Here is a 72,089-nt window from a genome sequence, read left to right as displayed (position 1 = left end):
GATAAGGAATACAAAACATAAAGAAAACCCAAAACTCCTGAAGGGAAATTAAGGAGAGATCTTCAGTCTTGATGATGAATCCGGCTTCTGAGATGGATCAATCGGCTTCCTTGGAGTAATTCCTTACTCCCCTCCTCTCTGTCTCTTTTTTTTCCTTCTCTAGGGTGTATTTATAGGCTTTGGAATGCCTAAAAGCCCTCAAAATTAGCCTTATCCGAATTAGACTCAACTTGGGCTCGGTAGGGACACATCCGTGTAACACGCCCATGTGCGATTACTTCAGGCTGTGCTCGAGCCTGCCAAATTGACACGGCCGTGTGGTCTGCCCGTGTGAGGAGGTTTAGGCCGTGTTGATTTCGTTCTTTGGCCCATTTTCTCCGTTTTTGGCCCGTTTCTCGTTCATTTCGCTCTTTTATGCTCTCCTAAGTGTAAAACCTGAAATTAAAGCATTAGGAGCATCGAATTCACCAATTCTAATGGAAAATCATCCATAAAATGCGTTAAACATGGGGTAAAAATATGTATAAATTATGTTTTATCAGAATGCTTGACAGGATATTTGTAGCACTCTAGACATAGATGTTGCGAAGAAGAAGATTCATTGTAGTTATTAATCCAGAGTTTTGTAGACATATAGTAACTTAGATTTTTCAGCTTAAGATCTAGCTATCGAAAGAGGCAGGTTACAGTATTGACTCTCTGAGCAATTGAGTAGACAATATTTTCCCATGACATCATTTTGATATGAGCATTTCACCTGAATAACTCCAACCCTATTCATTTGACAACAGGATTACTCTTACTTTTCTCTGTAATTTGCCACTACATTTTATTTGCCATATCAATTCCTTAATTTTAGCATTTGATTTCATTAATTCATTATACAAACATCCTATTCAACTTGAGAGGATTTCCTGCTATTTAGTATAGTTAATAGGATTATAATAACTAACTCAATTTCTTTCCAATTTTTGATCCCTATGGAGACAATACTTACTTATCACTTTAATACTTGAATGGCATGTACACTTGCACAATTGCATTAGTTATTTACACGCAACAAGTTTTTGGCATCGTTGCCAAAAATCGACAACATTGGTGAAAAGTTGATTTGTTATTATTCTTGTTATTTTTGTTAGAACAGTTAATTAGTATTTTGTTTGATTTTTCAGGTTTGTATTAGTGCATGAGAAGAAATATTCAATAGGATATAGAATATTGTTTTGATCCTGAAATTGAAAGGACATTAAGGCGAAGAAGGAAAGAGTTAAGAGAAATGGAGAGGATTATAAATGGTCCAATCAGAGAAGATCAGGTGCTCTAGAATGAAAGGAATGATGATATTCCTCGAATCATAGATGACAAAGACAGACTCATCAGAGAACATTTACTGCCTATTTTAGGTGATCTAAGTCCAAGAATTATTAGGCCACATATTCAAGCTTAACACTTTGAATTAAAACCAGTAATTTTTCAAATGCTGCAGACGATAAGGCAGTTTAGTGGTTTACAAACTGAAGATCCCAGATTGCACTTGAGACTTTTTCTTGAAGTCTGTGACTCATTCAAGCAGTAGGGCGTTCCTGAAGATGCCCTTAGATTAAAATCATTCCCTTATTCATTGCTTGATTGTGCCAGATCATGGTTGAATGCATTACCATCAAGTATGGTGATGTAACAACTATTTTTTTGTGGTGCTAGAAATAGTGGTTTCGGGGCCACAAATCTGACAAGTGAGTCCGTAAATATTATTATTAAATATTTACGAGTCAATTATAGCATTAAAATAAATTTTGAATTGGCAAATTATGTTATTTGAATTAATAATTTTTCTTGAAGTCTGTGACTCATTCAAGCAGTAGGGCGTTCCTGAATATGCCCTTAGATTAAAATCATTCCCTTATTCATTGATTGATCGTGCTAGATCATGGTTGAATGCATTACCATCAAGTATGGTGGTGTAACAACTGTTTTTTAGTGGTGCTAGAAACAGTGGTTTCGGGGCCACAAATCCAACAAGTGAGTTCGTAAATATTATTATTAAATATTTACGAGTCAATTATAGCATTAAAATAAATTTTGAATTGGGAAATTATGTTATTTAAATTAATAATTAGGTTCAAGTGGTATGACCCTAAAGTCAAGTGGTTTTAGAAAATGAGGTACCGGGACCTCATTTCTATAAACCAAGCCGTAAATATTTTATTAAATATTTAAGAAATATTATTAAGGTTGTATTAAAATTTGGTTAAGAAATTTTAATGTTTAGATAGTTAATTAATAAAAAAAGGACTAAATTGTAAAGGATACAAAAGTCAATCGCTATTTACTTAATTGTATTAATTGGCTAAAGAATCATAAGTTAACGGTTTTAAAAGTTAAATATACCTTGTTTATATTAGTGGACAAATATGGATAGATTTTATTGAAATTTAAATGGTTTAAAAAGGTTAACAAGATAAATTGGTAAATAAGTAAAATTAAAATAAAAGACGAAACCTACCATCATCTTTTTCATTTTTTTTCTTTCGTTCTTTATCTATCTGAATACTCCATGGAAGCCAAGTTAAGTTTCGGCCAAAGTTATTTCTTCATGCATGGTAGGTAATTTCTATCCGTTTTTCATGAATTTGATGTTTTTTATATCGTATTAGCTTAATCTAGCTAACCCGGGGGTCAATTTGTTAAATTTTTAAGTATATAGAATTTTACCATGGATAAATTTGTGATGTTCTTGGAATTCTATGATAGATTATTAAGCTTGGTTGTTGAATATAAGTATTGTGTTAAGTAATTTTTTATGATTTTCAAGTTTAGGGACCGATTTATGAAAATGGTAAAATTCAAGGAAAATATTATAAATTATGGATAAATATGGGCTTTTAAGATTGGGTAAAAATTTTCTAGTATGATTTATGATTAAAAATGATGAAATTGCAACTTTCAGGCTTAGGGACTAAATTGCAAAAAGGGCAAACTTTAGGGAAATTTTGTAAAATTTCAAAAAATACTTAATTGCATAAAAATGAATTAATTTTTCTATTAGAATTAATGAATTGAATGGAATTATTATTTTAGATCAGGAACGAGTGGAAAATCGAGGAGAAGAGAAAATTACCAAATAGCCCCTGTACTTAGTCATTACTGCAACTTAGTCAGGTGAGTTCGTATGAACTGTAATCATTATAATGTTAATTAAATTAAATGTTTACTATGTTTTTTCAATATAAATGAATCAATATATATGTAAACAGACGGATACTGAGTCCTGGTTGAACCTTAAGAATTCTTAGGATATAAATGACATGTCATTAGGGATTTCATGTTTCCGGTGCTGGTCTTGAATGTCCTACCAATGGCTGAGAACCTACATTTGTTGCGGATTCCCCACAGTACGTGTGAGCAGCATCGTGTAGCTTACATTTTGACCCATAGCTCATGTGAGCAAGCCTATTTCACAGCTCGTGTGAGCATTGATGTAAAGGAAAGGTTACAGTAAGAAATGGCACACTTCGTGTAAGCTTTCCCAAGTATCTGATGTAATTCTAAATGGTTCAATAGGTAAGAAAAGGAATGGAATGGTAGGTGACTTAATGGAAAGGCTCATAACGGTATGAAAAGGTTGATGCTTATATAATGTATCTTTTGAAATCTATTTATGTTATAAATGAGTTTAAATGATGGTCAATGAATCTACTAACATGTGAACTTGATAATGCTTGAATAGGCTTGGAAACGGTAAGTAAGCAAATGGAATGAAACATGATCGTATGGTAAGGATGATGAATTAAATGCTATGTTTATACGTAATTGATTTAACGTGAATTATGAACAGATATACTAACTTGTGAGATTGATGGTGTTATATAGGCTTTTACTAAGCTTATGGCATTGGTAACGGTTGCACTTATTCTATAAATTTCATTATTGAAATGGTAGGTTATGTTCTAATTTTATACGAGCTTACTAAGCATTCATTGCTTACGTAGTTATTTTCCTTTGTTCTACAAATTATCAGAAGCTCGATCGGTTGGAAGTTCATCGGAGATCTATCACACTATCCAATGGACAATTCTGTAGTTATTAGTATTTTGGCTATGGTTTATAATCGCATGTATAAGGTGCTTCATAATGGTATTATGGTGTATGTGTTAATGGTGTTTTAAAAAGTATAAGCTTTGGAAAGCTATGTTGGTTTGGTACACTTTGATACCTCACCAAGTTATGTGATTTTTGGTTGCTTTAAAGTGCTTGTTTATAGGGTTATCGTGGCATGATTATAAGGGCTTGAAAATGGTTACTTGTGACATGTTTTAGTTCATATTTGTATTAGGTTATCATGTATCGAAATGAGAATGTTAACATGTAGAGGTCTTTAGTATTGATGGCTCATGAATGTATTAAATGGTTGAATTACTATGCTATTGTCTTGAAGTTTATGTTTATATGATGGACTAGTATGGCTTGATAAGTAAGGTCTTTTAAACCATTTTTAGTGATGGGAAATCATGATCTTATGGTATGTTTTGAATGGTTGATTGGTAGTTAAATGAGGTATGTTTTAGTACCTCTATGAACTAGGTTGGTAAGCATGAAATGCAGCTTATAGACATGTTTAGATAATTGATGTGCATGGTCATATGGTATGATAATGTTGGCTTGGAAATGGTATATTGTAATGTGTTCTAATTACCTAGTGGAATTAGGTATTCATGCTTGAAATAATGCAACATTAACCTATTATATAGATGATGTTTGGATGCAAATGTGGCGTCTTTGAATGGCACATTGGTTAGCCAACTTAGGATGTTTGAAATGGCATTTTGATGTGTGTTTAGGTGATGTTTAGATCCATTTCAAGTGTGCATAAATGAGTTGAAGAGTTGTTCATGGAATGGATTTGAGATGGCTTGATTTTTAGGTAAATTTGGGTCCACACGGCCTGAGAAACAGAAGTGTGACTCAGCCGTGTGAGGTACACGGTCTGGTGACACGGTCGTGTGTCATCTAATGATTTTCTTAAGGTGCAAGTCAGTGAGTTACACGGTCTAACACACAGCCCGGCACATAGGCGTGTGGGGTAACTTCGAGCGTTACAAGACCTGGCACACAGGCGTGTGACACAGCCTATTACACGGGCGTGTGACACAGCCGTGTAACCCTACTCAAAGAGTTACACAGGTGAGGACACGGGCAGGGACAAGGCCGAGTGTCCCTAGTTCAAAAGTTACACAGCCTGAGACACGGGCGTGTGTCCGTGTAAGACACACGGCCATGTGACCTATGTTTTTGCAAATTTTGCAACTTTTTCCTAAACTTTCCAAATTGTTTCAAATGGGTCCCGATTTGTTTCTAAGTTATTTTTAGGGCCCATATGGCTCGATTAGGGACAGTATGCATGTATGTGCATGGTTTATAATGTGGTTAAGTTATTGAATGATTTAAAGTTTAAATGTTTCCAATTGTACAGTAATGCTCTGTAACCCTAATCCGGCGACGGAGACGGGTTAAAGGTGTTACAGCTGGCATCTTGGAATGAACTATGTCAAAGATTTCTGCTTAGGTACAATCCTCCCAACATGAATGCCAAGCTTAGGAATGACATTACATCGTTCAGGCAATCTAAAGATGAGACATTGTACAAAGCATGGGAGCGTTTCAAGGAACTAATTAGAAAATGCCTGATGCATGGTTTTCAGCATTAGACACAAATGGAAATGTTCTACAATGGATTAAATGCTCATATGCGACCGATGGTGGATGTATCTGCTAATGGGACGTTACTTGACAAATCCTACGATGAAGCATACAAAATTCTGGAAAGAATAGAAAATAATGATTATCAGTACCCCACTACTAGAGTTGGTACTAGTAGAAAAGTTGTTGGAGCAATGGAACTTGATGCGATTACATCTTTAACAGCTCAAGTATCATCTTTAACAAATAAGATTAAAGATATGAAAAGACCCTCTACAGTACAAGAACTGAAGGTTGTAGAATTAGTATGTGTAAACTATGGAGAAGATCATGTTTTTGATGAATGCCCATCCAATCCAGCCTCAGCGTATAACATGGGGAATTTTAATCGTAGCAACAATAATCCCTACTCCAACGCATACAATCCAGGGTGGAAACAACATCTAAATTTTAGCTAGAGTAATCAGGGAATGGAAAATGTCAGCATTGTTAATAGAGAGAATGTGGTTGGTGTACCACTGGGACACAATCAACCAATATCGCGGCAAAATGTGCAACAAAGTTCGTCATCTTCAACATCAGCTATGGAAGCTCTATTAAAAATGGCTAAGAATGATGTGATTATTCAGAGCCAAGCAGCTTTCTTAAGAGCTCTAGAGAATCAAATAGGACAAATTGCCACAGCATTAAGTTCCAGACAACAAGGAGCATTACCTAGTGACACAGAAAGTTCTCGATCTCAAGGAAAGGAACAATGTAAAGCCATAACACTCTAGAGTGGCACTTAGCTGCTAGAAGTTGTGAATGATGCCTTTTTTGAAGAGGAAAGTTCAGAAGTTCCTGGAAGCATAACTTTCGAACCAAAAGTGGAACAAACTACAAAAAATGGGAGTAGAGAAAAGCATACAGAAGTAAATTCATCTTGCAGAGCCAATACAAATTCCATGGCAAGGCAACCTCAACAAATAGAAGGAAGGCCACCGCCATCTTTTCCCCAACGTTTCCAAAAGTCGAAACAAGATGTTTAATTGAAGAAATTTCTAGAGGTCTTGAAGCAATTACACATCAACATACTTTTGGTGGAAGCATTAGAACAAATTCCTAACTATCTAAAATTCATGAAAGATATCCTATCCAAAAGTAAAAGGTTAGAGGAGTTCAAAATTGTTGCACTTACTGAAGGGTGCACAGTAATTTTGAAGAACAAACTGCCACCAAAATTAAAAGATCAATGGAGTTTAACTATTCCCTGCTCAATTGGAAACCATTATGTAGGTAAAGCATTATACGACTTAGGTGCAAGTACCAATCTAATCTCTATGTCTGTTTTCAGGAAACTTGGGATAGGAAAGGCAAGACCTATAGTCACACTACAACTAGCTGATAGATCATATGTCCATCCAGAAGGTAAAATTGAAGATGTACTGGTAAGAGTTTACAGTTTCATCTTTCCAGCATATTTTATTATTCTGGAATGTGAAGTAGATGAAAAGGTACCTATAATACTTGGACGACCTTTCTTAGCAACTGCTGGAATATTGATTGATGTACAGAAAGGTGAGTTAACCAGGAGAATTAATGATCAACAGTTGACATCTAATGTGTTTGATGCTTTAAAGTGTACAAACCTGGATGAAGAATGCCATGCTTTAAAATTTGTTGACATTCTAATTCAAGAAGAATTTGCGAGACATATGCATAACAATTCTGATGTAGACTCTGCCGAATTAAATTAAACAGAATTGACTGAAAAATTTGGAGAATTGACGGAAATTTAGCAATTTGGAAATGGATTCAGAATGAGCTTTGAATCATTCGACTTCTCAAGTTGATCTTTCAGCCATCCTTGCTCATTAATAGAATATCTACCTATTCTGGATTTGAAGCTATTACCAGGGCATTTGAAGTACGCTTATTTGGGAGATAATGATACCCTACCTATAGTTATCTCTACCGAGCTTACAACAGACCAGGAGAAGCAATTAATGGAAGTCTTAAAAAAATCTAAGAAAGCTTTAAGATGGTCAATTACGGATATCAAAAGAATTAGCCCAGCAATCTGCATGCACAAAATAATACTTGAAGATTGCCATGGCAAATCTATTGAATAGCAAAGAAGACTAAATCATGTCATGAAGGAAGTATTTAAAAAGGAGATTATCAAATAGTTGGATGTTGGAATTATATACCCAATTTCTGATAGCGTTTGGGTGAGCCCAATTCAATATGTACCCAAGAAAGGAGGAGTTACAGTAGTCAGTAATGATAACAATGAACTCATTCCCACACGTACTGTCACAGGTTTGAGAGTTTGTATGGATTATCGAAAGCTCAACAAAGCAATGAAGAACGACCATTTCCTTTTGCCTTTTACAGATCAAATGTTAGACACACTAGCAGGGAAAGCCTTTTACTGTTTTTTAGATGGCTACTTAGGGTATAACCAAATTGTCATATCTCCTACTGATTAAGAAAAGACTACATTCACCTTTCTTTATGGAACATTTACTTTTAAAATAATGCCATTTGGGTTGTGTAACATCCCTTACCCGTGTCCGACGCCGGTACAGGGTATGAGGCATTACCGGACTTAAACACAATTATTCATGCAAAATCGGGCCATAAAATTTCATTTGGTTTAAAACTTTTCACCCTTAAACGAGTTTCGAGGCCCAAAACACACATCGGAGGTGGTTTGGGACTAAACTGAGAACTTTGGAAACTCTTGGAAAACTTCAAAAATTTTTATCATAAAACAGGGCCACACACTCATGTGGGTAAGCCGTGTGCCCTCACACGCCCGTATGGCTTGGGACACGCCTTTGTCCCTTACCCGTGGAGCTCTCTGTTTATGACGTCATCAACAATTTAGGGGCACACGGCTAAGGCACACGCCCGTTTCCTTAGGTTGTATGACAATTAAATTTTCGAAATTAAATGCAGACTTCACACAGCCATGGCACACGCCCATGCCTCCAGGCCGTGTCCCTCACACGGCTGAGACACACGGCCATGTCTCAGCCCATATGGCCAATTTGAAGCTAAATTCAAGATGCAGGGGATACACGGCCGGACTACACACCCATGGGGCAAGCCGTATGTCACACATGGCCTAGACACACGCCCGTGTGTCTATCTGCATGGACAAATACAAGACTATTTTCCAAGCCATTTTGCCACCCTCACTTGAACCCATTCATACATCATCACATAGCATAATTTTAAGCTTATAATTGTAATCATCTTAACCCTATTCAATCCATTACAAGTCATGTCCATGTCTTTACTTACCATGGTTAAACATCACACTTAGTTCATAATAATTTGTTAACTTCACATCCACAAAGCATTATCATAGAAATAAACTCATGATCAATCTTAACCAACTCTCATGGTTATAAATCTCATCCAAGACATTAGCACATGCATACACATACAATTAGATTTACAACACAATAATCATCATAAGCCACATCTCATGGCCATATACAAATTAAATCGTAAATCATTATAGGCCAACACTTTTGGCCACTTTAGCAATGACTTAAACAAAAAAAGACATAGTCCCTATACATGCCATAAACTCAAGAGCTTGAATACTTATACCCCCAAATGATGGCGTGATAGTGTGATAGCATCTCCGGTGATCTCCAACCCGAGCTAGCTTAACTAACATAAAAGAGATGGAAAATAGGGGAGTAAGCTTTAAAATCTTAGTAAGTTTATATGAAAATAATGATTAACTATAACATTTACTTACTATGTCTATCCATAAAGAGACTAGTATTATAATTTACAATTAGCCTCATGGTGACCATTTACTCATTCATAAAACTTACTTTTTTTATCTTACGAACACTAATTGCATGTCCAGTCTTTGGATTAGTAAGCACAATCTCTTCAGTATAGTCTACCACATTATTTAACAAGTAATTCAACTCTCTTAACAACATGTACATCATTTACAAGAAATCTTACTTTCAGCACATATCTTAACAATTTATAGCTCATATCTCTTTATCTTTTCATAATGACTTTGATTGTCAGTTACACTTATCTTTTCTTCTTCTTATATCCGAAGAATCACAACTTAAGTAAATAAACTATGCCATAACACAACTCATTGAGGCTCTTAGGCTTAATACATAATCATTATCAAATCTTAACATGCATTCCATTTATCATAATTGTACTTTATTAATCACCAAGCCATCAATGTCTCACAAACATAAATTATTCATAAACAACTTATCAAATATCTATCATACCTCGAGCTCACTATTCATGAGTTTGTCATACTGATAAACACCAAATTATACATATCTATACCCCAAATACTTAGCATATTTATGGATGTTTATTACTAGATTTGTAGATTTTGGTGCTTTTAATCCAGTTATTTCATGTTTTGTACTCAGTAGATCACCAAAAGTCGAAAGAAGACAAAAATGAGCTAAAAAGGGACAAAACAGACTTAATCGAGAAGATGACACGGCCTAAGCCTTGCCACACGAGCATCTCACACGCCCGTGTCCTTCGGGGGTGTCAACCAAGGTTTTCACGATTCACACGGCCTGGCCATTGAGCCCACAAGGCCGTGTGCAATTTAACGGATCGAACACGGCCGCCGCACACGGGCGTTTCCCTTTTTCAAAGAGTTGTATTTTACAGGGAAAAGGGTACTTAGGGAGGAAGAAAGTCAATCCAAAGCCTATATAAACACCCTAAGTGTAACTTAGAAGGAGGACGCTCTTTCCAGAACTTTTCTGGAATACAGAACCACACACCAGGAATTACTTGAAGAAAGCCAGACGATCCATCTCAAAAGCCGGAGCTACTCCAAGACTAAAGATCTCTCTCAAAATTCCTTCAGGGGTTTTAGAGTTTTCTTTATGTTTTGTTATTTTCATACTCTTAAGATGTACTCTTATTTTATTATGAACTAAACCCCTTAGACACCTAAGGGTAACAAAACCTATGATGGATCTTGTTATTATTATCTGAACTGTATGATAAATACTTGATTTGTTCTTAATTATGTGTTCTTAATGCTTGAGTTAATAATCTGGGTATTAATTCATGATTTGATGTGCTTATGCAGAGGAGGAATAGACCCTTCCTAAGAGTAGATTTGGCATAATTAAGCAGAGTTGATCAAACACCTAGAAATAGGGTTACAAGATTTTGCCGGATTAGGGTGAAACCTAATATGGGAGTCCATAGAGTGATTTACTGCTTCCCTAGGGGTTTTAATTAAGAAAGAAATTTCGATTAATTCAACTAAGGGTTAGACGCTATTAGTCTCGAAAGGGATAATAACATAGGTTAGGGAGTCTCACGGATCAAGTCAAGTGAATAAATCGTCTGGTTCAGAGTCAGATAACAAGTGAAATCTAGGTGGATTCCTCCTTGGGTGTCGTCTTTATCAATTGCTTTTCTTCAAGTCTTTTTCCAAATTTTCTCTTTGCTTTAATTAAATCAGTTAATTAGTTTAAACAATTAGTTAATTAAAACAAACCCTTTTATTCTTAGGTTAGATAATAAAAAGATAGTTATTACTAGTACTTTTGGTTCCCTTGGGTACGATAATCCAGTCTTGCCATTACTATACTATTGTTCGATAGGTGCGCTTGCCTTTTCGTTGTGATAATAGTTAGTTTAGGTTTGATCTTCATTATAAATATTTATTACTTGTTACGAATCACACGATCACATACATACTTGTAACAACTCGCAACACAGTTACATTGCATCTCTTCATTGACATACTTGTTGAACCACTTAGAATACTAAGAAAGTCTTGCACATACATGCCACAATCGTAGCCAAAGCTACCACATATCATGTAATACTCACATTTGAGCTACTCACGGACATGTTCACCAAGTTAGTACCCGGACCCTATAGCATTATCATGTAACGCCCGCTCATTGAGCTACTCACGGGACTGTACACAAAGTCAATACTCTGATCCATATGGCTTTAACATGAAATGCTCGCTCAGCGAGTTACTCACGGGCCTAATCACAAGTTAGTTCCCGGACCCACATTACATATCTCATATCATGAACTCAGACCACAACTCATGAGTCCAGATCACATAATTTCTTTAGTGACAAATCACATGTACCCTAAACTATTACTAAGGTTTAAACGGGTTTTGAGCTTATCTGAATTTTTGTCAGTTTCAACCACGATATCAATTGATCAACCATACATTATCAAGGCATTTATAACATTTAAAATACTGTATAATAATGCATTATTTACATATAAACTTACCTCAAAACCAAATTGGTAAAAAGAGACCTGACCATCGATTTCTCATTTTTCACCTGTTCTAGGTCTGATTCTCGTTTTCCTTAATCTACAATATCACATTTAGTCTAATTATTAGTTGCATTATTCAATGTGATCAAAAAATTATATTTTAGAAAAATTATATTTTTGCCCCTAGGCTCGTAAAATGAAATGCACTCAATTTATTTGTTACCCAAGCTTAGCCGAACCATTTTCATAACTATAGCATCTCATAATTCTCATCAAAACACACTTTTACTACACATTTTATAATTTTTACAAAATGGTCCTTTTAGACGTTTTCACCGAAAATCACTTAACAAAAGACGTTTATCTAACTTCCAACATTTATTTTCTATCATTAGTCATTAAAACACATGTATGTAATTCATGGGTAAATTTTTAAACATGAACCATAGCTTAAAATAATGGTAGAAATAGGTAAATCGAGTTACGGGGACTTAAAAAATGTAATAAACTTTAAAAACGGGACTTGGATGCACTTACTATTGAGCTTGGAAGCTTGAACAAAACCCTAGCCATGGATTCCATGGGGGTTTCGGCTGGATGGGGAAGAAGATGGAAAATTTTGGTTATTTTGGCTTTTTAATTATTTTATTTACTAAATTACCAAAATGCCCCTAACTTAAAAATATTCATTTCACCTATTTCATGCCAATTTTTGTCCAATAAGTTGTTCAATGGTCTAATTATCGTTTAAGGACTTCCAATTTAAAATCTCATAGCAATTTGGCACCTTTAACATCTAGAACTCACATTTTGCACTTTTTATGATTTAGTCATTTTGACCAAATTAAGTGACCGAACGTCAAAATTTTTAAACAAAAATTTCAAGAAATCATTCCATGAAATCATAGACCATAAAAATATAATAAAAATAAATTTTCTCATGTCGAATTTGTGGTCCCGAAACCACTGTTCCGACTAGGCCCAAAATTGAGATGTTACAGATTGTGTAATGCCCCGGCAACATTCTAGCATTGTATAATGTTAATATTTTCTGACATGGGAGAAATTCATTGAAGTATCCATGGATGATTTTTTGGTGTTTGGTGACACTTTTGAAGATTGCTTAAAAATTTTAGAGTTAGTACTTTGTCGATGTCAAGAAATAAATTTGGTGTTGAATTGGGAAAAATGTCACTTCATGGTTAGTGAGGGCTTTGTTTTGGGCTATAAGATTTCACAGCAAGGAATTGTCGTCAACAAAGCAAAAATAGAAGTCATTGAAAATTTGCCACCACCCACTTCAATGAAAGGAATTAGAAACTTCTTTAGTCATGCTAGATTTTACCGTCTCTTTATCAAGGATTTTTCTAAGATATCCAAGCCTCAATGTCAATTGTTAGAGAAAATCAGACCATCTCACTTTGACAAGTTATGCTTAAAGGCGTTCGAAGAGTTAAAGGAGCGATTAATTACAACACCTATAGTCACTACACCAAACTGGACTTTACCTTTCAAACTAATGTGTGATGCAAGTGACTTTGCTGTCGGAGCAGTGCTGGGGAAAAGAAAATCCAAGATGTTTCATGCTATATATTATGTCAGTCACACATTGACAGATTCATAACTCAATTGCACCACTATGGAGAAAGAATTGTTAGCAGTGGTGTTTGCCTTTGAAAATTTCAAAGCTTATTTAATGGGCATCAAAGTCATAGTTTATATGGACCATTCTACCATCAAATACTTGGTGACAAAAAAAGAGGCCAAACCTAGACTCATTAGATGGATATTGTTGCTGTAGGAATTTGATTTGGAAATCAAAGACAGGAAAGGCACTGAAAATCAAGTGGCTGATCACTTGTCATGACTGGAAGTAGGGAATAAGTATGGTAATGGTCAAATGATTAAAGACGAATTCCATGATGAGCAGATATTGTTGGTTATGACATTGCCATAGTATGCTGATATTGTTAACTTTCTAGTCAGTGGGTTGCTACCACCTGCAATCAACCATCAAGGACAAAGGAAATTCCTTCACGATGTCAAGCAATATTATTGGGACGAGTTATTTCTATTTAAGTAGTGTGTAGATCAAGTAATTCGAAGATGTACTCCAAATGATGAATTTCAAAGTATCTTGCATCACTGTCATTCTGCACCTTATGGTGGAACATATTGGAAGTATGAAAAGTGCTGCAAATATGCTCCAATCTGGTTTTTATTGGCCTACCATGTTTAAAGATACTAATAAGTTCTATCAAAACTGTGATTGCTTTCAAAGAACTGGTAACTTATCAAGAAGACACGAGATGTTACTCTAAAATATTTTAGAGGTGGAATTATTTGATGCTTGGGGAATTAATTTCTTGGGTCCATTTCCACCATCCTGGGGAAAAATCTATATTCTTGTCACTGTGGATTATGTCTCCAAATAGGTTGAAGCTATGCCTCTACCTACAAATGATGCCAAATCAGTTCTGAGATTCCTGCATACAAATATTCTTACCAGGTTTGGTACCCCTCATGTCTTATTTAGTGATGAAGGCTCACATTTTGATTGTAGATTAGTTCCCAACACTCTGAACAGATATGGGGTTAAACATAAAATTACCACGGCATATCACCCCCAAACAAATGGACAAGCTAAAAATTCCAGCAAAGAAATCAAGCAGATTCTAGAGAAAGCTGTCAATCCCAACTGCAAGGATTGGTCAGTAAGGTTGGATGAAGATTTTTAGGCTTATCGCACAGCTTTCAAGACACCGTTGGGAATGTCACCCTTCAAGCTTATTTATGGTAAACCATGTCATTTTCCAGTTGATCTAGAACACAAAGCATTTTGGGCAATCAAAAAACTAAACATGGACTAGGGTGTTGTTGCCACTCATCGCTTACTGGAGCTTAATGAGATGGATGAATTTCGAGCTCAAGCTTATGAGAATGCAAGACTATACAAAAAAAAAGACATATCACTGGCATGACAAGAAAATTTTTCCACTGCAATTTGTACCTGGACAACAAGTCTTGCTCTTCAATTTCGGACTAAAAATATTTCCTGGAAAATTACAGTCGAGACGGTCTGGACCATTCAAAGTTGAACGTATATATCCTCATGAAGCTGTCGATGTTAAAGATGGAAACGCTATTTTAGAGCTCCTATAATACGTGAAAAAAATTTCATTTCTCTTCACAGTACTTAATAATTGTTCTTTTGCAGAAATTTTTCTTTGTTCATTTTTTTTACTTTTCTTATTTGTTACCTAATAAATTTATTTAACTATTTATTTGTTTTTCTTGTTACATGTTCTCTTTGGGCCCAAAATACATTCAAATTGGAGCCATTAGCCCAAATTCTTTTAATTTTACACTAATTCCATTTTCTTTTCCTGCTAAATGTCAATTGTGTTACCTTGTCAGATCATGATTAAGGCCAATCTTATCACACACATTACAATTTCTTCTCTCCCACGTTTTAACCTAGTCGATTCAGTTTCTTCCCACATTTTCATTCCACTTCATTTTCTACTTTTACTCTCTATTTCATTCATAACCGCAATACAATCTAGCATTCTCCATTTTCAAGCTTTTTATATTTTCTTCAATGCCATCCCAACCAGCTTCTGCTTCGACCTCTGCTCTCTACACACCGTCTTCAGTAAACTTGCTAAAGAAAAATACCATAAAAATATTTCCAAACGATCATTCTGCATGGAAAAAAGGATTTATTTTTTAGGATGCTCCTTTCCTAGGGTATACAAAGGCCATATCATTAGTTGTCGAAAAGCATGGGTTAGGAATCTTCTATCTCCATCCCGATGATGTCTTCCCAAAGGTAGTGAAAGATTTTTATGCCCACATTACTTCACTTGACAATGCATTTATATACGTGTGTGGCACATCAGTTCTATTTGATGAGGACCCCATCAATGCTCAATATGGATTGTCTGAAGGTCCTGATGAGCATGCTGACTTTGTGAAGACAATGTCCCCAGAGCGTTTAGCACAGGTTCTCACTGATGTTTGTGTGGAAGGTACACAATGGTCAATCTCAAGAAATAATTGTTACACTATCGACAGAGTCTCATTGAAGCCTTAATACAAGATTTGGTACCATTTCTTGAAAACTCATCTCATTCCTTCTACACATAATGCTACAATCTCTAAGGACCGATTATTGCTTCACCACTCCATAATAGTGGGCCAAAAGATTAATGTTGGAAAAATCATCTTTCTTGAGATTCATCGTTGTGCCCAAAAATATGCTGGCAGATTAAATTTCCCTTCACTGATCACTGTACTTTGCCAAAAAGTCAAGCTTCTCTGGTCACAAAATGAAAACCACCTTCCTAAAAAATGGGCTATTACTACGCACAATGCACAGAAACTGGCTTGTGAGGAAATGACAAGGCAAATTGCCACACCTCCATCTTCTCCCTCTAGGGTTGCTTCTATTACACCATTGACTTCTCATACTGAGTTTGAGCAGAGAATGATTAAAGCTGTAGAAGGTTTGAAACAACAGTTTTGTATACTGGAAAAACATCATAAAATGATTGTTACTGACTTTCGTAAAGCTCAAGAGGAAATGGCCATCTTTTGTGGATATGTCCACCAATGTGATATTGTCATTCGTAAATCCCTGTAAAAGAATTTCTCACGCCCACTGCCACCATTTCTTTTTTTCCTAAGGAGCTGCTATTGAATCCTAAAGCAGAAGATGAAGATCCTACTACTGCCCCCACGCACAACCAGGACCTAGAGAAAGATAAAGCTAGGATAGAATCTATCCACATCAAATCTGATGATGATAGAATGGATACCACACAAACTTCTGCACATGTACCACAATCTAAGGCTTCTATGACTGCCCAGGAACGTGCAGTAATTGATGAAATCACAAAGTCTGATACCAACGATGATGAGGAAGAGGTGTCCATCAACCAACTTAAGAGAAAAAGATTAAAAAAGGTTGCTGGTAAAACCGTTCATGCTGATAGTGATGACCATGAAAGGTTACAAAAGAGCTACAAGGAAATCCACCCAACCCAAGTAAAGTCTTTTTTCCCCTCCAAGCTTTGATTTTTATTTTTTCATGATCCTTTATTATGGTTTTTTTATCTGTTTCATCCATTCATATAGCTTTTATTCATTTTAATCTATCATGTTCATGCATTGAGAACAATGCATCCTTTAGGTTTGAGGGTGTGTTGTGCATATATACTGCATTGTTAATTGTTCATACAGTTTTTTTGCCATAACGTTCAATTGCCATTCAACTGCCTGGTTATGTGAGTATATGGTTATCAATGATGTTGAATAAGGATAATAACTCTTCTTTGTAAACTTAGAAAATATTGTGATAGTTGTTTAGGCATGTTTAGCATAGGACAATTGTTGAAAATGACTTTCTGAAAGTAGAATAATAGAAATATAAATGCAATTAGACTATAGTAGCATTCTTTGAATAAATTTAGGACTTCTTGACTTAATTTCAGTATAGTAATAGGGTACAATTTTTGTCATGGTAAAATAATATGATTACTCCAATGTTTGAACCTGTTGAGTAGGTTAGCAATATTTTTTTTGCTCCATTTTATTGTTGACCAGAAAAATGAGTTCAAATATGAGTGTTTGTCTAATAAAAAGTGTACATATTTTAGGGACACTCCACTAAATTTTGAGGCTAAATTGCTAAAAAAGTAGTTGTTTGCTCCATCCATCTTTTTAGCTAAAAGCACACTCCACTAAATTTTGAGGCTAAATTGCTAAAAAAGTAGTTGTTTGCTCCATCCATCTTTTTAGCTAAAAGCTTTTGTTTCATGAGTGATTTATATTCAAATTGTGACACGATATAATACATGGCAGTCTAGTGTATGCTTCATTGAGGTTGTCAAGTATACAATCATATGACAATATGAATTCCCTAGGAAAGTTTTGTGTTGGAAATTGAATTAGTGTCTAAAAAAATTAAGTTTAGGAGAGAGATAACCTAAGTATATTTAGAGAAATGTACTATAGTTTTAATTGCTGAAATATTTAGAAAACTTTACCTTTAGGAAACATTTTCTGCACTGTATTTGCTTATTATGTAGAAGATTATTGAAAATTAAAGTACAGAGTATGCTTATTATGATTTGGAAGTACAATTGGTGACTGATTGTTTTGGCAATTCCATGCATTCATGCATATTCAAACATCATTTGCTAGAGGACAAGCAATAATTCAGGTTTAGGGGTGTGATAACTCTTGAAAAGAGTTATATTTAAGGCCTCTAAATGGAATTAATTGGTTATAATTAAGTGAATACATTTACATTTTTAGGATATTTTTATAACATTGAATAACAAAGCTTGAATTGTGATATAATGGTCATTATTTGTTACTTTTATCACTTGGGGAGGAAATGTGTCATTTTGTGTGAACACGGGTGTAAGAGAGGAAGAAAATGTAGAGGGAGAAAAAGGGAAGTGAAACGTTGTCATGCAAAATGGTGAGATTTTTTTCCAATAGAATTTTCATGGAAATTTCAGAAAAATGACTCAGCACTTTATCCACATCATTCTCAGCCAACTATGCGTGTACCAGAAGAACTAACCTGAAAAAAGGAATGAAAAATGTGTGCTGAGGTGGGACGGATCTACCCAATAAAAGAAGGAGATAGAATAAGAAAAAGGGAGGAGAATTTGTGTGAGAAAGAGACTGGTGACAGCAATCCTCTCTCTATGCAGAGAAGAACTCCATTGGAGAATTTTAGAGAAAGAAAGGGTAGCAACTACAGAGAGCAAAATACAAACGTGAAGAAAGGGAAGAGACATCTATCCTAGATTCACGTACAATTAGAAGATAAAAGAGAAGCTGGAGTGTGGCGAGAAATCCTGCATTTTCTGCCTTTATTTTCCTGATTTCTATGATTCAAACTTGTTTTAATTTTGATAAATGATTTTAATTTGATATTAACTTTTCCACCTATGAACTAAATCTTTTTGGGGTTAGGATTATTGGGGTGAATGTTTTAACAAGTTTAATACCCATGATTTAATATTGTCTATATCATTATTTCATTCGATTTATGCTTATTTTAAATACATGCACGCAAGCTTTAGACGTAGTTGATTGTGTGCTGTGTTCTTAGATGTATTTTTAATTCTGAAAAGGTTAAATATACTATATCTTGAATCGCTTGATACAAATGAATACTCGACAGAATATTCCTAGCACTCTAAACATAGATGTTGCCAGTTGTGCAGAGAAAAACGTTCATTGTAGTTATTAATCCAGAGTTCTGTAGACATACAGTAACTTAGATTTTTAGCTTAAGATCTAGCTATCGAAAGAGGCAGGTTACAGTATTGACTCTCTGAGCAGTTAATTAGACAATATTTTTCCATGACATTATTTTGATATGAGCATTTTACCTAAAAAATTCCAGTCCTATTCATTCAACAATAGAACTACTCTTGCTTTTCTTTGTAATTTCCCACTACATTTTATTTACCATATCAATTCCTTGTTTTTAGCATTTGATTTCATTAACTCATTGTACAAACACCTTATTCAACTTGAGAGTATTTCCTGCTATTTAGTATAGTTAATAGGATTATAATAACTCATTCAATTTCTTACCAATTTCTGATCCTTATAGAGATGATACTTACTTATCACTTTATCACTTGAATGACGTGTACACTTGCATAATTGCATTAGTTATTTACACGCAACAGTTGGCAGCCCAAACTAGGTCTTTGGCATGTTTTAGGTCCTCGTATAAGTTTGATTGTATGAACAAAAATAACCTTGAAATACTAAGGCAGCATGTCAGCCTTATGTCGCGCCACACACCTTGTGTGGTGAGACACAACACCCTCATATAGCCTTGTATCGTTCTTTTGGTGCTTCTACATCAATTGGACCTTTATATCTCCATCCTACACACTTAATTCAACAAATTAGCATAACCTATGGCCCGTGTCGGTCTATTAGGTCACAACACCTACAAAATATATTAAAAACACTTATTTTTATTAACTCTTAATCATATGGCCTAATTATTGAAAACGAACTATAAAATCATAAATTGCTTAGAAAACAAGCTCTTTAAGTGCGAAATTGATATAAATTGACTATTACATTTGATGACAGGTTAAAATCTAATGCAGTCGGCTGAGCGTTTGGCTTCGCATCGGTCATTGCAAACCATTCTAGTACTTTATCGATGTATAAGGCTTATGATAGAGCTATGTTTTTATTCTTTCAATTTCTAAGGATTCGAATTCCAAGATATAACTAGCTTTACCCAAGTTCTTCACGCTAAACTATTAAGATAACCATAGTTTAACAAGTGACAATTCTCCTACATAGTTTCTGATAAGTAGAATATCATTGACGTACAGAACGAGGAAAACCACCTTTTTGTCCTTTATATACTTATAAACATAAGGTTCATCAGCCTTTTTTTCAAACCCAAAATTCTTGGTTGTTTGATCAAATATTTTATTCCATGAGTGGGACACCCACTTAAGTTCATAAATGGATTTTAGCAGTTTTCAAACTTTCTGCTCATTTCCTTTGACAACATAGTCAGTTGGTTGAGCCATGCAAATGGTCTCATCAAGATAGCCATTTAAGAATGCTATATTGACATCCATTTTCCAAATATCGTAATCGAGAGTCGTGACATTGGATAAGAGTATGCGGATAGACTTGAGCATGGCTACAAGATAAAACGTCTCATCATAATCGATGCCTTCTTTATATGTATAGTATTTCCCTACAAGTTTAGCTTTATGTGTTTCCACTTTCCCTTATGCATTTCTCTTTTTCTTGTAAATCCACTTCCACCCTATGGGTTTAATCCCAACCGGCAAGTCTACAAGTTTTCACATCGTATTAGATTTTATAGAATCTGTCTCGACATCTATGGCCTATTTTCAGAGCTTGGAATCAACATCCTACATAGCCTCCTCGTAAGTGAGTGGATCATCATCCTCATGATTTTCTTTCGTATTATAAATACTACCATCATAGATGAACAAGTCTGGTTTCTTACAAACTCTCTCACTATGACAGATTCCCCTATGTTGTTGATTGCTTGCAGGTCTTTCTACAAATTTCTCGAGAACTAAACTTGGTGATTGTTCTACAACTCCAAAAAGTTCCATGAGTACCCCTTTACTTCAAAGCTTAAAGTTATCTATTTAGCTTTCCTCAATAAAAGTATCATGAGTAGAAACTTTAATCGTATTATTTTTCAGATTGTAGAATAATGTACCCTTTGCTCCTTTTGGATATCCTACAAACATGCACAATTCTATCCGTGCATCTAACTTCTTTGCATCCTTACCCAAAACATGTGTTCGAAAACCCCATATTCTAAACTCATTTAGAGTGGGTTTCTTTCCATGCCACAATTCATAAGGTGTTTTACAAGCAGACTTAGTTGGGATATCATTCAGAATATAGCAAGTCATTTGTATCACATATCCTCGGAAGGAAGTAGGAAGTTGTGAATAGCTTAACATTGAATGAACCATGTCAATTAAGGTTATGTTCCTTCTCTCAATTACACCATTTTGCTGTGGAGTGCCCGACGCAGTCAACTAGGATAAAATCCCATTATTTATAAGGTATCTTAAGAACTCATCGGACAAGAATTCCCCACCTCAGTCAGACCAAATATTCTTTATAGATAAACCTAATTACTTTTCCACTTCCGCACGAAACACTCAAAATTTATCAAAGGTTTCTCTTTTGCAATACATTAGATACACATATTCATATCAAGAATAGTCGTCGATGAAAGTCACGTAATAATCGCAACCTCCTCGGGCACTGATGCTCATGGGACTACATACATCAGTGTGTACAAGTTCTAAAAGTTGGTTGTGTAACACCCTTAACCCATATCCATCACCGAAACAGGGTTACGGAGCATTACCAGAATTTACAGATCAATTACAGATATTTCATGTTATTTACTATTCACTCCCAAAACCAAACACAATCAATCATAGCATCCCTTATATGGGTCCTCGAGGTCCAAAATACGAGTAGGGAAAAAATCAAAATCATAGAGAAATTTTCACGAGATCTCAATTTTTTTAGGTACAGGGGACACACGCCCATGTGGCTAGGCCGTGTGGCTCATACGGCCAATGACATGCTCGTGCCCAGGTTGTGTGGGCACTCGATGTGAGACACACGGCCGTGTCCCAGCACGTGTCCTTACCCGTGTAACTCTCTGACTTATATCACACGGCCAACCACACGCCTGTATGCTAAGCCGTGTGGACAATTAAATTTTCGAAAATTAGGTGCAAGGTTCACACGGCCACGACACATGCCCGTTTGCTAGGCCGTATGCCTCACACAGCTGAGACACACACCCGTGTCTTTGCTCGTGTGCTAAATTCTGAGCATTCTGTTTCTCAATTTTAAGATGCAGGGGATACACGGCCAAACCACACGCTCGTGCGCATGGTCGTGTGCCACACACTATAACACCCCTCTCTCATATTCAATGCTGGAATAAGGTTACGGAGTATTACCGGACAAAAAGTACAATTTGCAAATACATTTTCATACATTTATACAATCCATACAATTTTTAATCATTCTCAAACATAATGTCCCTAAAATGAGCCTACGAGGCCCAAAATATACTTTGGGAGTGGTTTGGGACTAAACCGATAACTCAGGAAACTTTTACGAAACTTGGAAAATTTTTCAAATGCAGGGGTCACACACCCGTGTATCCCGCATGTCTCCCGACCGTGTGCCTCACATGGCCAAGAGACACGCCCGTGTCTCAGGCCATGTGGATATTCGAAATGGGATCACATGGCCGTGTCCCAGCCTGTATCCTACCCCATGTAGCTCTCTGACTTACTTCACATGGCCAGACTACACGCTCGTTTGTCTAGCTCATGTGCCACACACACGCCCGTGTCCAAGCCATGTGCCAGGCCGTACCAAAATTAGGGAGTATACTGACTTGCACCACACGGCCAACCACACGCCCGTGAGACCAACCCGTGTGAAAACTGGGTACAACACAGCCAAGCCACACGCTAGTGTGTCCCGACCGTGTGAACAAAATAGGCTATTTACCAAGCCAATTTTGCTACCCAATTTGGTACACACCTACAACAAGTTGAAAGGTACCAATACAAATCATAATAAGTTTCCCATTACAACCAAATCAAGCATTTTCCATTCATATACCTATCACATATCAAGACAATAATTAAGGTATACTCAACTCAAATACCAAACATCTGAACACAAGCATTCAATAACAAGTTAGTCACATAAACAATAATTCATTCGATAATAGTGACTCATCGTATAAACAGTATTTCATCTATATAAACAGTAAACCATCCGTATAAACACGTAGCTTATTCACATAACCAATAACAGAATTTATGCTCGTTGAACCTATTAGAATATTGAGGGATACTCGGGTGACATACATTACGTATATAAATCAATAATTCGTTAATTCATTATCATTTCCGCTCTTTCGAGCTATGATCAATAAGCTCCTCCTGAGCTGATGGACAGTAAGCTCTTTTGAACTGAAACGATAAGCTCTGACGAGCTAAAAATAGTAAGCTTTTACGAGCTGATATATCAGTAAGCTTATACGAGTTGTGGTTGAGTCTGCAACACATGCAGGATCTCAACCAAACGGTAACCCTAGTGACATGTCACTCGTATCCTACGAATTCCTACAATTCAAATGGGACTCGCTAACCGTCAGACTATATCAATAAAGCATTTGTATTTCAAGTAAATCAATTAATCCATTATATACATTCATTTCAAATAATTACAAGTATTTAAAAGTTTGATTCTAATCATACGAACTTACCTCGTATCGCTCGGATAACAAATATCGGCTAATCGTCAACCCTTCCTTTTCCCCGATCTAAATCCAATCCTTGCTTATCTTGATGTATATATATATATCAAAATCAGCTTATTTAATCACCTATTTAAGCAATTTAGTCCAAAACACACATTAGGGCTATTTTACACATTTCCCCTAAACTTTCACATTTTTACAATTTAGTCATTATCACATAAAATTGCAAATTCATGCAATTTAGTACAACCCATACTTAGCCGAATTTTAGTGGAGTCCCTAGCAGCCCATATCTTTTTTTTATTCACACTTTTACCCACATAATTTCACATTTTCACATATTGATCTTTTTTGACATTTTTGTCAAAAATCACTTTACAAAACAAGTAAATCTATCAATAAACTTTCATAATCCATCATCAATATCAATTTACCCAAACATTCAACAATGGAAACATGTTAAATCTTTAACAATTTCAAAATCTAAGGTATGGGCTAGCTAGAACACGAAGCAACAATCTCAAAAACGTAAAAATCATTAAAAATCGAGCTAAAACCATACCTTAATTTAACCATGAAAGTGTCGAATGCTTCAAGCCCTAAAATGTCTTCTTTTCTTCTTTAAAATCAGCAATGAAGAAAGATGAAACATAAAAATTTTGTTTGTTTTATTTATTTTATCATTTATTAACCAATTTACCAATTTAGCCTTTAATAATTTTAATATTCACATATATACCATGCCACTAACTTCCACTAACTCTATTTTGGGCTAATAACCACATAAGGACCTTCACTTTAATAAACCATAGCTATTAGACTCCTTTAACTAATAGCACACAAATTTTACGATTTACACGATTTAGTCCTTTTTATCAAATTAAGCATTCAAACAGTAAAATTTCTTTACGTAACTTTCACACAATAATTCTATCATGCTGTAAAATTTAATAAAATTATAAAATCAATATTTTGACTCTGGATTTGTGGTCCCGAAACCACTGTTCTGATATAACTCAAAAACGGGCTGTTACACACACGGTTGAGACACACGCCCGTGTGTCTGCTGTGTGGACAAAATAAGGCTATTTTCCAAGCCTTATTTCTTACCCATTTTGCCTTGCACCTACAACAACACTCAACACATTTCCAAAAGAATTTGGTACATATAAACCAACTCAAATACAAGTATTATATAGGATATATTTACTCATATGTTCAAGTGTTTAACTTACCACAATTGCATTTATGTTTATTTGCAAGTTTATCAACTGATCTAACTCATATGCACTCATCATTTGATTTATATTCCTTCTACAAATAACTTTTTCAACACACACATCAAACATAATATGGACTTATAGAATTACATCAATATTATACTTTACACTAGCCAATGGCTAGTTACAACCAAATATTTCATCATTTTACCTAGCTTAGCCTATACATGCCATTATACCAAAATAAGTTTGTTATTTATACCAAAACAGGCTGAAGGATAGTGTGATGATGCTCCGACCAACTTCCAACCTTTACAAGCTTTCGAGCACTATAAAACAGAGGAAAATTAAACATAGTAAGCATGTAATGCTTAGTAAGTTCGTATAACAAGAAGTAAACTTACCAATCATGCACATTTAAATTAAACACGTATAACATGCATCCAAAACGTTTTTGATCATTTTCCTAAACACAATCTCTTATCAAACAAGTTAGTCATATGAATCATGTGAATATCAAGATAACAGAGATGAGCTCATCGTATGGAAATTTTCGGTATTTCAGGGATATTCAAGAATTAAATCATATTAAACTCATCTTTTCTTTCATCAGGAGTTTTTTCCATTGAATTATTAAAATATCGATGGATACTCAGATAATATACACGAGGTATACAATTTAGTTATCTGTAAATTCATGTTCAGAGGTACCCATTAAGGCACATAACCAGGAAGCACACTCTCGAGCTATGTATCAGGATGCTCGTGTGAGCCATGTAACAGGAAGCTTATCCGGGCTATATCAGAAAACTCATAAGAGATTATAACAGGAAGCTCATTGAGCTTATCAGGTAACTCCGATTATCAGAGAGTTCCGGATAGCATAACAGGATGTTCAAGCGAGCCATAACAGGAAGCTCATAAGAGCCTATATCAGAACGCTCATAAAGAGTTGCGTTTGTATCCGCATTTTATACAGGATCACAATCGATTGAATCATGTAATAGGATGCTCACAAAGAGCTGCGATAGTATGCAACACATGCAATATTACTACCAATCAAGATGCTCGCAAGAACCATGTAACAGGAATGCTCAAGAGGGCTTTTAACAGGATGCTCGTTCAGGACTATAATCATTACGGGAAATCATGTGTCCATCGAATTTCATTATTCAAACAGAACTTAACATTTTTCAAGCATTATCGAACATGTGATTATTTCATACATTATAACATTATATTATTCACATAAACACCTAATACTTTCAATTCAAGCATAAAATTAAGCACAATTTAGTTACACGAACTTACCTCGACACTTGTTCGTGTATAAAGATCTACTAATCTAACACTTTTTCTTTCCCTTGATCTAACTCTTTATTTGATCTTTCTGGATCTATATAAATGAATTTGACATCAATTTAACAATTTACATACTCAATTTTATTCAATTCACATCCTAGGCAAAATTACCATTTTGCCTCTATACTTTCCATAAATGACGATTTCATCCATAGGCTCGGAAAATGAAATTCACGCAATCTAGTCCTTATTCCAAGCTAACCAATTTTTACATGTCTTAATAATAGCCCAAGAATTTCACAAAAATTAGAATTTTTCCATGGGTTTTACCATTTTTCAATTAATCCCTAAATCTTAATTTCATCAAAATTCACTTTGTAAAAGTTGTTTATATATCAACAACCTTTCATTGTCTACCATAAATTTCAAATTTTCAGCATATATATCCATGGAAAAATTTTCATACTTTAATAACTTTGCAAATTAATCCCCAAAATAGACAAATTAATTTGTTACGATCTCGTAAATATAAAAATTACTAAAAACTGGACAAGAATGCTTACCTTATTAAGCCAAGAAAGTTTGCTTGAATGTTTTTATCTTTCCTAGGGTTTCCATAGAAAATATTTGGGAAAGAGGATATTCAGTTTTTATCATCTTTAATTATTTCATATTCCAATTTAGTCCTTTTCTTTTTCTAATTTTCCATGAATGAATCATCATAAATATCTACTAACTCCCTTTTAATGGTCTAATTGTAATATAATGAGCTAAAATTTTGAATTCCATAGCTATTTGATACCTATAGATACTAGAACTCAACTTTTTCATTTTATGCAATTTAGTCCTTTTATCAATTAAATATGAAATCGGTAAAATTTTCTTATCAAAATTTTCATGCATATTTCCTATCATAATACAAACCATGAAATAATTTTAAAATAATTTTTCTTTCTGATTCGGATTTGTGGTCCCGAAATCACTATTCCGATTTCACTGAAAAGGGGTTATTACAGGTTGGCCCGTGTACCTTTCGCATTAAAATACCGCTTAGTCATTTTACCTTCCAAGAAATATTCACATTGAAGACTAACTTCCTTAAGCATACTTAAGGGACCATCTTTCACAAGTCTAGTAATTCTTTCATGGTTAATATGACCAAGTCTTAAGTGCCATAGGTACCCCTCATTAGAGTGAGAAGTTTTAAGTTTCTTATTTACCAGTTTAGTTTGAAGCATCCAGTAGTTATTTAGGTTGATAAAATAGAGACTGTTTTTCATCCATCCATTACAAGTTAAAGAACAATTTCTATTAATAGTAATCCTTTTATTGAATGTCACGGAATAATCGTAATTAAATAAACATGCTATAGAAATTAAGTTCCTTTTAAAATAAGGTACATAAAACACGTCCTTTAAAAAAATTTTCCTAAAATTATCAAAATATAAAATAACTTCTCCCACTACTTAGACTAAAACATAGCTTTCATCTCCGGTTCATAACGAAAAGCTTCTGTCACGCAGACTTCTCATTTTGCTGAACCCTTGTAAAGAAACATATACATGGTTAGTGGATCCAGAATCAATAACCTAGTTTTCAATTGATTATTCCACTAAGCAAGCTTCAACCACAAAGAGTTTTGTACATTTTCCCTTTTCAGTTAAGTAATCCAAATACTCCTTACAGTCTGATTTGAAATGCCCTTTCCTGTTACAGAAGAAACATTTGATCTTTTTAGGATCTTTTGACTTCTTAGTCTTCTTCTTATTCACGCGAGGTGGAACCGAAGACTAAGTTGGTTTCTTCTTTCCCTTAGCTTTCTCTTTCTCCTTAAAGTACAAAGAGCCCACAACTAAGTTTGCCTCAGGTTTCTCCTTAACACGTTTACCACTATTCAACAGCAAGTCATAGGATTGCAATTCCTTCATAAGTTGAGTAAAGGTAAGCACCTTGTTCCCCAAATTTGTAAACGATCCTAAAGTCAACGAACTCCTTCTTTAAAGATTTGAACACTACTTAAATACGAGTGTTCATGTCTAGTTCAACCCCATTGTCCTCCGCTTTCGCAAAGAATCTCATAAGCTTAAGCATATGTTCTTTGACTGGAGTGTCAGGTTTCTACTGAGAGTTTATCAAATTTGTAATAGTAAATTGTCGAGCCAATGCAACTTAGCCTCTGAACAAATCCTTCAAATTTTTCATGATCTCTTTAGCAGTACGAAAATTCTCGTATTGCTTTTGCAGCATACTAGTTATGCTCGCTAACATATAACATCGAGCAATCGAGTCAGAATCTCTCCAACGATTTCTTGCTTTGGGCTAAGCTTCAAGTGTCAAGGTTCGTCAAGGACAAATTTGTGTTTCTCATAGTTGAGAACTATCAGCAAGTTCCATTTCCATTCTCGAAAGTTATCCATATTCAATTTATTCTTAGTAAGAATGTTAATAAGAGGAGTTAGAGACATATTTGAACTGAAAACAATAAAGATTTACTAATTGCTATCTTTGTATTAAGCAAATATTTTTATTTCAGCAACATATAAAGAATGTAATATGATGCATGCATCTTGTATTAAAACCTTGAAAAACATTTTTTCGTTGCTACGATCATTCTCACACCCATCAATCATGTCGCCTTAGGTACCCATGATTAACTAGCAAGAACATGGATTGCATCCAATCAGTTCGTGAATCTTAATTCTCAAAACTCCACATGAATCAACAATCGTTTAATGTTTGGCCATCATCTCTAGCTTAAATATCGTTTCTTGTGAAACTTTTAATAAGAGACGATATTGAGTGTGTGACCATTGACTCAACACTCATTATGAACAAGGTTTCATTTGTGATTCATCTTGGGACAATCTTACTGAGAGTCATGCATGACTAATTGTCCTTAAAAAGAAATCTCATCCAGTGATCCCACATGATAAAGTTTACCTTGGGGTGCAACTAGGCTAGGAGCCGGCTCGAAACTTGACTATGCTAGCACTTAGGGACCATCAATAGAGGTCGTAGGTCTTGTTCAAGGACTTTCTCCCACTCAATATTTTCAAAACAAGCAAGGTTTTTATCCCAAATTTCAAGAATGATCATACAATAGTCCTAGTGGCATTCTTACCTAATCTATATGACTTGCTTTCAATATCTGCATGGCATGCTATGGAAATTTTATAATATTTACATTCATTTATTCATAAAAATCAATAAATTATAAAAACAAACAATTTTGATTCTTCATAATTTTTCTTTTAAGGGAAAAACCGAAGAAATGAATGTAAACCATACACCAGGTAAGATCCCAAGAAAGAGAGATGAGTCATATTTAACCACTTAAAAACGAACTTTTTTTCTCTCTAGAGTCAATCCTAGACATACAGCTTCTCATTACCATACTTCTCATAGTAATCGAATAACCTAAAGAAACGAATGAAACAATACAACATATGTATTTTCTCATTACCGCACTTATTTTTTTAATCGATCAACTATGAATCATCTCATACATATATATATATATCAAACTTATAGTATAACATAATATAATTATTATAAACAATTATAAAACAAATATATATATATAAAGATAGGTAATTAAAATAAAATTGTAAGCCAAGGTTTCTATGGTTCTATTTTTAGAAAATAAATGAAAAACAAAAATTACACAGTTTACAATGTGATATAAATAATATAGAATATCAATATTTTAGGTAACTAATCTCCTAATAATTAGTTATACAATGTGATACAACTAATCACATACCTAGATTGATTTCCTATAGTATTAAACAAAAAAAAGTCATAGAACCGAGATAAGAAAAGGGATTGTAAATACTAAGGTTTGAATTTGAACTTAAGTGTCAACATTTAAAAATGATTATATGAATTAATTGGATCAAATCCTAAATTTATTTTTTATACTAAGCTCCGAAAACTCAAGGTTATCTTATATTTCTCCTTTAAGAATTCCCTTTGTTTTTTCTGTTTGAATTATAGTCCAACATTTATGGAAGATTGTAGCTTTTATTAGACTCACTTTATATATATATCACAAGTATATGTTAGGAGCTCTCTAACTACATTCAAGCTTAGCATCAAGCTAACAAACGAAATTGTAAATATTCAGGTTTGAAGTCTATTACACCCCCTACGACTTTGAACACGTGGCAACATAACTAGCCGCTTGAGGAGCATTTGCAAGCAACTCTCTGCTCTCCATTGCCCGGGCAGTCATCGGATTACCAGCATCTTGAAAGGCCTACCTTTATTCAATCTCCTGACCCATCCAAAAGGGTTCTAGCCACCGAGTTAGTAGTCCTTGCGAACAGACTACTTGTTACATCTTTCTTTGTGAACATGCCACTCGTGCCCCATGGCACCCCACTTTTCTAGTGTAAACACTCCCTCTACTATGGACATGCCCTTTAGGCCATCAAACCCTACCTAAACATAACAACCCTGTCAGGATAAATCGGCCTTCAGAACCTCCACATTCTCCTCTTTATCTCCTTCGTTATTGGTCCTCTTGTAAAAAATTCATATTTATAAGATGGCGGTTTTTAAAAAAGAATATAAACTTGAGAATATCTTATATATCTCAAGTATATATATATTAGGAGTTCGCTTTGTTTTTCAGTTTTCGCTATTATGTATCCTGAATTGTAGTCAACATTATGGAAGATTTTGTATTTTATTCTATGTAAATTACTTTATCACCTATGTATTTAATTTTGTTAAACCAAGTTGTGAATTTTTATATTATATAAGAGATGTGCCAATGTGATTATTGCTCTATTCAACTGGGAATAAAAAAGGTTTGGATGTTTTAATTAATAAAAAATCCCAAAACTAGTGCATATGACCACCTCTTGAGGTCCAAAAGTTCAGCATTTTCGTTGCTTTTAATATTGACTAAGCCAATATTGGCTTTCCCACATCTCCACTTGCCTCGTTGAATTAGCCTTTGTTTCTAGAAAGTCTCGCAGCTCTTGGGGTTCATAAGGTGGAGGCATACCGCATGGGGTTACATCGCTGGGAGACATCACCAAGGATTCTACCATTAACTTCTTCCACGTACCGGTTCTCGGGCAAGCCATTGTTTCCGAACACAGCTCGACTGATCCCGGAGGAACTGTCGGTTCGAATTTCAAGAGCTGGGCGTATTCATTTAGCAAATGAAACATGTAATCATACACATTGTCCATCTTTAGATCCTCATGTAGGAATTTCCCAGCAGCCTCCCCAATTGCCTGTGCCTAAACAAATTTTAAAAATGAAAAAAAAAACTCCCATTTTCTTGATATATATACAAAGTTTTAGAATAAAGAAATACTTTTTTAGGATGAATGTTGCCCCATTCCACTGCAAATTTGAGAGATTTACATTTGGTGTTTTCACTAATGGGCCAATAATGCTGCAATGGTTGCATGCCTCGGATGAAGAAATCGTAGAAACGAGACCTTACATATAAGGTCATTGAATCACAAGCTAGGATATATTTTTCGCTTACAGACCACGCCCATCCTTCCGTATATATCTTATATCTGTAGCATTTAATTGAAATCAAATGGAATATAAAACATAAAATTCAAATCAGATCAATTCATCTATTTTTAAAACTTTTAAAAATACAAAATTTTATATACTAATTTTAAGTTATTTTCACTAAATTAAATATAAAATATTTATTTTTATACTATAAAAAAAGTAAAGCTCATTATAAATTAAATAATAAAAAGTAAAGTTTACTTTAATTTTGAATAATCCCAATTTTTCTAACTTATAAATCGAAACACGAATCAAATAAAATCAAACAAAAACTAAAGTAAACATACCGTTTGACTTTATTTTCAATTTTCTCCATTTGTTTAATGATTACCTGTGGGTGCATTGGTCCTCTAGATTTGATTGCTTGAACCCTTGTTTAGATTCTCGGTCCCAATCCTGGAATAAAACATATAACAAAATTAACAATACAAGGACTGTATCTCTACATGGTAAAATTTCCTGATAGGTCCCTATATTATAGGTTTAGGAGCTTGATAAATTTATTTCCGCAGCTAATAGGTAAAACTGCAAAATAAGCTTAAACTTTAAAGAAAAATGCAACTTTTTATAATGATACAATAAAAGAAAAGTGAATAATTTAGTTATTATCATTTAAAATTCATATTTTTTTCTTTCATCCCTATAATATTATTTTTGTTATTTAAATTTACCTTTTTTTCATTGAAGCACACTATATCTTATTACTTCATCCATGATCCAACACATTTTTTTTTCTGTCACTTAAAAACATTGTAAATATGCTTTATCAGTTAAAGACACAAATCAATATTTTTTAGTATGTAAAGTTATTTTTATTTAGAACTTTACCTTTTTACCCCAATTTATAATTGTATTCATTAATTACTCTATAATATAAGGCCGGCCAAATAATTCAACCATTTGTAAATATAAATATCACCATTGAGAAATTTCCTAGATAGCCAGTATCACATCGGTGAACGCATCGTTTTTTATTAAAATTAGTATATTGTTATTGGTCTATTTTAGAATATTATTTTACATTTATCGATATTTTTTTAACAAATATAAAATAAATGATACTGAATATATTTTAAATATAAAATATTCATTAATTATATAAAATACTTGTTAATAAACTCCATATATAAAAATTCACCATTCAATAAATTTAAATTTAAATTTAACAAGGAAAAAAATTCGAAGGGTGAAGTTTTTTTTTTTTTATAAAAGAAGTTAGATGATGAGTAAGGATTTTTTTTTTTATAATCGGGTGAATTTTTGTATTATTTTTTAATTTTTATATTTTAAATGTGTTTATAATCGGGTGAATTTTTGTATTATATTTTAATTTTTATATTTTAAATGTGTTTACCTTTTTGACTAATACATAAATAGTATGCATCGGCGGATACTATCAGGACGAACTGATAGATCAATACGGACTAAAATTTTCCCAATACAGAAAAGGATGTTGTTTCTTCCGCTTTAACACGGAAGCAATGCGCATCTAGCGGTGGAACACAACCGAAGGAAATTTCTATGACAGTACACATTTAGAAGGGAGAAAATGGTAAAATCTTTGACTGACCTGAACGTATAGGAGGGTGTTCCAGTTATTTTTGTCGGTAGCATTGCATTTCATAAGGTCCTTCCTGGTAGGGGCGACGCTGGGGTTCCCTCTCCAATAAGCATAAGGCACCCTTTCCTTCCACTTCCTCCTCTCGTTGCCCTTCTTTATCTCCTTCAATACATTTCTCCATGGCCTTATATTTGTCTCAGCCCTAATAACAAATTAACCATTTCACACTCTTAGTTTCATAAACACTAGAAAGAAAAGTAATCGTATATATTTTGTAAATTAATCCATTATTACCAGCCCCAGAAGGACCAATCTGGGAACACAATGTCCAAGCTCCATTCATCAGCACAATACCGAAACAACGGCGGTGGTCGGGCATTTGGACCTTGAAAATCCCTTGAACGAACCACCGGCCGATCATCACAATCGAACATCAGCTCCAAGTCCGGCAACCTTCCAGGGTACATCCTTAGAAGCTGCAATATGCCCCACAAAGTGAACTTATCTCTGGTCTGTATCGAGTTCCTGTATTTCTCTACGTATGCTTTGCCCTTCACTATCACCAGCCTGAAATGCGCCGTCTTGCGTGCCCCCTCGATCATGTCTCGGCTGATCCCTGTCTGCTTCCAGTGCCGTAAATCTTCATGGATCCATCGGAAGAACGACGGGCATTCAACTTTTGATGTGTTCATGGGTGGAATACCGGTGGTGGTAGGATAGTCCCTCCGACATGTTTGTGTCTGGTTTTCAGTGGAACATTCGAGTGGGAACTCGGGCTTGTGTCTTGCCGTTGTTGATTTGGAACCCACGCCCATATTTTGATACGAAGAAACACCTGAAAAGGACTACATAGAAAAAAAAAACAGCTATAAACATACGTATACATATACATATATATAATTAAGGGTTGTGCAAGACTTACAATATCAAGCCAACCAACGGAAACCATCAGAACGGTAATGAGAAAGACAGCTATGATAGTGGAAGCCGCCGCCTTCTTGACGGGCCAACAAGGCGTATCGATAATGGGTTTTTGTAACTCCAACATGGACATAAGACAGAAACCGGTTTGATGGTTCTGATCATTATTATTGTTCCTTTTTATTCTTCCATGGATGGAGGGCTTGTCATCGTCCAATTCTTGTTTAACATAGTATTTCTTCTTTATACCTAACATTGCTAAGCTCAAAGCCCCTTCAAACTTCTCCACCTCGACCAAACCAGGATCGATCCTTTATCAGATAGACCAAATTAAGAAGGGCAGGCCAAGGGTGGAATTGCATGTCGTTTTGGTTTATGTATTAAGGTCAAATGAAACTTTCTTAATGACTTTAAAAAGTTTGGTTATGTGGGGCAAGTCGAGGCTAGAGGTAAACTATAGGTTTAATTTTGTTATTAGACCCTATACTATGCAAAAATTATGGATTTAATCCTTATACTTTAATATAATCAAATTTAGTTCTGTATACTTTAAATTGATCAATTTTAGTCCTTATACTTTTTGAATTTTAAAATTTTAGTCTTGGACAAAATAGTAGAAGTTAAATTTGTTCTGTTAAATTCAATTATTAGTCTTGTATTATATGTACAGTTGTAGACTTAGCTCATATTCTTTAATTGGATCATTCTAAGTTTATATACTTTTGAAATTTTAATTTTGAAGCAAATGATAGTTGTTAATCTATTAATTAATTTATTAGTGAGTAATATGTGAAAATAATAAGCTAACATGGCATTATACAATGATATAATATGTTTGTCGCATTAAATTTTGAAAATAATAGACCTTAATTGAATGAATTTAACAATTATTATTTTTGGTGAAGACTAAAATTTAAAAGTTTAAAAAGTACAAGAACTAAAAATGACGAAATTAAAGTACAAGTACTAAATCCACAACTTCATAGAGTACAGGGGCTAATAGCAAAATTTATCCTAAACTATATATAAAACTCTGGCCTAAATTTAATAAACAATATCAAAGGAGGCGTGACTTGGTGACCATATAAACATGTGGTAAGGCACACAGTCTCACATTTTACATCGAGGAGAACGTTAATTTTGGTTAATATTTTTCTTGCTTTTAAAACGGAGATGGATGTTATCACGTTTTCATTCACATTTTTTTTTTGCTCCTTTAAACAATACATCATAGTCGTGAGCAACGGTTCTCGAATTTCAGTCTAAAATTTTATTTATTTATTTTTTGCGTTAGTTAAAATTATTTTAAGCCATTTTAAATGGCCGGTGCATTTATTTATAATTAATATAAAAATATCGGTAACTGTTAGATTAAATACTATAACGATATTATAACATAAAATAAAATAATAATAAAAATTAAATACATCTCACTAAAAAAATATCCATCTAAAATGCCTTCATTTAGAATAGGATTAGTTTTTTTTTTCCTACTGCTATTCTACCGAACAAAGGATTACAACAAAACACAGAATTTAAGGCTCTGCTTTGTGTTGCCTATACCTAAAACAAAGTGGACATTTTTTGGGTATTAATTTCTTTTGTCCAAATGAAACAACATATTAACATAAAAAAGAAAAAGGAAGCAACTTTGATTTGCTTAAATAAATGTAAATGCATAACCTGTTTTGGGTTTAATGCACTGTCACTCAAATCTAAGTAGTAAGATTCTTTTTATTTGAAAGAAATGTAAATCAAAAGTTAAATAATAAGTGTAATATATCGCAATGGGGCCTATTAATAATTTTAACCTAATTTTTCTGTTACGGATAGTCTTAACAACTCTATCTGTTATTTTATTCTCTTCTTGAGGAATATGCTGGATCGATACTCCATTGACTGAGGAGTTTCAAAAGATAATGGATTCTTCTTATTAAGGCGGAATGAAAATGCTTTCGATCTTCATCTTGAATAATATTAACTGTTTCGATACTATCTATTTAAATTAAAATTCTTTCAAATCTCCAATCAAAAGCGAGTTTCAACCGTTAAGAATGCTCCAAAGCTCAGAATTAAGGGCAGAACAATTACCCAAATAACTAGTGAAGCCAATAATCCATCTCCCATTATGATCCCGTAAAAACCCTCCAGCTGCAACAAACTCGTCTTCTGTTCTATAAGTAGTAAGACTTTTCATGTGAAGTAACAGATAAGATATTTTTTATGGAAAAATTTGTTAATTCTAAATGAAATATATATATTGACATAATTGACGGCATAAGCCACTGCATTTGAATGTGAATGACAATAACAATAGCCCCAACCATAATCTACGCCACAAATAACTCTGGGAAGATCTAAGGAAATTATACAAGTCAAATTCAACCCAGACACGGCAGCACCAACAGTCTGTATATTTCAACTTGTCCTCTTCAATTAATGGAGTTGTACATTTTGAACAAATAGTTAATATTAATATAGAATTTTAAATCTCCTTTATTTATTTTATTATTTTTAAGTGAAAGATCTAAAACGTATTTAGTAAAAAAAAATCAATTGAATCTTAAAAAAAAATTAGATTGAATTAGTATTAAAAACTGTGTTAAAGGGATATCGACGGTTAATGATTGAGTCGGATAACTTAAGCGTTGTTCTAGCGTTAAGGAATAGAATCAAAGGTCCACCGGCCAATGCTAGGCGACGGGTCAATTGGCTAAATTGGCAGTGGGGCGAGAGATACGGCTGCAAATACTGCAACATCCGCTAGAGGAGCTGCTACTTGTGATGCAGGAGGATAGGGATGGTTGCGCTATAGCTCGAGTAATTGTGCAATAGTCTTCACCTGTTCGGTTTTACGCTTTCTTTTCATTAATGAAAGGGTATAAATATGCAATAGGTCCTTGTACTCTTCATAATTTATAATTTAATCCTTATATTTTTATTTTCAAAAATTTAATCCCTTTGCTTTCCAGATCGAAACCAAGTTCAATTGTTAAAACTATTAATTTTTTATGTTAAATTTTTTGGTGTAACATTTTGAAATAAAAAAAAAATTCACTTGGTAACAATGTTATTAAAGAAAATGAAGTTGTAACAAACCTGAATTAACTTTAATTTAACAAAATAATCATAACAATGTTAAATATTGAACCTAAATTTTAAAATCTAAAAAGTAAAAAGACTAAAATCTTAAAAATGAAAGTATATAGACTAAATTCTAAATTTATAAAGAGTACATGGACTTATAACATATATTTAACCTGATGAAAAGTATTATAGACTAATTTGACCAATTAGTGAAGGATAGAAACAATTAAAAAGCCGATATGTGGCATGACAAAAGCCATGGGAGAAGACAGAAGAGGCACAAAATAGGCTCTATCAAACCTTTGCCCAAAGAGAGACCGTCGCCTACGAAAGGCTCAGCATAGCCACCATGGAAGGCAGTTTTTTATATGTGACTCAAACTAAGGCTGCGTTTATTTCACTGGAAATAACTTTTATAAAATAATTTTTGAAAAATAGATTGATTTTTTTGAAAAATTTGATATTTTCTGATGTTTGGGTGATTCTGCGTAAAATATTTTTTTTGTTTGGCCAATTTTTTTGAAATCATTTTCTAAAAGTTGTTTTTAGTAAAACAAACACAACACAAAAATATTTATTACAAAAATATCATAGTATAATTTCTTTTTGTAATAATAATATCATATATAAACTTAATAACAAATAATGCCTAATTAAAACTTAATTTAAATTACACATATAAGGGTGCATATTGACATGTTAAAGTTGGAAGGGATAAATGAAGCTAAGCATGATTTAAATAAATACTCATATTTATATAATTAAAATATTAATATTTTATACTAAGTTAAAATATGTCATAAGTCCTTATACTCTTATTAAATTTGGAATTTAGCCCTTGTACTTTTATTTTTGAGAATTTAGTCTTACTTTTTAGATTTCAAAATTTAGATCTAGCTATTAACACTATTAAAATTATTTTGTTAAAATTCAGGTTTATTATAAAGGTCATTTTTTAGTTACATGATTACCAAGTGAGTATTTTTATTTAAAAATGTCACATCAGCAAATTAAAAAAATTAACATTATTAACAATTGGACTCGAATTTTGAAATTTGAAAAGTAAATAGACTAACTTTCTAAAAATAAAAGTACAATGACTAAATTCCAAATTTATGAAGAGTACATGGACTTATGGCATAATTTTAATCTTTATATTGTAAAATATTTATTATTAATATAAATTTGTTAATAATATATGAAGAATATTATTTAAACTTTAAAATTATTATGTTTAAAATTTCTTATAAAATAAAATTGTAATATTGAATAATTTATATTAATAATTTATTATATTATTAAATATAAATAATTAAATATCTACACTTTCTAATAATGAAATTATTAATATTTAGAAATAACTTATGTTAGGATCATCCTAAAAATCTTAATTTTTAAGCACCAATAAAATTTCGCTATATCATCAAATTTTAAAAATATGAAATTAGTATTATACACCAATCCATATTCAATCTACTCTCCAACTCTAATTTTTTTTTAAAAAAATAAAAAAAATAAGTAACAAAAATAAAAAAATCAAATAACAAAGAAACTTTAAATTTTACACAATTCTTATTATTGAAGATTTAATGCAATATAACTTTTACTTTTAAAAAGATATAACATGAAATAGAAAACAATTTAAAATAAAAGAAAAAAAATCCACCATCTAGAAACTATTTTTTTTAAATTGGTTTTATAAAAATAAAAAAATATTAATTCCTAAGAAAACAAAATGATTAAAAATTGTAAAAAAAAATGTTTGTTTATAATTTTAAAAATTAATTATTTTAAGTACTTTAATTAAAGTTAAATTAAGTTAAAAAATATAGTAAATATAGATAAATGTATAATAATATTTTATTATCTTTCAAATTGAATGATGAAATATTATTTTATTGGTGCCTAAAAATTAGACTTTTATTTAAATTAATTTTTATATAAAAATATAAATAAGTTTGACTAATATTTTTGAAAAGGTAAAGATTTATTTTACGTTAAGTCATTTCCGACGCTAAATGATGAGTTAGGTTTCCACTCCAATTGTCGTCCTTGTTGACTCGAATTTCAGGCCAAGGAAACAGGGCATTTAGTGGATACAGTTACGTGAAATGCACGCCCTGAAATAGCTTAAGTAAAAAAGCATCATTTGGCTTTCATAATAATATTCATATTTACTACTACCATATATAATATTAATAAACTTCTTTCAATGGTTTAATCACCTAGCATACCAAAAAAGTTGAGCCACTAGGCAATAACCTACCTTTGGCACTATAAGCCAAACCAAAATTCAGGCAAACATTATATCAATCATATCATGCCTACACTATCAACAATTTTCCAAGAAACTCATGTCATTGTTAATGGGGAAATCCAACAGCAATTGCAGTGCAGTGTCGGATGAATCTTCGGACTCGCTCGAACACGACGAATCCGATCGTTCCTCAATGCAAGACTTGACGAAGCTCTTGCACTCTGTTTCCTCGATTGGATTGCTTGCAGGGTTCAAGGACCCTGCTATGTTGGGGCAAACATCCATCGTGACGGCCGAAACCGATCCACATTTTGCTGATGAAGATGTCTGCGATATTGGGCTTGGACAAGGATACACAGTTTTATATTCCGTATTTATCTTCCGGAACGATTCACCGACTTCCGAATTCCATAACCGTAGAAAATGATCAGAGTCCGGTTTTGCAATTGGTGGCGAATTTGTTTGCAATGACTCCTTAGAAAGGCGAGCCTCCGCTTCGAGCCTAGCGCTCTCCCATTGAGCCATGTGGCGAGTGGCGGGAGACGTCGGGGCAGCTACGGTTGGACCGCCGCAAGGGGTAAAGGGCTTGTGAGTTTGTGGATCGAGACCCAGACAAAGCAGTCGTTTCTTGAGGTGAGTGTTCCATAGGTTCTTAATCTCATTATCCGTTCTTCTCGGAAACTGAGCAGCAATGGCCGCCCACCTGAAATTCATCATATGCTATTCAGTTAAAAAGCCACAAATTCACCATCCGTCTAGATTTCATTATTTTTTTTTTGGTTAAATGTTATTAAAAAATCATATAACAAATACATATAAAATAATATTTTAGCTAAAATAATAAATGTATTTTTTATTTAGATTTTACATGAAATTATAAAATGATAAAATATGTAATAATATTTGGTATTTTATACAAAAATGAATCCGCAGTCATTTCTTAACTGAGTTGCCATCTATCTCTAAGTATGGATATTAATATTCGATTATCTGAATATCCCTAAGTATACTCAAATTTAACCCAATTTTACTCCCCCGATACCCACAAGTCTGTTTCGTATTCTAAAGAAAGCTAATAAAATCCCAGCTATAAAAGAAAGAAATACCTATTTCCAAGAATGGCATGAAGCTGAATGACAAGCTTCTCCTCTTCAAGGGTAAAGGGACCCCGTTTTATGTCTGGTCTTAAATAGTTCGTCCATCGAAGCCTGCAACTCTTGCCGCACCGAAGAAGACCTGTAAACCCCCATGAATTTAAACATAAGCCAACAGAGAAATGGCACACCAAGTTCCACTTAGCTCTAAATCAAAACACGCCCATCAACTTGAAATATCAGTAAACGCAAAAAAACAACGAAACCCAATTATATACTAGGGTATAGGAAACCCGAATGAACTCCCCTTTGGTCCTGAAGGAAAACTTCCAAAATGCTTTTAAAGAAGAAGAAGAATAAAAAAGGGTTTTCTTGGAACTCAAATCATAAGGCCAAAAAGGTGAGCAAAAAAAACCTGCAAGTTTTGGAAGAGATCGCCAGCCTCCATGGCCATGTTTCTTGATGTAATTTGTAAGGATCTCATCTTCTTCAGGTGCCCATGGCCCTTTCTTTAACCCCTTCTTGTCACAACATGGTGCCCTCCCCATCTTTTTTTTTTTGTTCCTTTTATGAATACTGTTTTCAAGCCACAATCACCTTCACACTAAACACTAAATTCAACATAATAAAACATGGGCATGATTTTTTTTTATATAGTAACTTCACTGAGTTCACTGAGTTTTTGTGATTTTTGAGTGACAAGTGTGTTGTGAAGTTAAATCATATAAAGAAATTGAACAAGAGAGAGTGTAAGAGAGATCTGCTTTAAATGCGAGTTTTGATCTTATCTAGGCAAATCGAAAGTGATTATCAAAGAAATAAATACGATATGAAGTGGGGATGCGATGCCATCATCAGTGAGTTTCAAGCTGGCTTCTGTTGCTAAAAAAACAACAGTGAAACTATTGATGGTTGACGAATACATCATAAACATTAAAGAAACCTGAACCTTGAAAATTCATCATTGAGACAGAAAAATAATGACAAAAAACAACAGTGAAGAGAGTAAATGAGGGTGGGGGGCGTTCCTTCTTTTGAGGTGTTTCTTTTATTAGTTGCATAGAACTGGAAAATAAAATGAAATTGAAAAAAAATAAAACAAAACAAAGAGAGGGCAGTGAAGATGAAAAGGAAAAACCATTAATGGCAGATTCTATCAGAGATAGGACATGGAAACATTTATGGGGAAAGAGAAGGAGTAATGGCTATGAAAAGGACATGCATCACCTTGAAATTATTCACCCCCACATTTTGATTTTGTTTGTTTAGCGAGAAAATGAAGGAAGAATAAGTTGAACCAAGAATCTTAACACTGTTAACTGGGGGACTGAGATGCTAAATAGAAAAGGAACGGTAAGTCTTTTCAGCATTGAAGGAGAAATAAATGTGGTCAATGCAAAGTCAAACAACACATCATGTCAAGTGGCAAGAGAGATTTTGCCGTGCATGTTTGGACCTTGGACTTTGATTTATGGAAAATGGACGAAAGATGTTGTTACAGATAATGTCATGTGTCCATACCTAATATCTGTTGTTTATTGTCTATTTTCTGTTTTGCTTTTCTTTCTATTTAGAGAGTATGGATTTTTTTAGACTTTAACGAGCGAATAATGGGGTGTATACTTTACCATTATTTATGCAATTATTTGTTTTTATAGGTTTATAATATAAAATTTAATATTATTTATTATTATGTGTGTAAGAAATTTATTTTTCAGAATATGATTTTTTAGCATTATTTTGACACCCACAAATATCTAACTCAATGTTATATCAAATACATTAATTTATATCACACATGTAAGGAGTTAACCCTATAATGTACGTACAAACTACCTCATCACATGAAGAAGCAAGTTTAGGGTTGAGAGGTTTGACCATGAAATTTTTTTAATTGTTGGACCAATCAACTAACCAAATTAAATACAATGAAAGACGACTTTTATGGTTGTTAACTACTATCCTATAAAAGCTCAAATATTCCTCCTTTCTTCCCACTCAAAATTTGCTCAAACATTTTTAGAAAAACTATTTTTTATTGCTTGTGTTTTGGAAAAAATAGCCGAACACATTGTTAACTACATCGTCAATATGGTGAAATCTTCAACTTAAATCTTTTTTAATTTTTGTGCTAAATTTTTTTAAGATTTTGTAAAATTAATATTATTCTTTTGTGATTTTTTTTAATAGTCGATAAGTTGAATTCTCTCGATCTGACATAATTTAAAATTTTTGGAGCCCAATCTTTGTATTGTAGAATGCCTAAATGATGTCAGTTTATATGTGGTATCAGGAGAAGGATTGTATGAAACAGTTAAGCCACATCATCCTGTCCCTTCTTAATCAATTAATGACATGTCAGCTGATTTTTACATGTCATTTATATCTCATTTGATTAGATTTTTTAATCATTTAATGACATATCTCATTTACACCTCATTTAATTAGATTTTTTAATCACAAATCTCTAAAATCCCTATTAAAAGTTACTCAACCCTAATAAAAATTCTATCTTCCCTAATAAAAATTCTATCTTCACGTCTCTGCCCTGCTGCCCTGCTGCTATAATTTTTTTCGACAACTGCTTTGCTGCTTCACATCTCTACCCTGCTGTTATTTTTTTTCCAGCAACTGCTTTGCTGCTGATTTGCTTTGGTTTCTATGCAACCCCTACTGTTATTATTTTTTGTAAGTTGGAAATCTTGGTTGTAAGTTCATTGTGTTTGGGTTCTCGAACCTGAGATCCTGACCATTGGAAAAAGCAACAACCTAGAAGTGGAATTGATGGCTTGAAAATGATGAAAAAATTACCAATATATCTAATATTAGTCGTTTTTATATATGTTCACTATCAACCACTGAGGCGGAACTTTTAGTAATTGATCATGCTATTGATTGTGGAAACTATAAATTGCCCATGACAAATGTCAGCATTGATTGCTGGAAGGCAATAGAGATTGATTTTTGGATATGGATTACAACATGCAGGTTCGTCTTAACATTTGCACTGGGAGTTGGTCCTATTCCAAGTCTCCTTCTACCTGAAATCTTCCCTAATCGAATCTGGGCAAAAGCTATGGCGCTCTGTATGTCAGTGCACTGGGTAATTTTCTCTTCTTTTCTTTTCCTCTTTCTCTTCCATATCATTTGCCCGAAAAGATTGTGACAACTTTCACAACTCCGCAAGCTAGGATATGAAATTATTAGAAAACAAAATAGAAATAGAGAATCTTATTGCTATCTTCTAATGTTCTCTTTCTTGGTTGCTTTTATATTGCTCTTTAAGTAATTAATTTCTTCATTGGTTTGCTCTTCCTGCTCTTGCTAGAGCAACTCGGTCCACAGCTCTTACACTCGATTTTCGCCAGTGTTTGCATGATGGAAGAATTTGTCAATAAAGTCACCAAACTCTAGCAAACTCCAGCAAAGAGCAACAAGAACGGTACAGCTAAGCAAGTGCCTATAATAACTATTACTCTGCCTTTGTTCTCTTCAAGTTTCTGGTGATGTTTCAATGAAATTGTAAGTTTTAGAAAGGTCACCTTCAAAAACAAACTGCTATAATGTTTATAATTGTGATTCAGTTTACAAACAAATTAAGTGTTGATATTGTGCATATTTAGTTAAGCTTCGATTTTGGCTATTCTGTTCAGCAATCGATTTAATATAGCAACTAATTGGTTATTGTGGATGTTTCACTTGCTCAGCGATAAATTTGTGCAGATTTTAAGTTAATTGAGATGAGGTTCAAGGTTCAATCTCTATATTTGTAAATCTTTCCTCCTTTCCTCATTGCAATTTACTTATTCAATTGTATAAAAAAATTAATTAGTTATTATTGAAGTAACATGATCTTTGTTTAGATAACTGATCGAAAATAGAATAAATAATCTAAAATTAATATTTTCAATGATTTATAAGCACCTTTGATAATCCAACATAAAAAGCAAATGATAGAATAAAAAATACATCAAATTACCAAAACAATATACATACAAAAATATTGATTGAACTTATTCCATATTAAATAATAACTAAAACAAAATAAAAGATAACACTATAAAAACCATATAATAGTATTATTCTCAAAACATTATAAAAGAATTACAAATAATAATAAAATTGAAGTCTTTTTCATGAATTATCATCAGTCTTTTTGAGATTCTAAACCATTTGAGAAATGTTCCTGCATTAAAAGTTTTATACTATTAGATAAACCCTTGAATTATATATATAATAATTTGTGACAATATAAGTAAAAACATATTACTTGAGTCTTGAATAGGTATGGATCATTCTCTTCCAGCAATTTAGTATAACTCATGTTAGATGAAGAATTGAACCTCCAATTTGAATAAAAATCCAACATAAAAATATTTTTACAATACATGTACTTAAATATTTACGACTTTTGACATTTAAAAAGAATAATGCATTCAATCAATACTTGTAGAGGATGAAAAAAGTGATTATGGTAGTTTAGAGTCATTAACATTGGGATTTGATGATAGGAAGAATAACCATAAGTTTGAGACTCCATTGGGAGAGGCACTATTGGAGAACCTTCGTGCATAAGTGATTTGTTTTGTTTCCCTTGGTCAAAATAAAAATTATTTGTTAAATTCAAGACATAAATTAATTAAATAACATAACAAATAGATGCAAATATAATAATAAAGGAAAGCATACTCACTTGATATTTTCTCCTTATCTTTTAAAACTTGAGAGAGCATTGCCTTCTTTGTTTTTTTTTTCTCGAATTGGCTTTTCATTCGAGAATTTCTTGAACCCTTTGTTTTGACACATACAAGATCAAACATTAATTTTTCACTTGATCTCCCATTGCCATCATTGATAGCATCTTGCAAAGATGTATGCTTTGAAATTTCCAAATCATTAGCTTGTTGCATAGTTGCCATCTCCTTTTCAACTAAGTGCAATGCCTCAAATAGTTTTTCTTTGACAATTTGAGTACACTTAGGAGTCAATGAACATTCTTCAAAAAGGTTGTAACCGATATGATTCAACTCATTGAGGCGCAATAAACAACTAGATTTTTCTTTATGTGCTGATGAGGCTCTAAAATCACTTGCCAGCAACGACTTTGCTTTTTTTGTCCATCTCCTAAGTATATATTTTTTAGGTATATATATTTTTAGGTATCTCTTTAATGTTATTCATAAGAAAAACCCATAAAGCATGACGACAAAGTAATCCAAGACTTTCAAACATGTTACAATTATATGAGACAATGCTATTTGGAACATCAAACTCCACACAGTAAATTCTTTCACGTCCATCTTCAGTCACATGATATAAAGAAATATTTTTGATGTTACTAAATTCAAAACAATTCAAGCCTATGCAATCCATCAACTCCTCTTCAAACCTTTTAAACATAGCAAGAGTGTAAACATTGGATGCATGGTTCAAAATCCCACATCCATTAACTTTGTTTGGTATTCTATTTTTACATTGAAAATATTGATTTAACTCTATCTGGCGAAATTCTTTTTCCTTTTCCTCATAATGTTGTATAACATGAATAAGAGATAAAGAGCAATTCATAATCTGATGTAATATGCTATTCATACTTTCGCTTCTTTGGGTGGATCTAATTCGAGCCAAAAAATATCTATGCTAAAGGAAGGGCACCATTTTGCGCGAAGTTCATATAGCCTCTTAAGCCAAAGCATGATTTTGAAGTTCAAAATTTTCAATCATGGTAGCTCAACTTGATTCAAACTTTGTTTCACTTTCACATCCATAAAAGTATTTATTAAATTGTACTTTAAACTCAGCATTGACAAAACGACTAGCAAGATGTTGTTTAGCATCATTTGAAATATGCCACATGTATAATCTATGAGAAGATTCTGGGAGGACAATCTCTACTACTTTCATCATCGCTTGATCTTGATTAGTAAGAATACTCTTCAGTTGTCAATGGCCCATGGCTTTTAAAAATTTTTCAAATAGCCAAGTAAATGACTCAGTGGTTTCATTCGATAAAAAAACACAACCGAACAAAACAGTATTCTAGTGATTGTTGATTCCGACAAATGGAGCACAAACCAAATTGTACTTATTGGTTCTATACGTGGTATCAAACGCAAGAACCTTCAAAAAAATCGTAATCCAATTTTGATCTTCCATCTCTAAAAAAAATTAGCTAGTCGATTATTCTGGTCCACTTGCATTGAATAGAAAAATATAGGGTTTTCAGCTTGCTTATATTTGAAAAAATTGATAATGCTCTGTGCATCCCCTGCTTCAATCAGTTTCTCTCTTTCAATTCGCAAGAAATTATGACAATCTCATTTGGTAAATGTAATATTTTCAAACCCAATCTCCTTCCTGAGAAATGAATATGAACTTGTTTGTTTAATTCCTGCAGCAACCATTGAACGAATAACATCTCCATGTCCTTCCAAAATTTTTCTTCCTGATTTTAAATTAATTCTTTCTTCTGAAGTTGCTAAGTGGTGATTATGATAATCATTAAAGTAAGAAACAACCAAAATACATTTTTCTATTGTAAAACGAATTTTAGGTTGATAACCTGTCCTTGTCTCTAGACGATTAAATTTTTTCACTTTGCCAATATCTTCGTGTTCATGATACCCAGATTTCGAGCATAAAAATTCACGTTGTCTTATAGGTTCAGTCATACTTCGTCTCTTATTTCCTCTTCGAATACTAAACCCCTTACTCAAAGCAAACTGATTATAAAGATTGTAAGCCTTTTTTTTGGAATGCACTTTCAGTCCCACTTTTATTTCTTCAACAAAATTATCTTGTTTCCCGACAAGATGAACTATTTCATCTTGATTTGTCTCCATAAATGAAAATTATAAATTAACAAAACCTGAGAATAAATTTTAATATATAATAAAAAAAATCATGATAATACAAGAAATCATTAAAAAATTTAAAAGAACAATTAAAATATAATAAAAACACAGCTTAAAAATCAAATAATTTTTTTTTCAGTACGCTAAGTAATTATTATTAAAAATCACAATTATTTCAAAGAATCTAAATAGAACTATATTTCAAACAAATGAAAATCAAGTGGAGATACTTAACATCCCAAACTAAATCACCCAACAAGCCTTGAATAACCTAACATGTTGATCCAATTGAGCATAATGCTAGAATTTACTAATTTTATCTAAAACTATTTAATTATATTGTATTACATGAAAAGCTGCCTAAAGATTAGATCTTTGTTTTCTGTTAAAGAATAGTTTAAACTATTCATTTAATTATTAAGAACTAGCATTGACTTTCTTGCTCTCCTATCTATTTTAGTATAATAGAAAAAAAGAAGAAGAAGAAAACCTCACCTGTAAAATAAATTGCAGTAGCCACGCTGAAAAACCAAAGCAAATCAACAGCAAAGCAGTTGCTGAAAAAAATAACAGATGGGCAGCAAAGCAATTGCCGAAAAAAATAATGACAGCAGGGTAGCAGGGCAGAGACGTGAAGATAGAATTTTTATTAGGGAATATAGAAACCAAAGCAAATCAGCAGCAAAACAGTTGCTGGAAAAAAAGAATAGCAGGGCAGAGACGTGAAGCAACAAAGCAGTTGCCAAAAAAAATAATAGCAGCAAGGAAGATAGAATTTTTATTAGGGTTGAGTAATTTTTAATTGAGATTTTAGGGATTTGTGATTAAAAAATCTAATTAAATGAGGTGTAAATGAGATATGTCATTAAATGATTAAAAAATCTAATCAAATGATGTGTAAATGACATGTAAAAATTAGCTGACTTGTCATTAATTGTTTGGGTGTTAAATATGACTCTTATTTTCAGTCAAATTTAAAAAATAATCTTTCAGTTAACCTCTGTTTACTTGTTTCAATCAAACACTGATTAGTTTAGATTATTTTATTATATTTGACCTATGAATTTAGCCTATAAATAGGCTCTTTTACAACCTTAGAAAGATACACCCATTAGAGATTAGAACTCATAACACATTTAGAGAATTTTGTGTTTACGTTTTGAAGGTTCTTTATTTTCGGGTTTTCGGGATTTAGTCTTTATCTCCATCTTTTGTACTCTTCGTTCTTTTGCCATTATAGTAGAATTATCTTTGCCCGTGATTTTTTATCCTCTTTGGAGGGGTTTTTCCACGTTAAATTTGTGTGTTCAATTTCTCAATTTATTCTGCTATTTTTATTGTTCGTTGTTTAATCGGGTCGATCCTAACAAGTGGTATCAGAGCTAGTTCAATTTTCATAGATCAACTCATTCAGAGATGGAAACAACAAGGTTTGAAATTGAGAAGTTCGATGGTGAGACAAATTTCAATCTGTGGCAAGTTCGGATGATGACAATTCTAATTCAATCTGGTTTGAAAAAGGTTGTTACTGGGAAAAAGCCTGAGAATCTAAAAAAAACAGAATGGGAAGAGCTTGATGAAAAGACTTTGTCTGCAATCTAGTTATGCCTCGTGAATATGGTATTGCAGGAGGTATTGATAGAGAAGACCTTATCTACCTTATGGAAAATGTTAGAAACTCTTTATGCGACTAAGTCTCTAGCTAACCCTTTAGTGTTGAAACAACGTTTATTTACGTTTCGCATGAACGAAGGTGAGCTTCTTAGAGATCACATCAGTCAATTCATTACTCTTTTAAATGATTTAAATAACGTTGAGGTTCACATTGATGATGAAGATCAAGCTATGCTATTATTGTGCTATTTACCTCATTCATACAAGTCTTTCAGGGAGACCCTAATTTATGGCAGAGACAAACTCTCGTTTGAAGATGTGAAGGGTCATTTGTTGAGTAGAGACAAACTCAACAATGAGCTTCATTTGGATAGCAAGATAGATAGGCAAGCTTCCGCTTTGGTAACATCAAAGAAACGAGACAAAATGTGTCGCTATTGTAAAAGGTTAGTCACGTCAAAGCAAATTGTTATAAACTACGAAATAAAAGAGTTGTTGAGAGTAGCGAGGAAGATGTAGCTGGTGCTAATTTGGCCTATAAAAATGATGATGATTTCTTGTTAGTGTCAACAAGCGATAACTCCAAGCTCACATCCGAGTGGATCCTAGATTCAGGATGTTCTTTCTGCATGTGTCCCAATAGAGAATGGTTCTCCACATACAGTTCGGTTGAATATGGAGTTGTGCGCATGAGAAACGATTCATCTAGTAAGGTAATTGGTATTGGTACTGTTAAAATTAAGATGCACGATGGGACGATTAGGACACTCTCAGATGTCAGGTATGTACCTGATTTACGAAAGAATCTCATCTCCTTGAGTATTTTAGACTTGAAATGATGCAAAATCAACATCAAGTCGAGCGGCATTAAAGTATCTCATGGAGCTCTCGTTTTGTTAAAAGGTAAAAGAACCGACAGTCTTTATATTCTAGAAGGTTATACAGTGACCGATAAAATCGGACGTCCCTCGTCCATTACGGAGTTGAAGTCAACTTGTTTGGAGCAGAGGCAACTTGGTCATAAAAGGGAAAAGGTATGATCGTTTTGTTAAAGAGAGGTTCTCTCTTGAATGCAGGTTACTGTGTTCGTGAAAATCAGACCCGAGTTAGTTTTGATTTGGCAGTGTACAAGTCAAAGGCTAAAAGTCTTCCAGTTTCTAAGCACAAATTCGACTTAGTTAAATCCCTGCATAGTTCAAGATAGGCTAGTGGCGGGCTTTGGCAAAAATGGTTGTCGAAACCCTTTTTATTTTGAAAACAATGGGGATCGACTTTTGAAAAACAAAAAATGTGGAGTCGCCACCAATATTTTGATTTAGTTGTGATTGGGCCACCTACTAAAACATTTTATTCTATGAAAAATAAATTTGGTTCATGTAAAATAAAAAAACCAGTTCGGGAGTCAGTTACGCATGAGGAAGGGTTAGCACCCTCATTACGCCCAAAAATTGGTACCAAATTGATTTGATGCTGTCCTTATACCAAAAGGTTTTTTTTTTAAAGAAAAGATTTTTCAAAGTATGATTCTTTTTTAAAATGTTTGAATAGTTCAAATTAGTGGTAAAAAAATCTCTCGTTTCAAAGATATGCAGTATCATACCCAGTACGATTGGATACGATCCTTTATACCTTTAAAAATACGATTAATTTTTTACTTTTGAAAACTCGTACACTAAATTATAAAAAGGTTATCCAAATATTTAGTTCACTGAAAAATTATACCCAGTACGAATGAGCATGATTTTTCGAATTCCCCAAATATTGGATATTGCCCTATTTCAAATTTTTTGAATGCTAAAGAAAATTGGAAATTTGCTCAAAATGTGTTTATCCATTTTAAAATGGAGTACTTAATGAATTGTATCAAAACGTGTTAGGATCGTCCCGAATAAGCAACGAACAAGTAAAAATAGTAGAAGAAATTGAGAAGATAAACACACAAATTTAACGTGGAAAAACCCCTCAAAAGAGGATAAAAAACCACGGGCAAAGATAATTTTACTATAATGGCAAAAGAATGAAGAGTACAAAAGATGGAGATAAAAACTAAACCCCAAAAACACGAAAAACAAAGAACCCTCAAACGTAAACACAAAATTCTCTGAATGTGTTATGAGTTCTAATCTAATGGGTGTCTCATATAATTCTAAGATTGTAAAGGAGCCTATTTATAGGCTAAATTAGCAAGTCAAATAAACTATACTAATAAATGCTAAATATATTATACTAATAAATACTAAATCTTCTAGAAAGAAAATATATTTTTGTTTAACTTGACTTGCAAGCAATCTCTTAGAATTTGGGTCACACAATTCTAACAATCTCCACCTTGACACAAATTCTTTCAATGCCATCTTTGCCAAAACCCGCCACGGGCCTATCTTGAATTATGCAGGGAATTAACTGAGTCGAATCTATGCTTAGAAGCTGGAAGACTTCTAGCCTTTGACTTGTGCACTGCCAAATCAAAACTAACCCGGGTCTAATTTTCACGAATACAGTGCCCTAACTTTTCAAAACCTGCATCCAAAAGAGAACCTCTCTTCAACGAAACGGTCATACCTTTTTCCCTCCTATGACCAAGTTGCCTCCGCTTCAAATGAGTTGACTTTGACTCCGTAACGGACGAGGGACGTCCGATTTCACCGGTCACTGTAGAACCTTCCAGAATATAAAGACTGCCGGTTCTTTTACCTTTTAACAAAACGAGAGCTCCACGAGATACTTTAATGTTGCTCGACTCGATGTTGATTTTGTATCCTTTCAAGTCTAAAATACTCAAGGAGATGAGATTCTTTCGTAAATCAGGTACATACCTGACATCTGAGAGTGTCCTAATCGTCCCATCGTGTATCCTAATTTTAACAGTACCAATACCGATTATTTTACTAGATGAATCGTTTCCCATGTGCACAACTCCACCTTCAACTGAACTGTATGTGGAGAACCATTCTCTATTGGGACACATGTGGAAAGAACATCCTGAATCTAGGATCCACTCAGACGTAAGCTTGGAGTTATCGCTCGTTGACACTAACAAGAAATCATCACCGCCTTCATCGACCAAATTAGCACCAGCTACATCTTCCTCGTTACTCTCAGCAGCTCTTTTATTTCGCAGTTTATAACAATCTACTTTGACGTGACCTAACTTTTTGCAATAGCGACACCTTTTGTCTCGTTTCTTTGATGCTACCAAAACGGAAGCTTGTCTATCTGCTTTGCTATTCAAATCAAACTCATTGTCGAGTTTGTCTCTACTCAACAAATGACCCTTCACATCTTTGAACGAGAGTTTGTCTCTGCCATAAATCAGGGTCTCCCTGAAAGACTTGTATGAAGAGGGTAAAGAGCACAATAATAGCATAGCTTGATCTTCATCGTCAATATGAACCTCAACGTTCTTTAAATCATTTAAAAGAGTAATGAATTGACTGATGTGATCTTTAAGAAGCTCACCTTCGTTCATGCGAAACGTAAATAGACGTTGTTTCAACACTAAACGGTTAGCCAGAGACTTAGTCGCATAAAGAGTTTCTAACCTTTTCCACAAGGCGAATGAGGTCTTCTCCATCAATACCTCCTGCAATACTGTATTCGCGAGGCACAACTGGATTGCAGACAAGGCCTTTTCATCAAGCTCTTCCCATTCTGTTTGATTTAGATTCTCAGGCTTTTTTCCTGTAACAACCTTTTTCAAGCCATTTTGAACTAGAATTGCCATCATCCGAACTTGCCACAGATTGAAATTTGTCTCACCATCGAACTTCTCAATTTCAAACCTTGTTGCTGCCATCTCTGACCGGGCTGATCTATGAAAGTTAAACTAGCTCTGATACCACTTGTTAGGATCGTCCCGAATAAGCAACGAACAAGTAAAAATAGTAGAAGAAATTGAGAAGATGAACACACAAATTTAACGTGGAAAAACCCCTCAAAAGAGGATAAAAAACCACGGGCAAAGATAATTTTACTATAATGGCAAAAGAATGAAGAGTACAAAAGATGGAGATAAAAACTAAACCCCAAAAACCCGAAAAACAAAGAACCCTCAAACGTAAACACAAAATTCTCTGAATGTGTTATGAGTTCTAATCTAATGGGTGTCTCATATAATTCTAAGATTGTAAAGGAGCCTATTTATAGGCTAAATTAGCAAGTCAAATAAACTATACTAATAAATGCTAAATATATTATACTAATAAATACTAAATCTTCTAGAAAGAAAATATATTTTTGTTTAACTTGACTTGCAAGCAATCTCTTAGAATTTGGGTCACACAATTCTAACAAAACGTTTGCATGGGAAAGAATTTATAAACATGAAATAACAGGACACAACAAGTCACTATTAACAAATCCACAATTATGTACAACTATTCTAAGTAAAATGTGACAAATTCTTAATCATGGCTGATGAACAATCAATAAAATGATATACAACAATAATTAACATGACATAATATAAAATTATCCATAAATATGTACAAAATGCAATGGAATTAGAACTTAGTATAGTATAGGACATTTTAAAATTGACGAATTAATTAACACATATTATAAGTTGACAAACTTGTATAAAAACTAGGGATTTATTTAAAATAAATATTGCAAAACAAAACATTTGAATCGAATAATATGCAAAATATTTTAAACACAATTTCATTTAGATATTTACACTGTACATAATAACTTAAATAATATATAGAATATAAAAGACAAATACAACACATGATAAGATATAATGTACATAGCAAATTTGTAAAACATGTATATATAAATAAATTTAGAAATAATTATTGGTAAAAGATGTCATGAAATTAATAATGTATATAAAAAAATAAGTAAATATATAAATTATGCATGTAACGAATCTTTTAAAAAAAATTCTAATCATACACACAAAAAGGTAAAACACTATGTGTACAAAATACATAAATTTAGTGATGTATATTCATAAAGCTATATTTATAAAGGGAAATTTTAAAACAAATAATATATAACATAATTTTACATGTAATAAATTAATTTGGATTGATGAAACATATATAAATAATACATGTATAAGGATAATAAAATATGAGAGTGTATACAATAAATAAATTATATGATTTAAAATATGGTCCTTAAAATAAATATGTTATACACATAAATAACTTGAAAAGAAAATATATACATAAAAAAATATTTACATAAAGTTATACGAACATAATAACATGTACTATAGGAAGAATGATTTAATATGGGTAATGTACATATGAAGAAATTTTAGAAATAATTGTATGTCCAAAATAATATTGAATTAAAATATGAATTCTAAGATTGACTTAATTTTATTATATATTTAATAAATTTAAAAACATAACTATATTCAACTCTATTAAAAACTACATCAATAAAAAACAATATGACTTCCATAATCCATGTAAGTATTAAATATACGTTTAATAACAATTTAAATGATATATAAAATAGATGAAATTCTCAAAAAGAACATAAACATTAAGATATGTAAAAAGCATAGAATTAATAGCATACATAAACCAAAATGATTTTTACTTCAAATAATACACTAATTATTAAAATAATAGAACAAAAACAGAAAAGATTACAAAATTCAGCTATCAAAACAACACAAAATATCACAACCAATGATTAAGCATGTAAAAAAATGTATGTGCAGTAAAATAAAGAAATAAGACTTAATTGAAACAAAATTGAAACAGGAGAAACAATTTACAAATGAAATAAAATAAAAATAAGATCAATGTGCCATGCGCACAAACATGTGGGGACTGGTATTGAAAATATCCCGCGCCTATAATGCTGCATTGAACCGCGGATCAAGGTGAAAAATGCACAAATTCTAGAGCTAAATTTTAAAAAACAAAGTAGGAAATCTGGATGCATTTGAGGGCTTTGCACAGAAAGAAGGACCCACTGCGGAATTTGACCATTTAAAAGGACAAGGCGCGGATCCGGGTATTCCAACAGGCTAGCGCGCGGATCCTCAAAGCATGGAACGGCGCCTTTTTTGCACAATGAATTTAAAACCCTTTTTTCATCCTTTCGTCCCAAATACTGCCAACCTTCCAAACAAAGAACCACAGCCCCAAAATTAAAAATGCTAGGGTTCTTAACATCTGCCGGATTCACCATTTTGTTTGGCAATCGATAGTATACCACCATGAATAGATCCATGCCACGTCCATGAAAATGTGGTAAGATACTTTCCTTTTTCTTTTTCCTTCGCAAAATGTTTGAATCCACTATTTTTCTTTTTTTTTTAAAAACAGAACAAAATTAAAAAAATGAACCCGAATTCAACGATGTTCGACCCTCGCCCGTATCCATATATGAGATGTAGGCTTTCATTGGTGTCGATTCAGGTGTTTTCTCTTTGTATTTCTATACCAAAATTATATGCTAATTAAAAAACGAAAGAAGAAAATGTTTGGGAAATCACCTCTTGGTAATTTTTCTTACTCTTTGGTATTCAATATGCGTGTGTACTTTCGCTTGTGCGTGTAAAATTACAGGGACGAAATCAATGGCTTCTTATAGCCTGATTTTTGGAATAAAAAATAAAAATAAAAATTACATTATTTGTTGTATTCTGTTAGTAATTCTTCTGGTATATTCTTGTGCAAATTCGGCCATACAGAGGAGGCGTGTGGAGGAGGCCGTGCAAGGAGCCACTCGTTGGAGTCCCAATTCTCTGGCCTATTCTGGCACGTTCCAGAAGCTTCTAGTGCTGCTGAGATAATTTTGGGTGTATTGGGCCTCGAGTTTTAGGGCTTATCGGGTCATGGGTTATTTTGGTAATTGGGTTGGGTGTTTATTTTATGTAATTGGACTAATGGACCTTTATTATTTTTGAGGTTTTTTTTATTTTTGTTTTATTTTTGGTTTTTAATTTCTATTTTTTATTCCAATGGTCCCGGGCGAAATGGGCCTATTACAATGGCATTGTGGAAATATGAGTCAAGGTGGAGATTTGTTAAATATGACTCTTATTTTCAGTTAAATTTGAAAAATAATCTTTCAGTTAAACTCTGTTTACTTGTTTCAATTAAACACTGATTAGTTTAGATTATTTTATTATTATTTGACCTATGAATTTAGCCTATATATAGGTTTTTTTACAACCTTAGAAAGATACACTAATTAGAGATTAGAACTCATAACACATTTAGAGAATTTTGTGTTTACGTTTTGAGGGTTTTTTATTTTCAGTTTTCGAGATTTAGTCTTTATTTTCATCTTTTGTACTCTTCGTTCTTTTGCCATTATAGTAAAATTATCTTTGCCTGTGGTTTTTTATCCTCTTTGGAGGGTTTTTTCACGTTAAATTTGTGTGTTCAATTTTTCAATTTATTCTGCTATTTTTATTGTTCGTTGCTTAATCAAGTCGGTCCTAACATTAGGAAGGGACACGGATGACATAGCATAACTGTTTCATACAATCATTTCCAGTGGTATCATTAATGGCAAAGTTCAATATCATTCTAGAGTTGGTTACCGCCTTTGAAGGATGGAAACTGAAAACATTTGCCTTTCATTTTTTATTCGAGTGGACGATCATTATGCTACAAGATACTACTTTAATAACCAACCTTCTAATTACTAAGAAGGTGGTATTCACAGCTAGTGGCATCAATTCGAAGTATGAGTGCAATTGGTTGTTGGATGTCGTGCCGTCAAGGGAGAAATAGAGAATGATTTAGACGAGTGTTGAGTGAAATACACATGGTTGGAAAAGCTTATCAAATTGAACCCTTCACTGCATGCCATTGTGAAGGAGATGGATTGATACACACAAAGCTTAGATGCTCTATCTCTCAATAAGGTCCATACCATGTATTTTCCTTTATTTGACTGTTTTAATGTTGTCAATAGATTAAATCGAGGTTCTACTACTCTAGCATATTTTTATAGAGCGTTTTGTAGGACAGTTTGTGAACTGATCGACAAAGTAAATGGTTGTTGCTTGCTCTTGCAAACATGGACATGACTATATTCTATTGCATTGGATATTAAAATAGATTTAGGGATCACTTGGACCATACTTACTATAGGAGGGATTTGACATAGATGCGTCAAGAAATTGGTAGAAGAGTAGGTATAAAGGTATGTTGATGTTGCATTCACATTCAATGAAATTTTGTATTCCTATTAATGAAAATAAATGTATTTGTATATTTTTGCAATTCTAGTAGATATCATACTTGAACAACGTAGTGTTTGCCACCATATCAGAGATTATTTTCCGACGATATGCTTTATCCAAGGAGCAAATGGCCATCACCCGTTATGTACATCGTGGAGTGGTAGCACCCTGATTAGGTAAATTATAACCATATGATACGTGACCACTTGGCCAGAGTAATGATATAAAAAAAATAATTAAGAATTTTTTTTATCATCCTTAAAACATTTAAATAAGAGTATTATTTACCGATGAAAGCTTAGTTTTGTTAGCAAAAATCTCTAAGTTTTCTAGTATTGTTATAAGTTTTATTTGATTATACTTCGAAAATTCTTAAAATAAAAATCATAATAATTTTTAAAATAAAAATTATGATAATCAAATTGTTTTTTTATCTTTAAATCAAATTAATTTTTTGTAAGTTATGGATTCACGATTTAACTTATTTTACTAAAAAAAACCACAGCACTCAATTTTTTCTCTTTTTTCTCATTTCATCATCAAATAAAAGGTGAAATGAAATCTTTCAAATAATTCTCAACACTACTACGCAATTAATTGATATTAAAATTATTGATATCTGTAACGCCCCAATTTTCGGGAATTCTGTGAATGTTGGCAAAATTTCATGCTTTAATTTTGTCATTTGTGAGTGAAATTATGAAATAGGACCTATATGAAAATGTTTGAAAATGCTATAGGCTAAATTGAAGTGACCAAATAAATAGGAGTGCAAAATAGGAGGATTTGCATGACAAACCTCCCATTTTACATGAAGTGGCCAGCCATCATGTTGTTGTAGACAAAATGTGCACTTGATATCCATAATTTATGGTACAAATTGATACAAATTGATAATAGGTTAGGTAAATGTTCCATGATAATGGGTTAGGTAAATGTTTCATGATAATGGGTTAGGTAAATGTTTCATGATAAGAATTTCATGTCTTTTGTATTAAAGAATTAAATGGATGAAATATGAAGTTTTATTAAAAGAAAAAGGGGTGAAAAGAACAAAGTTTTGTCCATCTTTGTTCATCATAGCTGAAAGTTAGAGAAGAGAAAGGAGAGGAGAAAGCTCTTGAGTATTCGGTCATTAGGAGGAGGAAAATTGAAGGTAAGTTCTTGGTACCTTGCTTCTATTTTGAGGTTCATGAGTTCTTCTTGATTCTACCTTAACTCTTGAAGTATATTTTGATTTTTAGTTGTGTTGTGAGCATTTAGTCATGAATTAAAATGAAGGAAATGGTTGTTGTTTCATGTTCTTTTGATGAAAAATGGAAGATAGGTGAAGTTGAGCCAAACAAATGAGCATGCATGTGCCTTAGATGTTAAAGGGAAAAAATCAGCTAACATGTTGTGCTTTAAAATGATAAAATGGAGATTATTCTTAAGTAAAATCATAGATATGTGATGATTGATTGGTGATATACATGTTTAAATAACATGCATGCAAGGTATGTGTGAAAGAGTGATTTGGTAATAAATCTGCTTGGGACAGCAGCAGTAACGTGACTTTGGAAAATCACCATAAATTGTGGGAGATGAATTAGAAGCTGAATAAATTATGTAATTAAAGCTTATTGAGTCTAGTTTCTAATGAAATAAACAAGAACATATTTTGAATTCTGTACAATAAGAAATTTGATTCGTAATGAAGAGTGGTCAGATTAGTCAAACAGTGAAACATGGGAAACTTTGAGAAAAATCTGGTATTGATTGGCTAAACCAAAAATTCTGAAAATTTTATGGATAGAAGATATATGAGTCTATTTTTAGGGAAAATTAATGGAACTTGATTTGGAGTTTCTTAGCTCCAGTTATAAATAATTTAGTGACTGTTGCTCAGGAAGACAGCTTGTAGTGAAATTATGATTATGTGGTAAACATTGACAAAAATTTGTTAATGAGTTGCTTATTGATTTCTTATAAGCTTACTATGATCTGTAGGTGTGGTTGGCCGAATATTGTAAGGGGTTAATACGTAGTTTGTATTTGAATAGTTAGATTAACGTGTTAGTAATCCAATTGTAGGCGGTTCGTGTGTGGATCTCGTCAGCATATCGTCGCAAACATGTGTGTAACTAACACCCTCTTTCTTAGTCTGGATCGGCAAAAGTCGAAAAGCCGAAATACCGAAAACCAGTATTTTATAGATTTGCGAGTGTGCGAATGCTCGTGAGGTAAATCGATTAATGTTTTTGGTAAACTGCAAAATTTGGATTGCAAAGTGCATGATTTCTGTGCCCTCGATATTTTTGGGCTTAATGGGCCAAAATTGGAATGATGGGCCAACAGGCCCAATTCGGCAAGAACCCTCGGTAGTGATTCTGTTAGTACGTGAAAGGTAGGAATATGCATGAAAAACCCTAAAATAGATAAATTACTGAAATATCTTTAAAAGTGGAAAATTTACAGTTTTACCCCTAGGAGATAAATTACCGAAATACCCCTAGGGTTAAATTGACCTAAATGCATGTTTGACTGTTGTTATTTACTGCATGCCATGTTGTTATTATCTGATGCATGGGACTGGGATATTGACGGAGGAAGTACTGAAAGTGGCTTGTCCACGTACTGGAGGCTTTGCCTCAATTTACTGTTAACTGAGCAGCAAGGCTGCAACTGTAGAGTGTTGGGCTGGGTGGGTTGAGCTATTCCCCATATGGAGTGTATGGCTGGTACGGGTGGAGTGTAGTGGTTGGTGGGTTGAGTAGTCTCCCCAAATGGGCTTGCATATGTTATTGATGTTGCATGTATTTTAAAATGGGCCTATGGGCCATATTGTTATCTAAATAAGGGGCTAAGGCCCAGTTTATTGTAATATGAAAAGGGCTCTGGTCCAGTACCACTGTTACCTGAAGCCCAATAGGCTTGAGCTGACTTAGGCTTTGAATGGGTTTTCCTTACACACTGAGTTTCCCCAAACTCACCCTTTTATTTTCATCCACGCAGGAAATCCCCAACCATAGTGGGCTTGGAGCTGTGAGAGAATTCGGAGTGACCACCCGTTCTGAAAGTTTGGTTTTCTTCTGGTGAACTGGACATCCTATTATTTACGTTGAGGTTTGGGTTTTTAAATGTAATAAGGCCGCTTAATTATTTTTGATGGTTTTAATATGTATTACTAAGATAAATATTACTTATTTTAACTGTTGAAATTGGATACCTTTAGGGCGCGTTTTCAAAAATAACAATTGATTTCAAAATAACACGACAACAAGTAAAGCTTCCGCAATGAAAGTATTTTCCAAAATTAATCACTTTTCCTAAAAATGACTTAATCAAATCGGTTTCCTAGAAATATCCATGACGTTAAGGTGTGGCAATGGCGGTATGCATGTCTAGGATTGGATCCGAAGGGAGCTTGGTACTTAAGCAGTCCGATGGACTCACCACCTCTTTTCCGGTTTCCTACCTGGTGCACAGCTTCCATTCACTTAACCTATAATGAAATTATCTTTTAAAACATCAAGTAGGTTTTTCTGAATCAACAATATAAAATTTTTTTAACGTTTTTGATGTGGCATGCCGGATCCGGCCATAACTTCTGGGCTGGGTTTGGGGTGCTACAATATCTGGGCTTTTACTTGTAACGTGAGGCTAGACTCCCTTAAGAATATAAAATTTTATTTTTAGTTAATTTAGTTAAAGGTAAAATTAGATAGAATTTTAAATTATAAAAATATAAATTATTAAAAAAAATTAATTTATATTTGAGCTCATAAAAATATATAATTTAATTTTAGTTTGTGAGAAAAACTTTTTGACTCACCCCTACTTATAACATCATAGTAAAATAAAAATAAAGTTGGGTGTAATATAGAAGAAGGATTAAAAATATTATAGTTCTCATGGTTCTTATCTTATCATATTATATTTTAATTTTTCGTTCATTTGTAATTTATATTTATTTGATTTGATTTTATAATTATTCGTATTTATTATTGCTTACACTTATAAACTCTTAAGCCACTTATTAGCAAAATTTTAATATGTGAGGTGGTATAGAACAAAGGCTTTTCTAAAGTTTGCTTGGGTTGGTGCCAGAAGGGTGAAACTGAAGTTGAAATTTTTTTATTGCATTTAAGTTGTTGGTTTCTTTCAATTGCCGACCAATAAATGAATGTAGACACTCTGACATGCCAAAACCAAGTCCCACAAGGCTTCAATTTCAAGGCCCACAAGCCTTGTACAATTTCAAGAGCATCCCAATGCTTCAATCACTTATAGCTTAGCTATGCGAAAATAGAAATTCCTAGTAATATTTTGTTATCCATAATTTCTAAAGTGAGATATTATTGTCGAAACCATTTTTTAAAAAGGGATGTTTGAAAAATGGGGATCGACTTTTGAAAAATGAAAACGGGAGTCGCCACCAACCTTTTTAGGTGTGATTGGATCACCTTATAAAACGTTTTGGTCTACGAAAATTAAGAAAACAGGTTCGGGAGTCAGTTACGTACGAAGAAGGATTAGCACCCTCGCAACGCCCAAAATTGGTACCAAATTGAATAATTTTCTGTCTTAATGTCAAAAATTTGAAAGGATTTAAAAATAGGATCCCTTTTTTAAAATCGAAATTATTTAAGTTGAAAAAATCGAGATTCCTTAGCTCCGAAAGAATACAATCATCACATCCAGCATGATAGGACACGATATTCTTAAACTCTCGTAATTGAAATCATCTCGTGATTTACAAAATCTATTTAGAAGGATACTTTAGGCATTTAGACAAACGGAAAATCGCAACCCAACATGTTAGGGCACTATTTCCCGAATTCCTAAATACGAAAAACATTGCCTCATTTTAGAAAAACTTTTTGGATAAAATATGACAATTAAATGAAATATATTTTTTTAAAATAATGATTTGAGTAAAATTTAAAAATTAATTTACTAAGAGTAATACTAAAAAAATTATTAAAAAAATGAAAAAAGTTTGATATGATACTAAAATTATTAAAAAAATTAAAATATATAAAAAAATCCGGGAAACATGGATTAAATCAAAATAAAAAGGGTTGAAAAACAAAGATGAACAAAGAATAAAATAAGAATAAACCATAGAAAATAAGAACGTAAGAGGGAGAGAAATTTGAGTGAAAGCTCTTAAAAATTTTTATTGTTTCCCAAAACTCCAGTGTGTTTACAATGAAGGGAAAGGCCTCTATTTATAGTTGAACCTCCTCAAATCCAACGGTACAGATCAATTACATCAACGATTAAGATTAAAAGGTATCTACAAATTAAATCTCTAAGATTACAAAATCATATCTTCTAAGATTGCATATCATATCTAAGATTGCAATCATATCTAAGATTGTATCATATCTAAGATTGGATATCATTGAAGATTATATTTTCATATGAGTCAAGCTTGTAGATGGACCTTAAATCTTTTCAAGTAATAGGTCATTCCGATCGGGCCAAATTATATTTGTAATTCTGGACTGAACTTGGACTTCGTGTTTTTTGGGGGGTTTATTATTTTTGTTTTTGGACTTATTTCTGGGCCCGGGAAAAATTGAGTGTCTACAGCTGCCCTCTTTGCTCATTGCTGTGTAACAGGAATAGAGCAAAGACTATAAAAGGACCAACTTTACCCGGGCTCGTCGAGTCTTGAGTTCTTGATCCTTGATCTTCTTTAAATTGCCTCTTGATGGCTTCAATCTGCTTCACTGCAACTCAGGAAGGCGATATCTGCTATCTTTGATCTGCTCCCCGTCTAATACAGAGACGCCAAATCTGTTATCTTCGATCTGCTCCCCGTCTAATACAGAGATGCCAAATCTGTTATCTCCGATTTGCTCCCTGTCTAATACAAAGATACCAAATCTGTCATCTTGGATCTGCTTCGATGTAAACACATGAAGGTCAGATCTGCTATGTCTTCGATTTGCTCGCCGTCTAATACAGAGATGCCAAATCATCTTGGATCTGCTTCAATGAAGGGCCAATCTGTTATGTCTTCGATCTGCTCCCCGTCTAATACAGAGATGCCAAATCATCTTGGATCTGCTTCAATGAAGGTCAGATCTGCTGTATCTTTGATCTGCTCCCCGTCTAATACAGAGATGCCAAATCATCTTGGATCTGCTTCAATGAAGGTCAGATCTGCTATGTCTTCGATCTGCTCTCTGTCGAATATGGAGATGCCAAATCTGTTTCTTCGATTTGTTCTCTGACAATACAGAGATGTTAAATTATCTTAGATCTGCTTCAGTGTAAACACGTGAAAGCCAAATCTGCTATGTCTTCGATCTTATCCTTGTCAACGTAAGGACGCCAAATCATCTTAGATCTACTTCGATGTGAAAACATCCGAAGGTTAGATCTGCTATGTCTTCGACATGCTCTCCGTCGAATATGGAGATGCCAAATCTGTTTCTTCGATTTGTTTTCTGACAGTACAGAGATGTTAAATCATCTTGGATCCACTTCAGCGTAAACACCTGAAGGTCAAATCTGCTATGCTGTAGCCTGTTACCTTACTGCTTAGGGGGTTAAGGCGCATCAATCTTCATTGTCCCTTAAAGGACATAACCTGTATAATGTGTATGAGTTCATGCCTAATGATTAGGATGCTATGATCGGAGTGAGTCAAATGCCCCTAATTAAACCTGTTATAATACAAAATGTTTATAAATATGACCCCTATTCCAGATGTCACCACTCATTCTTTCATCGAAGTTTATCCTTATTTCTCTCGAAGTATCATTCCTACTCAGCCTGTGGGTTTGTACCATTCTTCAAATGCTATGACCCACCAAAAATGTCTGTAAGATGATCCTCTCTTAGGATCGAATCGTTTGATTTGTCCAATCATCATTTTGGACTAAAGAAAGAATTTCCTCGAGTTCTTTCAAACCTCACTTATGTGAATTCTTCGAACAATTGTTCTGTTTTAGTTTCTTGTATTATCTAGAAATTTCCAGAGTAATGAGCAAAACTTCATTTGTGAAAATTATTTAGTTCATCTATCATTATTTTAATGCAATATACTTTAAGAATAATGGAAGATGAATTTAATCTTGAGAATAATTAGATTTGAATAAATTTTTCGAAAATACAAAGGAAATTAATCTGAAAGCCTCTCTTTAAGAAGAAAAAGAATCTAAAGATAGCAAACAGGACAAAAGTTAGATGCCCTAGATATCGCCGCTTGAGCGTTTATATGCCAGCTCCATGAAGACTTTCTTGAATTCAACATGTGTTTAAAAGATCCAAAGTACTTTGTTGATGCCCCGATATGCAACACGTTTCACTCTTCATTGAATCAGATATAGCAAGATTATCGTGTGCTCTTCAAAATTTGAGTTGCCCTTTCGGGTTTTCAACTCAAAACCCCTTTGGTCATAAGGCGCCCTTTGCGGGTTTTCACCTTGGCCTCTCCATTTTTTTTTTCGAAAACTCAAGGCGCCCTTTGCGGGCTTTCACCCTGAATTCTTCTCTCCTTTAGACAAAGTACTTTTTGAATGAGTCTGAATTCACTGGATTGGGCAAACTCTTCCCATCCATTTCCGTTAAGATCAATGCACCCCCAGAGAAGGCATTCTTCATGACATACGGCCCTTCCCAATTTGGCATCCATTTTCCTCTAAAGTCCTTCTGAATAGGGATGATCTTTTTTAGCACAAGATCCCCCTCGTGGAATTCTCTTGGTCGCTCTTTCTTGTCGTAAGCTCGCATCATTCGCTTCTGATACATCTGACCATGACGAATGGCCTTTAGCCTCTTTTCCTCAATCAAGTTCAACTGATCATATCGTGATTGTATCCATTCAACTTCATTCAACTTTATCTCTGACAAGACTCGAAGAGACGGTATTTCCACTTCAATGGTTAACACTGCTTCCATCCCAAAAACCAACGAGAAAGGAGTTGCCCCGGTAGAGGTTCTGACAGACGTTCGGTAAGCTAAGAGTGCAAATGGTAAACTTCTCATGCCAGTCTCTGTAGGTTTCAGTCATTTTCCCCACTATCTTCTTAATGTTTTTGTTAGCAGCTTCCACTGCCCCATTCATCTTTGGGCGATACGGCGAAGAGTTATGATGCTTAATCCTGAACTGACTGCAAACTTTTGTTATCGTTTTGTTGTTCAAGTTCAGTGCATTGTCTGATATGATCCTTTCAGGCATCCCATACCGAAAATTAATCTTTTTCTTTAAGAAACGACTTACAGCCGACTTAGTAACATTCGCATAAGAAGCAACCTTTACCCACTTTGTGAAGTAATCAATGACCACAAAAATAAAGCGATGCCTATTTGAAGCTTTTAGTGATATTGGCCCAATGACATCCATGCCCCACATAGAAAAAGGCCATAGAGAAGTCATAACGTGTAGAGGTGAAGGTGTTACATGAATCTTGTCTCCATAAATCTGACATTTATGACATTTTTTGGCGTAGTTGATACAATCCCCTTCCAGAGTAGACCAATAATGTCCAAACCTCATGATTTGTTTAGCCATCGTGAAACCATTAGCGTGCGTCCTACAAACACCCTCATGAACTTCTTCCAAGATTAATTAGCTTCTACGGTGTCAACACATCTCAACAGTACTTGGTCCTTTCTTCTTTTGTACAAGATGTCCCTATCCAAAACGTAGTCACAGGCTAATCTCCTTAAAGTTCACTTATCATTTTCAGTTGCCTGTTCTGGGTATTTACGATCTCTCACATATCGTAATATATCCTGATACCAAGGGTTATCATCCTTTTCTTCTTCCTCAATGTTACAACAGTGAGCTGGAGCCTCGAAGATACTCATCTGAATGGGTCTCATCTCCTCATCTTTATTCACTTTAATCATTGAAGCCAAGGTTGCTAGAGCATCTGCCATCTGGTTTTCGTCTCGTGGGATATAATTGAAAGTGATGTCATCAAACTCCTCAAGTAACCCCAAAACTACCTTTCGATAATTGATCAATTTAGGATCCCTTGTCTCCCATTCACCTTTAAGCTGGTAAATTACCAACGCGGAGTCTTCATAAACTTCCAAGGTTTTTATTCCTCGCTCTATAGTCGCTCGGAGTCCCATGATGCACGCTTCATACTCGGTCATATTATTTGTGCAATCAAAATCCAACTTGCACGTGAATGGATAATAATCACCATTTGGGGATACCAAGACTGCCCCAATTCCATTTCCCACTGCATTGGATGCCCCATCAAAGCTCAACTTCCAAGGATAGTCCTCTGTAGCTGCTACACACATCAACTCCTCATTTGGGAAATCAAAATTCAACGGCTCATAGTCTTCTAGAGCTCTACTAACCAGAAATTCCGCTATCGCACTTCCTTTTATAGCCTTCTGGCTCACATAAACTATGTCAAACTCTGAAAGCAGAATTTTCCGCCTCACTATTCTTCCATTCAAAGCTGTTGACTCTATCATATACTTCAGAGGATCAAGTTTTGAAACAAGCCAAGTAGTATGATACAACATATATTGCCTCAACCTTCGAGTCGTCCAGATTAAAGCACAGCACAATTTCTCAATTGGCGAATATCTCATCTCACATTCTGTGAATTTCTTGCTGAGGTAGTATATGGCCTTCTCCTTTCTTCCCGACTCGTCATGTTGGCCAAGCACACATCCCATAGAATTGCTAAACACTGATAAGTACAGAATTAATGGTCTACCTAGATTAGGTGGAGATAACACATGAGCATTTAACAAGTATTGCTTAACCTTATCGAAAGCACTCTGGCATTCCTCATCCCAAGTACCTTGGTTGTGTTTTCTAAGGAGGCGAAATATAGGGTCACATTTCTCAGTTAATTGTGAAATAAACCGAGCAATATAATTCAACCTTCCAAGAAAACCCCGAACTTCTTTCTGAGTACGTGGTGAAGACAAATCTTGTATAGCTCTAACTTTGTCTGAATCAACTTCTATTACTTTTTCACTAACCACAAAACCTAGTAACTTCCCCGACCTGGCTCAGAAAGTGTATTTTGTCGGATTAAGTTTTAACTGAAACTTCATTAATCTCAAGAATAGTTTCTTTAAAACCTCAATATGTTCCTCCTCTGTTCGATATTTGGCAATCATATCATCAACATACACCTCAATTTCCTTATGCATCATATCGTGAAATAAGGTCACCATAGCCCTTTGGTATGTTGCCCCTGCATTCTTTAGCCCAAAGGGCATTACCTTGTAACAGAAAGTCCCCCACAAGGTTATGAAGGTGATTTTGTCCATGTCTTCAGGATGCATCTTTATCTGATTGTACCCTGAAAAACCATCCATGAAGGAGAACAACGAATATCCCACTGTGTTGTCTACCAAAGTGTCTATGTGAGGCAGAGGGAAATTATCTTTTGGGCTAGCTTTGTTCAGATCCCTGTAATCAACACACATTCGTACCTTCCCATCCTTCTTAGGAACTGGTACAATGTTAGCTACCCATTCAGAATACTTCACCTTTTGTAAGAATCCTGCATCGAACTGTTTCTTGACTTCATCCTTTATTTTTAATACGATATCTGGTCTCATTCTTCGCAACTTCTGTTGAACTGGTTTACAATCCTGTCTTATTGGAAGACGATGCACCACAATATCAGTATTTAACCCTGGTATATCTTGATAGGACCATGCGAAGATATCCTTGAACTCACGTAACAACTCAATCAGTTATTGCCTTATATCATCAGCAATATGCGTGCCAATTTTCACCTATTTCCCTTTCTCTAGGGCTACATTCTCTACTGCCTCTTTCTCATGTGGCATGATTTGTTTCTCCTCCTGTTTCACCATCCTCAAAAGATCTAGAGACACATCACAATCTTGGACATCTTCAAAATCCTCAAATCGAGTTTTGGAAAATGGGAATCGACTTTAAGAAAAATGAAAATGGGAGTCGCCACCAATCTTTTTAGGTGTGATTGGATCACCTTATAAAATGTTTTGTTTTAAAATCATTAGTTTTGGTCTACGAAATCAGAAAATGGGTTCGGGAGCCGGTTACGTACGAGGAAAGGTTAGCACCCTCGTAACGCCCAAAAAATTGGTACCAAATTGATTATCAAGTCTCTTTAATGTCGGAAATTCAAAAATTTTAAGATGCAATCCTCTTTAGAATATTTTGATTTTGAAAATTGAGATTCACTTGTATCAAAATATTGACACTAAGTTAGCCCCCTTTTTGAAATCCCTATCTCGAAACGACAAAATGCCACATCCAATAAGTTAGGACACAACGCTTTGAAATTCTAAGACAGTTGCTCGTATTTTGAAAACCTTAAAAAAAATTAGAAGGGTACTTGACTATTCGAACTCAACGAGAAAAGTTGCAACCCAATAAGTTAGGGCACTACTTTTTTGAAGCTTCCAAACACCTAGCATTGCCTTTTTTATTTTTGAAAACTTTGAAGTCTCGTTTTTAAAACTGATGCATGAATGAGCACATTAACATAATAAAACATAACATACAAGATAACATATTATAGAAATAGGTAAATAAAAGCATAATAACAATAACATAAATGTCATACATTAATTAATATATATATAAGAAATATAAAATATGGAAAATTTTAAATAAGTAAAATATACATACAAAAAAAAACAACATATATTAAAGAAGAATAGATAAAACATATAAACGTGTAACTCAACATATATTTAAACATATTAATAAACGAGAAAATGATGTATGATGTATGATTGTATAAAAACAAAACAAGACAAACAAATACAATAATATATAAAAATAAAAATAATAATATAGTAACATATGTTATCAAGCAATCAACACTTTATAAAATCATGAAAATAGCATTTAATACATGGACAATTTATAATATAAAAAATATAAAAAGGTTTAATAAAATAAAGTGAGTAATTTGGATATATGTGTATATAATTAAAATACAATTTAGAAATGGGTGATAATAATATATTATAGATAAACTTTAATTTTAAGATAAAATAAAAAAAATATGATATTGTATTATATCAAATAATATAAACATTTAATAATACATAAAAATATAATATTTAATAGTGAATTTTAAAATAGATAATATATGATAGTATATAAAGATAATAATAAATGAAATAATTTATAATATATAATATAAAAATGTAAGTTTTTAAAATAATGTATAATATAAATAAATAAATATATAAGATATATAAGTTAAAATATAATATATAATAATAATTTACAAATTTTGAAAATATAAATAATATAATAAATAATATATATAATAAATTAAAAATAAGTTTAAAAGTATATAAAAAAGGGGTGAAATTAAAAAAAAGTTGAAAAACTAAGATAGACGAAGAATAAAATAAGAACAAACCAGAGAGAGTAAGAACGCAAGAGGGAGAGAAATTTGAGTGAATGCTCTCAAGAATTCTTATTGCTTCCCCAAAACTCAAGTCCCTTTACAATGAAGGGAGAGGCCTCTATTTATAGTTGAGCCTCCCCAAATCCAACGGTACAGATCAATTACATCAACGGTTAAGATTAAAGGATATCTTCAAATTAAATCTCCAAGATTACAAAATCATATCTTCTAAGATTGTATATCATATCTAAGATTGTATCATATCTAATATTGCAATCATATTTAAGATTGTATCATATCTAAGATTGCATATCATTGAAGATTATATTTCCATATGAGTCAAGCTTGTAGATGGACCTTAAATCTTTTCAAGTAATGGGCCATTCCGATCGGGGCCAAATTATATTTGTAATTCTGGACTGAACTTGGACTTCGTTTTTTTGGGGTTTATTATTTTAAATACTGAAATGGGCCGGGCAAAATTGAGTGTCTACAGCTGCCCCTCTTGTTTCTTTGATCTACATTGTCCCATAAAAGACATAACCTGTAGAATGCGTATGAGTTCATGCCTATGATCGAAGTGAGTCAAATTCTCCTAATTAGACATGTTATAATGCAAAATGTTATGAATATGACCCTTATTTCGGGCGTCTTCACTCATTCCCTCATCGAAGTTTTAACTTTATACTTCTTGATGTATCAATCATACTCTGCTTGTATGCTTTGAATCAACTTAGTCCTATTGTGCCATTCTCCAAATGTTGTGACCCGCTAGAGATGTTTATGAAATGATCCTTTCTTAAGATCAATTTAAAATGTCCAACCATCTTTTGGACTGAAGAAGAAATTTCCCCGAGTACATCCGACCCTCAAATATGGAAATTCTTTAAACAATTGTCTTGTTTCATTTTCTTGTATTATCTAAAAATTTCTAGAGTAATATGCAAAACTTCGTTTGTAAAGATATTTAGTTCATCAATCATTATTTCTATGCAACACACTTTATGAATAATGGGACGAATAAATTGATCTTGAGGTTAATGATTTATCAAAAAGACAAAGGAGGTTAATCTAGGAATCTATCTTTAAGAAGAAAGAGAATCCAAAGATAGTAAACAGGACAAAAAATCAGATGCCCCAGATATCGCCGCTTGAGCGTTTATACACCAGCTCCATGAAGACTTTCTTGAGTTCAACATGTGTTTAAAAGATCCAAAGTAATTCGTTGATGCCTCGATATGTAACATACTTCACTTCTCGTCGAATCCGGTATAGCAAGGTCACTGCATGACTTTCCAAATTTGAGCTGCCCTTTCGGGTTTTCAACTCAAAACCCCTTTGGTCTCAAGGCGCCCTTTGCGGGTTTTCACCTTGGCCTCTCCATCTTTTTCTTTTTTCTCTTTATTTTTTCTCTCTTTTTCTTTTCTTTTTTTTCTTTTTTTTTGAAATAGAAGTCCTAAAGTGCCCTTTGCGGGTTTTCACCTTGGCTTCCCTTCTCCTTCAGACAAAGTACTCTTTGACTGAGTCTGAATTCACTGGATCAGATAAATTCTTCCTATCATTTCTTGTCAAAATCAATGCACCTCTAGAGAAAGCCCTCTTCGTAACATATGGCCCTTCCCAATTCGGCATCCTTTTGCAAGGTTTCCTTTATGAGATTCTTTTGGACGAACCTTCTTTGTCATAAGTCTGTGTCATCCATTCTTGGTACATTTGCTTAGGATGAATACTTTCAAGTTAAGTTTACTAGAGGTATTCAATTCTTGACTCCATCAAAGCTTGGAGGAAAAATCTTGATTCATAAACCCATGAGAAAGGGATTACCCCAGCAGCCGTCCTGGCTGTTGTTTGTCAAACCCTACAAAAAGATGGTTCAATGATTCTCAGCAAACAAGAATGAAGTTGCTGACTTTATCCTTCAACTTGGAAAGCTGAGGTACAGAGATTACTCCTAGAGCATACATCCCACCATGACTCGATGATGTTTCTGAAGCATCCCTAATCTTCATAAATTGCCCCCAACTGTGAAGCTGCCAAATGAACGTAGCAAATAGGAGGCACAACAAATATGGCTGTAGTGCTCCTTTGATACATATAGGATAGAGAATAAACAAACTCTTGCAAATCATCAGCCAAAAACCCAGCCTGGTCTAAGAGAACATAATAGTGGGTCTGCCTCGTGATTCCAATCATTCCAGCAGAGGTACCAAGGTAAGAATCATTGTTCTTTGGATGCCATACTTTGTTGTCAATGACAATACCATGTAGCACATTTTTAGGAGATC

The 72,089-nt window shown here is 33.6% G+C and overlaps 2 protein-coding genes, 1 long non-coding RNA gene and 1 other non-coding gene across 4 annotated transcripts; 1 reads left to right on the top strand and 3 right to left on the bottom strand.

Moving 5' to 3' along the window:
* Positions 1-5,588: 5,588 nt before the first annotated feature.
* Positions 5,589-5,695, bottom strand: LOC121205795 (small nucleolar RNA R71). The gene has a single exon (XR_005900870.1). It is a non-coding gene; the product is annotated as a small nucleolar RNA R71 (small nucleolar RNA).
* A 25,468-nt stretch (positions 5,696-31,163) lies between these two features.
* LOC107934296 (O-glucosyltransferase rumi homolog) lies at positions 31,164-34,804 on the bottom strand. The gene is made up of 6 exons (XM_016866677.2): positions 34,386-34,804; positions 33,758-34,308; positions 33,473-33,665; positions 32,234-32,298; positions 31,688-31,898; positions 31,164-31,610 (listed from the first exon to the last, which is right to left on the bottom strand). The coding sequence occupies exons 1-6, from the start codon at positions 34,638-34,640 to the stop codon at positions 31,257-31,259; spliced, it is 1,629 nt and encodes a 542-aa protein (XP_016722166.1). The 5' UTR covers positions 34,641-34,804; the 3' UTR covers positions 31,164-31,256.
* Positions 34,805-39,661: 4,857 nt separating this feature from the next.
* Positions 39,662-42,270, bottom strand: LOC107934297 (transcription factor MYB17). Its single transcript, XM_016866679.2, has 3 exons — positions 41,238-42,270; positions 40,835-40,964; positions 39,662-40,431 (listed from the first exon to the last, which is right to left on the bottom strand). Exons 1-3 carry the CDS (start codon positions 41,368-41,370, stop codon positions 39,804-39,806), a joined length of 891 nt encoding a protein of 296 aa, XP_016722168.1. The 5' UTR covers positions 41,371-42,270; the 3' UTR covers positions 39,662-39,803.
* Positions 42,271-54,921: 12,651 nt separating this feature from the next.
* Positions 54,922-56,343, top strand: LOC107934300 (uncharacterized). Its single transcript, XR_001693861.2, has 2 exons — positions 54,922-55,511; positions 55,955-56,343. It is a non-coding gene; the product is annotated as an uncharacterized lncRNA (long non-coding RNA).
* The last annotated feature ends 15,746 nt before the right edge of the window (positions 56,344-72,089 follow it).

This window comes from Gossypium hirsutum, chromosome A08 (genome assembly GCF_007990345.1).
Source record: "Gossypium hirsutum isolate 1008001.06 chromosome A08, Gossypium_hirsutum_v2.1, whole genome shotgun sequence".
Classification (NCBI taxonomy): domain Eukaryota; kingdom Viridiplantae; phylum Streptophyta; class Magnoliopsida; order Malvales; family Malvaceae; genus Gossypium; species Gossypium hirsutum.
This window is presented reverse-complemented; position numbering and strand designations above follow the sequence as displayed.

Bases quoted from the DNA above. Each gene is read 5' to 3' on its own strand.
- LOC107934297 (XM_016866679.2), bottom strand. From the start codon at position 41,370: ATGGGGAGGGCACCATGTTGTGACAAGAAGGGGTTAAAGAAAGGGCCA. The intron at 40,965-41,237 runs GTTTTTTTTGCT...GGGGGTTTACAG, and splicing joins ATCTCTTCCAAAACTTGCAG to GTCTTCTTCGGTGCGGCAAG. The intron at 40,432-40,834 runs GTATTTCTTTCT...GATGAATTTCAG, and splicing joins CATGCCATTCTTGGAAATAG to GTGGGCGGCCATTGCTGCTC.
- LOC107934296 (XM_016866677.2), bottom strand. From the start codon at position 34,640: ATGTTAGGTATAAAGAAGAAATACTATGTTAAACAAGAATTGGACGAT. The intron at 34,309-34,385 runs GTAAGTCTTGCA...TTTTCTATGTAG, and splicing joins CCGTTGGTTGGCTTGATATT to TCCTTTTCAGGTGTTTCTTC. The intron at 32,299-33,472 runs GTCAGTCAAAGA...GTTTTATTCCAG, and splicing joins ACACCCTCCTATACGTTCAG to GATTGGGACCGAGAATCTAA.